Source organism: Columba livia (genome assembly GCF_036013475.1).
Source record: "Columba livia isolate bColLiv1 breed racing homer chromosome W unlocalized genomic scaffold, bColLiv1.pat.W.v2 SUPER_W_unloc_5, whole genome shotgun sequence".
Lineage (NCBI taxonomy): Eukaryota > Metazoa > Chordata > Aves > Columbiformes > Columbidae > Columba > Columba livia.
In genome coordinates this window covers 2,274,159-2,346,247 of record NW_027043000.1, presented here as the reverse complement: position 1 = coordinate 2,346,247, position 72,089 = coordinate 2,274,159, and the positions used below count along the sequence as shown (strand labels likewise).

Here is a 72,089-nt window from a genome sequence, read left to right as displayed (position 1 = left end):
CTGTCCCACAATAGCCACAGCTTGTTTCTATGTTGTAGCTATAAATAGAGAAATCTGCAAGTCCAATCGAATACAGTTAGCTTTTAAGGTGGTCATAAATTTATTCCTCAAAGTTTCTAACACCATTTTGGCTGTCATATTTATTGGATATTGTTTTCCCTTACTGGATCGAAGTCCTGTTTCAGATCTAACAGTGTAGTATTTGCTTTATCGAAACATTGGCTGTTAATGCTAGTGGAAATACAACATTCAAAATTTCCTTGGAGATTTCTCACTTGCAGCAAGCAGATCTGCACCATCCAAGCAGCTTCTTATAGGCCACGCAACTAAACAGAATTCTCAGAAAGCATTATTTGAGCTTACAATTTACTTAACAAATCTTGACCCAAGAGAGGTATAGGACTTTCTGGCAACTACAAGAATTCATGTATCAAAACTTTGTTCCAAATTTGGCATTCTATTGGTCTCAAAAAAAAGCCTTTCTTTCATTCTCTCCCATGGCCTCAAAACCTAGTACAGTGAATTTACTGAGAAGTCTCTTACAACTAGTTACCACAGAATAAGTCTATTAAAAAAAAAAAAAAAAATTTGGTTTAATTTCCCAGCTTCATTAGAACTATGGATCCACTGGCAATGCCTTTAAAATTCAACCCTCAGACTCCTTCATGCAGTATGACAGTTGCCTAGCAGTAACATCGCTGGGGAGGGGGGAATAAAACCTCCCTCTTGCCCCCATCTGAGATGGCAGGATCTCCAGCCCAGCATGAAAACAGATCAGTTCGAACTCCACATCAAACCAACCTGGCTCCACTCCACACCCAAATCAGTACCAGTCTGACCCAGAGAAGCACTGAGCACTCTGACCCCCAAAAGCTGACCAGTGTGAAAAGACCGACCTCAGCAAGGAGGTAAAATGATGAGCTCTCTCCCCAGATGTGTCAAAACCTAGGAAAAAAAGACAGAAGCAAAAAGAAACAACACCAACAACCCCTGATTCAAAGCCGAGAAGCAACACGGTGCCACAACAAGGACGGATGACAATACTCCAGGAAAAAAAGAAGAGACAGAGCAGGGGGTTTAAAGCCCCATTTTCCATTTTTTTTTTCTTCTTTGTCTTCTTGCTGCAGTTCGGATGTAGCCAAGGCCACACAGCTGCCGTAATCGCTGGTACGAAGTGGGAGGCTCTGGCAAACTCCTCAATTGCAATGAGCCAAGTTTATCTTGCAGCTTCACACAGGCCTGAAATCCATGTTCAGGCACAGGACTGGGATATGTTGCTTTTTTGTTCTCCCATTTCACTCCAACCATAACACACTTCATACACAATTCCAACCAGCTCAAGAGTTTCCACATTCCTCAGCTCCATTTACCTTTTACAATTCACAGATGTCAAAAAACAGTATATTAAGCATCAATCCATTATTCCATTTTCCTAAATCAAAGTTCATATTCTAGCAGCTTTAAAATACAACCTCATACAATACCAAGTTCACATTCATCATAGCATTTAGGTGTTTGGTTGGTTGGTGGTTGTTTTTTCGTTTGTTTGTTTGGTTTTGTTTTTTGTTTTTTTTGGTTTTTTTCAAAGCTGAGTTTAACAATGTAAGTTCTTTTCTGGTCTCAAAATTACTAGATAACAATATAAGCAATTACTCTAATGTGTAAGGATGCATCCTAAGGGGGAGCAAGGTGGAATTTTAGCAGTGGAACCGGTTCCCATTTTGTAATTATCTCCCCAAACAAGATTCTTTTGGTACCAAATAGAAATATGTGGGGATTTTTTACACTGGCAGCATACCTCTGGCACATAACTTTAATGGTTCTGGACAATATGGGAAGAGTTTGCATGTTTCCTCATCTTTTTATTTAAATTACAAACTGCTTCTATCCTGGAGGATTTCAAAACACTTCAGATTTAAAACACAGCTCACTCTTTAAGAGAGCTGCTAACGCTTAGAGGAAAAAGTTGAACATTGGCAGTTAAATAGTATACAGGATATAGTATACACACCCCTGTGGGACAGGGGACAGAACAGGAAGAACAAATGCAAGAAAACTTGTGAGTCAGGATAAAGACAGCTGAGAAGGTGAAGGAAAGAGGGGAACAACAACAACAAACTCTACAAGAACACTGCAAAGGCAATGACTCCCTACCTCCTATAAGCAGAGCTTGCTGAGCAATGGTCAACATGGAAGGAAAAAAAAAACTTCTTCTTCTGCCTAAGTTTTTACTGCTGAGCATGACATTATATGGCATGGAATATCCTTTTGGTCAATTTGGATCAGCTGTCCTGCTGTGTCCCCTCCCAACTTCTTGAACAGCCCCAGCCTACTCATACTCACTGCGGGGGGTGGGGGGGGGGTTGGGGGGGGGTAGAGGGGTAGAGAGCAGAGTGGGGTAAAAGAGAAAGCCTCATGTTTGCAAGCACTGTTCAGCAATAGTCACATAATTAATATCTTGCCAACGCTGTTTTAACCTCAAACCCAAAACACAGCACCACACGGCTGCTATGAAGAAAGTTAGCTCCATCCCAGCCACACCCAGTACACAAGGAAACTAAACAGCAAAGTCCCATTCTGGCAGAGGACTGATTAGACTGGAACTGATTAAATTACTTCTTCACAAAATTAAACATGCTCTTGAACAACTGAGTTCAGTAAACAAACTTCAGAGAATGAGCAGCCCAGGAAGGGCAGCCTTAGAGCCTGCTCCGATTCCCTTCCAGCAGGCCTGCACCCCATGTTTGGAAATATAGAGCCAAATAATGTTACTCTGCCCAGTACCACGTTTTCGAGCTTAGCAAAGTATTTGACTTGACGGGGAAGATTTGTGATGGCTTCCTGATGGCCAGCCATGGTAGGTTTGGTTTCTTTTATGTTTTGTATAAACAGAGTTATGAGTGGTTGGGTGTGTTTAATTATTATAAGGTTTGGAAACAGTTGTCCGTTTAACAGACACTCATGCAGGGACTGCCTTCCGTGAAAGAAGAAATTTGTGGCTTTGGTTAGAGTAAAATACCATTTTCTGTCCTACCTCTAGAAGAGCAGGGAAGGTAGGACTCCTCGCAGAGGCGATGGTACATGGCACCTGCTGCAGCACCTGGCCTGTGCTGACTAATTTACCACGATGTTTTCCAGTGATGCTCATGCTCCCTTTACCACAGGCTACCAGCTCTTCCACAGCTACTCCCCTCTCCACACTTCTCAGTCGTTTTTCACAGCCTCTGAATCTCTAATTATATTCACTGAGTTGACACAATCTGAGCTGTGCAAGGGTTTCTGGAAAAGAGCAGTTATTTTATGCTTTCATACTCCCTTGTACAAAGGGAGCAGCGTGCAATCCCAAAGAAATGTACTGAAGAGACATGAGTTTGTCATTTCAAGAGTCAATGTGATGTTTTGGCTGTATCTGAAGATCAACATTTACAGAGAATGGATGTGTAAATCACTTTTTTATATGGTTCTTCAGACATTATTTACTATTCCAGATGCCTACATACTCAAAGATATTGACTGTAAGAGTTCAGAGTAGAATAGTAAAAATGATCACTTAGTGCAGATGTTTTGATTTATAAAAAAGTGATTAAATGATTAAAGGGATAAAATGCAGCTTGGGGCTGGACCAACTGATGAGCTAGAGTGGGCACAGCCCTCTGCAGATATGAATAAAGACCATAAATAAAACAAGTACATATGGCAGCATACCACGGGGTAAGCAGTGGCACACAGAACTCAGTCCCACAAATTATTCTTCTGTAAGCCAAATTAATCCAAGAGAAGTTGAGGTTAGATCTTCTGTCAATCACTTCTGTGCAGACCTACTCAACAGAATTGCAGAAAATGTGGAGCTTGGACAGAACAGAGGACAAGCTTCTAGCATTACACAGGCACCAAAGGAGTTTTCTTCTTGAAATGCCTGCGTTTCTGCATCATATTAATTAACAATATCATCTTTTATAGCCAAAAAGTGGCACAATGTTCATCGTTTACTTAATCATAAGATTAAAAAGATGCTGGCTGTCTTCACACCCTAAGAAATTTCCTGCTGATGTCAGTATGGCCTTTCCCAGTGGCAGAGCAAGAGTGAGAACCGATTTAAAAGCAAAGCCTCAGAAGTCTGGCTGTGCACTGATGGTGGGTCCAGGACATCTTCATCTCTCTGCTGGTACCGTCCAAAACCCACATTTCCTCATGCCGCAGATTGCACAGTTACAGCTTTACAACCTAGCCATCCCCACTCACATGAGGACTGCAAACCATTCCTCACAGTACTCAGTTTACTTGTGACTCCAGAAATAGTTTTAATGATTTATTGAGTATCTTTATGGGAGTAGAACATAAGACAAGGTCCCTTCCAATCCCTACAACAGAGACTTTATCATGCTTTTTTTTTTTTTTTTTTTTTCACAAGTGACTTTATGATACATTTTTTCCCATGGGAATAGCACTTTGTTGAAAGAACTGAATTGTTCATTATCCAATACTTCTTTTTATACTTCTTTAAGTGTGGCACCTCAAGTTTTGTTTATTACAGATCATGTAAACTTTGCCCTGAACAGGTACAGAATTACTTGTTTACTAATAAACTTCCTACTGCTATTCTGACCTATCCCAATATTTGACCATGTTGAAAGTACCACAGAATTTATTTTTCCGGTATTCAGGGGAGTAAAAGTAGTAGTAGTAGTATTCCTCTTTTGCCCATGGGAAAGATTGCAGGGACTTGATTCAAACTACTACATGCGCACCAATTTTGTCAAGTCAATCTGAGCTACACAAAATCTGATTTATTCAGGGTATTTAGAATGATTTTTTTTTTTTTTTGTCGTCATAGAAAGTTTATATATGCTTTTATATATTCAAAGTCTATCTTCCATTAAAGTGAACAGCAAAAGAAAGTCCTGAGAGCTTCTGCAAATTTCCTCCCAGGTGGATATCAAGAAAATAAAGAACATGCAGTTAGGCGATCCTCAGTGATGTTCTGGTTTTTAGATTATTTGTCTTGCATTCATCCCAGTGGGAGAAGAGTGACAAATGCAGGAGTGTGATCTAGTTCATCAAGATTTGTATTACCACACTCATCTTTTCTCATCCTGCTAGCTGAAATCAACACTTTGCTACTCTTGTAAATGTGATTTAACCACTGACCACAGGGGCCCATGCAGTGGTGGCAGAAAAATCGTACCTTGAAAAACAGTAAGTCCTTAGTGCAGAACCAGAAAAAGGGTAAGACCTGCTAAAAACAGGGTGAGGCCTTAATGCAAAACTTGTCAACTGTGTCTCTTGATTTTGTTAAAAACCAAGTTTCTCTTTTAGTGAATTTGCCTGTCAGCTAAAGCTTTCATATTAGCTGCTTTCCCAAAAAGCCAGATACATGTTTTGGTAGACACAGCAATGGAATGTGAGGTCATGGATGAGGATGGATGGATGTACATCTCACAAGGGGGGCAACGAGAAACAGGTGACCAGAAACTGACCAACAGAGTACAACATCCCATTCACGTGAATACTTCATATAAAAGTGGGAGATCACAAGGATCTCGTCCCTTTTTCCTTATGGCTGACATTAGGAGAGGACCTTGCTAGTCGTCCCTGGGAACTGAGGCCTAGTGACAGACTGAACCCAGTTCTGGTTGGCCGCAGAGTCCAGTCCAGGACTTCGGGTGCCAGCCCAACATCTGCCAGAGCAGTTGCCGGGACTTTCAAGATTAGTTTTGTATATTTGGTATTCTTTTCCTCTGTTTTATCAGTAGCATTAGTAAAACATTTTTAATTTTTTCAACTCTCTTCTCTCTGTCCTTCTTTCCCTCCCGATCGCCTGTCCTCAGTGGGAAGGGGGAGAGGGAGGGGCTGAAGGGGGAAGTTGGGGGGAGAGGGGGTAAACAATACATCTGCCAGTTTTATTGTCATCCCGCAATCAAAACCTCGACACTGTGGAAATTTCACAACCACATAATAGTAAGAATGCTTAAAAATGGATGAAAAAAAGTATTTTTCTTTAGTTGTGTAATTTTAAAAAAAAACCAGTATCACAGTATCACAGTATGTTTGGGATTGGAAGGGACCTCAAAAGATCATCTAGTCCAATCCCCCTGCTGGAGCAGGAACGCCTAGGTGAGGTCGCACAGGAACATGTCCAGGCGCATTTTGAATGTCTCCAGAGAAGGAGACTCCACAACCTCCCTGGGCAGCCTGTTGCACTGCTCTGTCACCCTCACTGAGAAGAAGTTTTTTCTCAAATTTAAGCGGAACCTCTTGTGTTCCAGCTTGATCCCATTACCACTTGTCCTATCATTGTTTGCCACCGAGAAGAGCCTGGCTCCATCCTCATGGCACTCACCCTTTATATATTTATAAACATTAATAAGGTCCCCCCTTAGTCTCCTCTTCTCCAAGCTAAAGAGACCCAGCTCCCTCAGCCTTTCTTCATAAGGGAGGTGCTCCACTCCCTTAATCATCTTTGTTGCCGTACGCTGGACCCTCTCCAGCAGTTCCCTGTCCTTCTGGAACTGAGGGGCCCAGAACTGGACACAATATTCCAGATGTGGTCTCACCAGGGCGGAGTAGAGGGGAAGGAGGACCTCTCTCGATCTACTAACCACCCCGCTTGTAATACACCCCAGGATGCCATTGGCCTTCCTGGCCACAAGGGCACAGTGCTGGCTCATGGTCATCCTGTTGTCCACCAGGACCCCCAGGTCCCTTTCCCCTACACTGCTCTCTAATATGTAATTTCCCAACCTATACTGGAACCTGGGGTTGTTCCTGCCCAGATGCAGGACTCTACAGTTTCCCTTGTTACATTTCATTAGCTTATTCCCCACCCAACTCTCCAGCCTGTCCAGGTCCCGCTGGATGGCAGCACAGCCTTCTGGCGTGTCAGCCACCCCTCCCAGCTTAGTGTCATCAGCAAACTTGCTGATAGTACACTCTATTCCCTCGTCTAAATCGGTAATGAATATATTGAATTATATTGGCCCCAGTACTGACCCCTGAGGCACTCCACTAGATACTGGCCTCCAACTAGACATAAAATAACATTTATTACAACTGAACACATAAAAAGTTAGTAGATAAGTAAAAGTCAGCTTTAGACAAGATGCCATTATGAAGATGCCATTCTGAAATGATGCATCTAAGCCTTTATATCGGTGAAATAGCAAAGGTTTTTGGAATGGGAGGTTCCAGGCAACTTGATGTACTGATAGCAATTTTTAAAAATTAAATCTTTATTTATAGAAAATGGTTGGTTTAGGAATATTGGGAGAGGAATGGGATGATATCAAAAATACCAGTGCCAGCAGACTGGTAATGCTTTTGGTGGTGCCAGTTCCAGCCCTTCTCCTCAGTGGCCTCAGGCCTGCAACCCTTCAGGACCCAATGGAGAACAACCAGAAAGGGCATGAGTCGTGGTGGCCACTTAGAGTCCAGTTTTCCAGCCCTTGTTCCTCTGGCCATTTCTGCGGAACACAACAGGAAGGTTACATTCTGTATTGCTTTGCCCAGAGCTCCCCACTGGGAGCCACAGTTTGATATTAAACCACTAGAGACTGTCCAGAAGAGGGCTGCAAAGTTGTGAAGGGTTTGGAGGGGAAGCTGTATGAGGAGTGGCTAAAGTCACTTGGTTTGTTCAGCCTGGAGGAGACTGAGAGGAGATCTCATGGGGCTACAGCTCCCTCACAAGGGGAGGAGGAGGGGCAGGCGCTGATCTCTTCTCTCTGGTGACCAGTGACAGAACCCGAGGGAATGGCAGGAAGATGTGCCAGGGGAGGTTTAAGTTGGACATTAGGAAAATGTTCTTCCCCCAGAGGGTGGTGGAGCACTGGAACAGGCTCCCCAGGGAGGTGTCACGGCCCCAAGCCTGACAGTGTTCAAGAAGAGACTGGGCAAGGCCCTCAGACACATGGTGTGAACTGTGGGGTTGTCATATGCAGGGACAGGAATTGCACTCTATGATCCTTGTGGATCACAGGACATTCTGTGATTGCCCGGTCCATACCGCTCCCCAGCTGGGGGGCAGCACAGCCTGCAGACCCAGGGAGCCCTGGCTAAGCCTTGCTTAAAACAAACAAACAAAAAACAAAACAAAGTCAAAACAAACAAACAAACAGTTTTACATGAAGTGGCTCATGGTCTTTTTTTAAAATATTGGCCTTTTGCCGACGGCAGGGCACCACCTTGCAGGGAAAGCAGAATTTTCTGGTCTCGGCACCCGCTTTCACAGCGGCCACCCGTGGGGCCCCTGGGCCGCCACGTTCACCCCAGCAGCGTTCCCGCTAGCAGAGCTCTCCTCAGAGCACCCAACCCCACACGGCCCACGACCACTAAGCAGCGGCTACAGCCCGCAGGCGGGCCACGGCTCCAGGACCCACCCGACAGGAGGAGTCCGCGGTCGGGAAACAGCCACAAGGCCGGGGCCGCCACCGCCCCCCAACCCAAGCACAGAGTTCGGCGGGCTGCGCCTGCGCCTGACCCCGCGGCCAATGGGAGCTCATGGTGGGACACTGTTGCTAAGTAGAACAGAGACTTCGCGCCGCGTCCAACCCCCGATTCGCTGCGAGCCCCGTAGCCAATGGGAGGACCTTGAGGCGAACTGGCGGTGAGGAGGGGGTGGGTGCTCGGCAGCTCTAGCAGCCAATCAGAATAAGAAGCGCTCCTGGCCGCGTACTCGGATGGGCTGCGGCGCCTGTGCGAGACCCAGTCAGAGGTGGGGTAGGGGCGGAGGGGGCGAGTCAGTGCGCAATTTGAATTGGCGTGGGGCGGGGTGGGAGTGTCTGACGGCGGTGGAAGTCGGGTTGGGGTCGGGGTGAGCAAACGCTCACGGCTGGGTGCGTGTGTGGAGCGGCCGCTGCCATTCCCGCAGCGCCGCGGAGGAGCCCAGCCCGTGCACCATGGCCCTGGAAGAAGCACCATTTGGGATGGGCCAGGGAAAAAGTAAGTCCCTAGGTTCTCGGGATCTCAGGGGAGGGAGGCCCAAGAGGTCGAAGGGGAGCGACCTACCAGAAATACCCCCAGACAGTCCCTTGGGGGTTATGCTGGAATTTTGGGATGAGGAGAAGTTTACTCAATGTAAGAGTAAAGAGAAAATGATTCAGTATTGTATGGTAGAATGGACTAAGGAGGAAATTAGACCTGATCACATATACTGGCCTATTTTTGGAACTTTTGATGATTGGATGTGTCAGGTTCTAAATTTATATGTAAATGGCAAAGAACCTTTTTGTCAGGAGGAAATGGATTATGCTGCCTGCTGGAGAGGTAGTTCAAAAATGATAGGATTGTATGCTCTCAAGAAAGAAGAGGATGAGAAAAGTCCCTGGGACCCGTTAGAGGCTTTACCTCCGCCGTATCACGGGCAACCCCCATCTCCTGCTGAAAATATCTCTACCGCTACTACAGCTCCAGCCCCTCCTACCTCCCCCCCTTCAAGCAGGACAAGGAGTAAAACTATGAGTCAGGAGGAGCTAGAGGGTGAGAGTGAAGGGAAATTATACCCTCTTAGAGAAGTGCCTATGGGGGGTAATGTAGGGGGCATAGGGTTTGTAACGGCGCCCTTAAACACTGGAGATGTCAGGAATTTCAAAAAGGATATGGGGAAATTATTAGATGATCCAATAGGTGTGTCAGAAGGGCTGGACCAATTTTTAGGCCCCAATATATATACCTGGGAGAAACCTCAGTCTGAGTATTTTATTTACTACAGAAGAAAGGGAAATGATTCAAGTGGCAGGTATGCGAGATTGGGAAAGGAGACACCAACAAGGACCCCAGGGGGACCTAAAATGGCCAACCCAGAGACCTAATTGGAATTCCCAGGACCCACAGGGGAGACAAAATATGATAGATTTAAGGGAAATGGTTATACAAGGTATCCGAGAGGCAGTCCCTCGAGGACAAAATATTAATAAAGCCTTTAATGAGTACCAAAGGCAGGATGAATCCCCCACAGATTGGCTGGAATGACTTAGAAAGAGTATACAGATGTACTCGGGATTAGATCCCGAATCCCCTGTGGGTGCCACATTATTGAAAACTCAGTTTGTAGCTGAATCTTGGGGGGACATAAGAAAGAAATTAGAAAAGATAGATGATTGGCAAGACAGGGGATTACAGGAGCTTCTGAGGGAAGCACAGAAGGTGTATGTGAGAAGGGATGAGGAAAAGCAGAGGGCAAAATCAAAAGTCTTAGTAGCTGCAGTGAGGGAGTGCCAGAAAAAGGAAGATAACATGCCACTTAGGGAAGAACAGAATTCACAGAGAGGGAGAGCAGCCCCAATAAACTGGATGCCTAGGAACAGACCACAGGGAAGGTCAGCCCCAGTAAACAGCGTATCAGTTAACACAGGTCAACGGGAAAGCATTCCTACTTGTTATTATTGTGGGAAAAAGGGGCATATACAGCGGGTGTGTCTAAAAAGGGAGAAAGATGAGAAAATGTTTATTATGTTAGGGGCCAAAGCGACTAACGAGCCCTTGATAAAACTTAAAATAGGCCCCTATCATGAAGAAATAACATTTTTAGTAGATACGGGAGCAGAAAGATCCACAGTACAGCAACTTCCTAAAGGATGCTCATTAAGTAGAAAAACTGCTTTTGTAGTTGGGGCAAAGGGAGAACCCTTCAAGGTCCCTGTTTTATGTGATGTAGAAATAGAATCAGAAAATCGAATTTGCCTTAATGATTCGTTGTTAGTTTCTGAAGCTGAGAATAATTTGCTGGGGAGGGACTTGATTGTAGCTTTAGGGCTGACCATAGGGGTTGAGCAGGGGGAGTTGAAAGTAAAGATTTATACCTTAACCTCGAATGATGAAACAGAGATCAATCCTGCTGTGTGGTCAGCCCCTGAAACCGTGGGAAAATTAGAAATAGAACCTATAAGGATAGAAGTAATAGACCCGGACACTCCAATTCGAGTGTGCCAATATCCTATTCCCCTGGAAGGAAGTAAGGGATTAAAACCTGTAATAGAAAGGTTGCTAAAACATGGCACCTTAGAGCCGTGTATGTCTCCCCATAATACCCCAGTCCTGCCAATCCAAAAGGCAGACGGGACATACAGACTCGTTCAAGATTTAAGAGCAGTAAACCAGCGAACTAAAACCCGATTTCCTGTAGTGGCAAACCCGTATACGTTATTAAATCAGATATCTCCCGAAAATATTTGGTATAGTGTAGTGGGCCTAAAGGATGCGTTCTGGGCTCGTCCTCTAGATGAAAATAGTAGAAATTATTTTGCATTTGAGTGGGAGGACCCTGACACGGGGAGACAGCAACAGTTAAGGTGGACTGTGCTGCCCCAGGGATTCACTGAATCTCCCAACCTGTTCGGACAAGCACTGGAAAAATTATTGTTAGAATTTGAATCACCTTTGGGGGTAAAACTCATACAATATGTAGACGATTTATTAGTTGCTGGAAAGGAAGAAGAAGCAGTGCGAACAGGGACTATTAGATTACTCAATTTTTTGGGGGAAAAAGGACTGAGGGTTTCAAAAAGCAAGTTGCAGTTCGTGGAGCCAGAAGTAAAGTATTTAGGACACTGGCTAGTGAAAGGGCAGAAGAAGTTAGACCCAGACCGAGTGTCAGGGATTATAGCCTTGCCTGCACCAAAAAGTAAGCGAGAAGTCAGGCAATTGCTGGGATTATTAGGATATTGTAGACAGTGGATAGAAGGCTATAGCGAGAAAGTAAAATTTTTATATGAGAAACTAGCAATGAACTCACTCAAATGGAGTGACAAAGATGAAGAACGTTTGAGAATATTAAAAAACTCTCTGATGACAGCCCCTGTTTTAAGTTTACCTGATGTAGGGAGACCATTTCAGCTTTTTGTAGAAACAACTAACCAAACTGCATATGGAGTACTGACCCAAGATTGGGCAGGGAGCAAGAAACCTATAGGGTATTACTCGAAATTATTAGATCCTGTAAGCCGAGGATGGCCTACATGCTTACAAGCTTTAGTGGCAGTAGCTTTGTTGGTGGAGGAAGCTAAGAAAGTATCATTTGGGGGGGAATTAACTGTTTATACCCCACATGATGTAAGAGGGATCTTACAACAGAAAGCAGAGAAATGGTTAACAGATAGCAGGATGCTGAAATATGAAACCACTCTCCTGAGCTCCCCTCGCTTAGAGCTGAAAACAACGGGAGCTAGGAATCCAGCACAATTCCTATTTGGAAATGTAGCTGAATCTTCTAAACATGATTGTGTGCAAGTGATAGAATTACAAACTAAAATCAGACCCGATTTAGAAGAAGAGGAATTAACAAAAGTAGAAAAGTATTTTATTGATGGGTCTTCGAGAGTGGTAGACGGGAAACGAAAATCAGGATATGCGATAGTAAATGGAAAAACTATGAGCGTTCTCGAGTCAGGATCTTTAAGCCCTGCGTGGTCGGCGCAGGCTTGTGAACTTTTTGCTCTATATCGAGCATGAAAACTTTTAAGAGGGAAAGAAGGTACCATATATACAGATTCCAAATATGCTTATGGAGTGGTGCACACATTTGGAAAGCTTTGAGAAGAGAGAGGGCTCGTTAACACTCAAGGAAAGGGGCTAGTACACCAAGAGTTAATAATCAGAGTGTTGCAAGCCCTGAGGGAGCCTTCAGTGATAGCAGTGGTTCATGTAAGGGGGCATCAGAGAGGAACAGAGTTAAGAATTAGAGGGAATAATTTTGCTGACCAAGAAGCCAGGAAAGCAGCAGTGCTACCTTTAAAACCAGTTGTTTTACAGCCTCTGAAAGAAGGATCAGAAAGTACGGGAGAGAAGTCATTCACTCCAAAAGAAATGCAAGAATTAGAAAAGATAGGAGCACAATTTAAAAATAATAAGTGGATATTACCAGATAATAGAGAAATGGTTCCAAAAAGTTATGCTAGGGTAATTTTACACCAGTTGCATCAGAGAACTCATTGGGGAACCCGAGCATTGGGTGATCAATTTCTTAAGTATTTTGGGTGTTTTGGGATATATGAACTAGCGAAACAAATCACCCACGGGTGCATGACTTGTCAAAAGATAAATAAAGGAAACATGAGGCGGGCCCAAGCAGGGGGAAGAAAAACTGCCTATAGACCTTTTGAAAGGATCCAAGTAGATTATACAGAACTTCCAAAAGTGGGACGGCACAAATATCTGCTAGTTATAGTGGATCAATTAACACACTGGATTGAAGCCTTCCCAGCAGCGAGAGCTAATGCTCTGTTTGTGGCCAAGATATTGTTAGAACAAATCATCCCCAGGTTTGGGATGATTTTGGCCATTGATTCAGATCAGGGAACGCATTTTACATCTAAAATACTAAAGGCTGTAGTATCTGCTTTAGGCATAGCCTGGGAATATCATACTCCATGGCATCCCCAGAGTTCCGGAAGGGTAGAAAGAATGAATCAGACTCTGAAACAACAACTATCTAAACTGATGATTGAAACTCAATTATCTTGGATAAAGTGCTTGCCTTTAGCTTTACTGAACATAAGGACAATGCCTAATTCAGACACTGGCTTTTCCCCTTATGAAATGTTGTATGGCATGCCGTTTACTCAGTGGATGCCAACATCCCCTCCTGAAATTGAAGCTTTATCTTTCCAACACTATGTGACAAAAATCAAACAAAAATCAAAATGAACTAAGAGAGAAAGGGATTTTAAATCAGACTCCGCCTTTAGGGTTTCCAATTCATAAACTACAACCTGGGGATAAAGTACTAATTAAAACCTGGAAAGAAGATACTCTAACTCCACGATGGGAGGGGCCTTTTCTTGTTTTGTTAACTACAGAAACAGCGGTTCGGACTGCAGAGAAAGGATGGACACACGCCTCTCGAGTTAAAGGACCCCTGACAGAAGAAAGAACCTGGAAAGTAACTCAAGGACCAGGGGAATTGAAATTGAAATTGAAATTAACATGGGATCGGTGATGTAACTACTATCAGTATTGTTCATATGAATGTCCAGTATAAATGAAAATCAGAATGTCTTAATAGTTAAGCATGTTGAACTAAGTTGTATATGTAATTCTCTTATCTGTATTTGATGTTTAGGTTGTAATGAACTGTGATATAAGCATATCCACAAAGGGAAATTACCAACAGGATTGTGTAATAAGCATTTAAGAATAGAAGATAAGGAAACCAAAGCTAGGTTGAGAATTCTAACAGTCACTGGAAGAATACAAAAAGAATAGTGAAGAATGATGGGAGGTGTTTACTAAAGGGGTGTATGGGAATTTAGAGAGTCCACCAGTGATAGGAAGAATAGAGTGTAAAAAGAGAAATCAAATTTCGTGTTGTCCTGTTGCTCCTGGGAACTGAAAGCCAAGAGTTTGGAATACGATAAAAAGTCATCACCTTACGGCAAAAATAGGAAAGGCGGGGACACTACCCTTGCTGCTGAGAAGATGATGAACTCGGCTGCCAGCTGCAACCTGGTAGGCCAGAGAGGCAGAGGGTGTAGAAACCTGGACCTGATCCTCTTGCTAAGAGTGGTGACTTATTGTTCCCAACTTAGCCTGGCCAATCCCTGTACCAAGTGCTATGAGCGCGTGAGAATAGGACGACTGACACAATATGTTCTCAATTATCACACTCATGTTAATTCTGGATGTTATGATAGAACAAAATTGAAAAAATGTGAAATCCAAGGGCAGAAGTTATGGGTAGCAACTAATCTAGGGAAAGGTGGACTCGGTGTAGGCTCTGTCTCCTGCCCTAGGGGAGAACAGAGTATCTGTTTTTCACAAACTGGTATGTGGGGCTATTCAGATGGAGGGGGAGTGCAAGATCAGTATAAGGAGGAGTTAGTTAAGAGTGCTACTCAGGAATTGAAAAGAAGGCGAGAGAAACAGAAAGTGGTACAGAAAAGCAGTGATTGGTATGAAGAAATCAGGCAAAAAGACAAGCGATTACAATTACCAACAGTAGGGAAAAACCTGTTTATAGACCTTATGGAAAAGATAGCCTGGGAATTAAATGTCACATCATGCTGGATATGTGGGAGGTCTCAAATGGCAGAACAGTGGCCTTGGAGAGGAGAGAGTGTAAGCCCAGAAGGATTACTGGTATGGAACAGAATGCATGTAACTCGAGAAAAAAGACCAGAAGGATGGGTATTAAGTCACTTAATAATAGGGCAGATGTGCATATCAAGGGATGATGGTAAACGAGATTTTACTGAATACGTCGGACAAACCCCTTGTAAGTTAGTGTTGCGGGCAAATTCATAAAATACTTCTATTCCTCCCACTTGGTGGCCAGGTCCACCTAATGGATATTGGTCTCGAAATTGTAGCCTGGGAAATGAAACGATAGGCTGGAAGAATCAAAGCAAAGCAAACCCCTTTGAGGAAATTGGGGATTTAAGGAGATATTGGCAGAATCCTGGCTCTACCGATATAAACGAACCATGGAAAGCCCCTGATGGATTATTTTGGATATGTGGGAATAGAGCTTATAATGAGTTAATGCCTAGGTGGAGAGGGTCCTGTACAATAGGGATAATTCAACCAGCATTTTTCCTTTTACCAAAGGAAAAAGGGAGTCATCTGGGGAAACCTCTGTACGAAACTTTAAACAGAGAGAAGAGGGGTTTAATAAATGTCCCCATAGGAGGAACGCAAACTTGGAAAGCTGATGAATGGCCTGCGAAAAGGATAATTGAATACTATGATCCAGCCACCTGGGCCCAAGATGGAAGCTGGGGATACCGTACCCCAATATATATGCTAAACCGAATTATCCGGTTGCAAGCAGTGGTTGAAATAACAAGCAACTGGACAGCTGAGGCACTGAATCTTATAGCAAGACAATTGTCTCAGACCAGGGCTGCAGTGTACCAAAATCGGGTAGCCTTAGATTATCTTTTAGCTGAAGAGGGGGGCGTCTGTGGGAAATGGAATACTTCTGAGTGTTGTTTGGAAATAAATGATAATGGGGAAGCTATAATGAAAATAGCAGAGGAGATAAAACGAGTTGCACATGTACCAGTACAGAAATGGAATTCTATACTTACTAGCCATTGGTGGGATAACTTATTTGGGGGAGCCTGGTGGAAGAAAATAGGGTTCATGATATTATGCGCATTTCTGGGTTTACTGATGTACCATGTATGATCCCGTGCTTTATTCGGTTAATACATTCAGTAGTCCAAGGCATGCAAATCTCAGCTATGCCTATAGATCCTGAAATGGCAACAAAAGGAATGGGGCATAAATTGATGATTTTAAAAGATAACACCAAACTGGACCTAGCTGCCGCTAGGCAGGTGCTGGCTAACTTTGAGGCCAAAGCACGAATCAATAGGATAAAAAGAAAAAGGGGGAATTGTGAAAAATGTGGTTGTGATTCGTGCTAAGATGTTTCATGTTTACAGGTATAACCAAATGAGGCACGGACTCTGAACTTGGAAAAGGGAAAGGTGGTTAAGTTCTATGTAAAAAGTTATGAAACTTGTTTAGGAAGTTATATTGATAGAGCGAACTAACATTTTAAGGGTTAAGCAACTATATAATAAGGGCCTACTAACAAACTAACATTTTAAACCACATAATCAATATCTAGTTTAGAGCTGTATGTAACTAATTGTGCTAAAAAAAAAAAAAAAAAAAAGCAGGACTTCAATAAATGCCGAGATAAGAAGTTTTACAGCACCAGCTGCAACCTTGAGGAGACAAGATAGCCAAGATTTACAGCAAAAAGGAGGCACCAGTCTGGTTCCAGTCGGTTTGGTAGCTTGGATTCCAGCCAGTTCCTCCTAATGAGCCAAAGGTAAAAAGTCCACTGTGATGAAGCTGAAGGAGCCTTCATCCAAAGACCCCTAAAGACCCTTCCTCAAATTCACCAAGTGACATTGCACAGGTGCAACAGGGGAGGATCAAGGAGGGAAATATGTAAATGTTATCTGAGACTCATTTTAATAAAAGGCGGGAAAGGTCACGAATATGTATAGGCGTTTCTGGGGTCATTATGAATATGTAATACCATACGGTATTTAAGCATATTTCTTATTCTTAAAAGTGTGCGTGTTGGATGGAGTGAATCCCCCGCGCACCCAGCGCTGTTTTGCTTATGCTCTAATGAACACGTGTGTAAGGAATACAAGGAATTGGATTAAACGTTGTTTATCCATAGAAAAAGCATAATTATTTCAAGGCTATATTTATATATATATATAAGGCCATATTTACATACAAAGCACCTATTACCATATCAATAAACATTCTTTGGAACCACTCTGACAGCAGAGGTAAGAACAGGAGTTAGCCTGTTAGTACCTCAGCAATGGTTTCCAACAACTTAAAAAAGAGCCACAAGACTCTGTTTCTAGAATGTTTTCCTCATCTCGCATTAGACTGGATGACATTTTCATATGTCATGACCTGTAGGTCTCTGGTAAGTGGCTGCTTCCAGTTACGACAGAGGGAGTTTAGAAGCTCTGTAATTAAGTAACTTAACCATTTTTGAGAACTCGCTGAAGCCTCATTTTGTCAGCAACTGGCTTATGCCTTGAGACTGAACAACTCATACATACGCTTAAAATATGTGTGTTTTTTCTAGGAATTAAAGTTTTGAGATTGCTAACTTCAGCCAATAGAGCAGCATGTGGATAATTTCATGTTTTGGTCAAAACAAAATTGTGTAAAAATAATTCTTAAAATGCATGTTAAAAACATCACTGTAAGCATTTATTCTAATCTTTAATGGTCCTTTTTATTTAGTATAATCATCCTTTTGAAGATGATTTACTTATCTCCATGGAAACTCTCACTTACAGTACGCCTGACAGTAAGAACTTCGTAAAGCTTCAATATTTACGTGCTGTGTATTTATACTTAGTCAAGCATGCAACTGGTGGAAGTTATATAACATTTGATGGCAGAAGATGCTGAATTTTGTACACTTTGGTGTGGCCTTTCATATGTAAACTTTGAGGCATGCATGTAATACCTGGAGATTTTCTTTATATGCACCATTTTGGTCTATTGCATGCTCTGTTTTAGACAACAGAAAAGAGTTATTAGCAAAGTTCAGGATAACAATGGTTAATATTTAGATGACTTGTAAGAAGAAGAATCAAAGTGAAGAAGACTGAGAGGAAACAAAGGATTGACACCTTCCTGTATAACCTCATCTAGGTGTTCCTGCTCCGGCAGGGGGATTGGACTAGATGATCTTTTGAGGTTCTTTCCAATCCCTAACATTCTGTGATTCTGTGAATGGAGGTATTAGCAGGAAGTTGATACACATGAATGGACTGTGTAATTTCCTTTCCGCTTAGTATTCTGAAAGCTGCTCTGATAAGTTTCTCTTATGTCAAATGCCAGGGGGAACTGGGTGGATAGTCTCTTTAACTTTTCATTGAATGTTTCAGTGGTTAGCATAAATCTGTACCACATTGTGCTATGTCATATTTTTCCAGTGTTTCATTATAAATGTTGATCCATTATAGAGTTGACAATGCTTATGCAGAGTTGATTGGGGAAAAAAAAAAAAAAAAACCTGTTGTTCTAAAATACTTTCCTCGGGGTTTTAGTAGGACTAATGACTCAGCGTCCTGGTGGCTTTACAGGGAAATGAAATGTTCTTCCAGTTGTTATTATCACTGAAGTGATGATTATGTTTTGTAAGTTACTTTATCAATTCTTGTAAAGTAGAACTTACCACACGTACACGTGATGTACTACCACAGTACCAAGCCTTATCTAATCATTGCACCAAATATGATTTACCTTTTAAAGGCTTTTACAGACTGGGAAAATTGCATTTCATAGCATTTTGTATACGTTGTCCATCAAGAGAAGGAGAGGGTGGCATACAGCACTGTAATTCACAACCGTTGATTTGTATAGACTGGCTTATACTTCTGGTTTACTAACCTCTACTCAGTATGGAATTAATATGGATCTCAGTCCTGTCAAGCCTTAACTATGGCTTTAACTAACGTTGTTTTTGTTTTGTTTTGCCTGACTTCTCAATTAACTTAGAAGTACAATTTTCTCTTGGCTTGTTTACCCATGAGGTTTTGCTTCTACAATTGTTTTGGAGGCTGTTCAGATTTGATAATGTGTTGTTACTATGTAATACGTTCTTCCTAAATGTTTATGTTTGTTAGAATGATACTGGGTGTATATATAGGGCTATAAGAAAAGCTGTGTTTATACTGATCTCTCTTGTTATTTCTAGGACCAAAATCATGGGAAGATGTGTCAACCGAGGACCTTAGAAAATGGCAGGAGGAAGTACTTGAGGTAGCTATTAATGTAGTCCTACTATGCAGTTTGTAGTAATGTTTCTTTTTCCTTCATATATATCATCTATAGGAATAAATTCAAATCTCGCTGTGCCATCTCATAATTTTTTTTTTTTTACATGTGTACTTTTGGATCTCATCAGAATATTGTCATTGAAGTTAACAAGCATTGAATCAATTTATCTTGGTTCAGGGGTAATCAGCTCTTCAATTCCAGAGGGCTTACTGGTTTCATTATTAAATTTTTTTTTTTTTTTTTTTCCCCTGCAAAATAATGCTGAAGTAATTAAAGTATCTTTGCAGTCTCAGCACTTGCTGTCTCTGCCAGACTAAAGACATTACTGTTGTGTGATCTGTATTTTTTTTATTCTGAGTACTTACATTAAGCAAGCAGTTACTTCTTTTTCCTGAACTCCCTCATAAGAACTCAACAGTGAATTTATTCTAAATCTCAGTGTTTCTACCATAACTGCAAAAAGTCACCTTGTTGCTACATTCCTAATATCTGCCTAAAAAGCTAAGTTATGTGGTGTGCCTTGGGAGTTAACACAGAAGCTGTTTGGAACCCCACAGAGTGAGGGGACAAGGGGTAAAATTCAGTCTTGGGAAACAAGAGAGTAGCTAATGGAGAGAGCAAAGGGGCTGTATTTCCCTTTCCTTTTCCCCTCCTGGGTAATACCTTGTGCATCATCTACTAATCCTTGCTGCACAACTTTACAGACTAAATACATTAAGGACTGTAAGAGGAATTATCTGTCTTAGCCTGGGCCAAGGTAGCTAAAGCTTACATCGTTGTAGCGATTTTAACAGCAATAGTATGACAAGAAGTAAGTGATCAGATAACTTTTAACACATATAGTATTTGTGGCTTTTCTGATCAGGCTGTGGGAAACCTGATGGAAATGGAATTATTATTTAGGAAGTGCCTAGTTGTGAGATGTACCAAAGTAAACAAAGGCATCCATTAATTACTATTCTAATATTCTTCTGATGTTTCTTCTTTTCCTGTTTCTAATTGCAGTGTAACAGAGGAAGTGAAAGGAATGCAGGTAAAGTGTTTAAGAAAATAAGTGCCGTAGATTATCTTATCCAAAGAGTCTTGACTTAATAGAAGACATCCTGGTTTTATGCCAAACTCTCTAGGATACTCACTGTTTTTTGTGGGGGGAACCACACAAAACCAATAATGTTCATAATTAAAAGCTTCAGTTAAATATATCTTCCCTAGCATAACTTCCCAGAGAACCTACTCCAATTTTAAGAACTTAGAGCAAATGTTAATTTCATGCAAACCAGGCTTCATTCTTAATTGATCCAGATAGAATGCAGTCCTTCCTAGAAGTTTGTGTCCACACTTCAGATAGTAGATTAAAGAGCCTGTACTTAAAAGAAGAAATTTGTTAACTCCGTGTTTTCTATAAAGGTTGCATTTAGTGGTACTTTCATTATTTTATTGTTTACTCTGAACAGTGTTCATGGAGACCAAGTGAGTTACTTGTACTGCATCAAAAAACTTGCCTGTTATATGTGGGCAAAGGTTTGTGTTCTGTGGCTGCTACAGTCATTAATGAGGGAAATAAAGAACAGGAGAGCTACAGAGTCAAGAGTGAAAATTGTTACTCCTGGAGCAGGCCACCTGCTGTTGCCTTGGCAAGCTTGGACAATTTAAAGCTCTCTGAACATTTCAAATATTATCTTCCTTCAACTGATGACACAGATGCCACCTGCATCACTGGATCCTTCAGACACTGTGGCACCTGCCGCTCTGTATGACCTTGAGCATGTTGGAAAGGTCAAAACTTCTCAGAATCAATTCCATTAGGTCCTCATCTCTTTCCACACTGTGGATAAATTCTTCTAGAGTGAGCTCCCCTAAAAGGAAATCAAATACCTCTTTGGAGCTGAGGGTTAGCCCCCAGCCCCACGCTCCTTCTCACCTCTAGCCCAGCTCAACGCAAGTGCTCATCTGATTCCAAAGGCGGCCTGCAAAGCAAGAAGGAAACGCTTCACTAATTCAGCAGAAAAGGCCATGCTCCTTAACACCGAGCAGCACCCCACCTTCTCAGCGGCTGGTTGGTGTGTGCCTTCACCCCTCTGGGCTTGTGTCCAGCACCTGCAAAAACAAAACAAAGGCACATCCTCAAACACTGCCAAAAAGCACAGCTTGCCCCCAGCCAGTCTCACCTCCCGCTCCTTTACCTTGGCTGCTGCCCCATTTGGCCCCAGCCCTTTGGGCTGCCACCTCAACCACGTGGAGGCTCAGGCACCATCTGTGAAACACAACCAAAGGATGCTCATACCTGCACCAGCAACACAACCCCTAAAAACAAGCTGCTGCTTCAGCCCTGCACTCAATGCTCACCTCCTCCGAATAGCTGCAGGGCTGATACCCACATTTCCTCATTGTTTTGTTTAATAGGTGTGAAGCAATCAAGCAAATTTATACAGAGGCACCTGGCACACCTTCCCTCTGACACAGCTCACCAACCCACCTTCTTACAGTGCTCCACCCACCTCCTCTGTCGCTCTTTTGTGCACATGTTGTCCCCTGGCCTCTGAAAAAACGTGCATCAAACAAGTCACCCAGATGCTGACAATCAAGAGATCAACCATTCCAGAGGTCTGCTTTCCAGTTAGAAACACCGCCTGGAGTCCAGCTACAGCCTGCCATTCAAAAAACAGTCCAAACATTAAGACCCACCCATACAAGCCTTAACACATTACAGATTAAACAGCCTTCCATCCCACCAAACAGCCCCTCCCAGAAGGCTCCGATCCTTTTCATAAAATGCTGCGGAAGCGACTGCCCAGACTCCCTGCCCACAGCTGCTCCATCCCAAATAACTGCACAACCTTTGCCTACACAATCTATGCATATCAACCTATTAACAACCACGGACGCTTAGCGCTATTCCACCAGCCACGACTCAACACCTCCAGGCAGAGCTGTTCCAAGCCAAACGCGCACGTGCACGCAGTCCCTTAAACTGGATGGCTAGAAAGCAGAGCTGCCAACGCAGCCCAGAACGACACCATAAAACACAGTCAACTGGAAAAGTCCAAGGCACAAGACCCATCCAAGCTTTCGGCTCATTAAGCAAGAACACCAGCTCCCAATTGCCACTAGGCCAATCAGCACTGGCATTCCAGAGCCCAGGAACGCACCTGAGAAGACTGCCCTGCCCCTCGAGCACAACAAGTGCCAGCATCGTCTAACAGGCGCAAGGAAGGCTTCGTAAACTACTCAACAGTGCAGACACACAGGCTGGAGCAGCCCTGCCCAGCACAACCTGGCATCATGCTGAAATGTTCCCTGCCCCGTTTTCCTGCCTAAAGGGGACTGTTCCGGGATGGCCCTCTCCCCATGTCAACTTTCAATATATTCATCAATGACTTGGATGAGGGAAGAGAGTGTACTATCAGCAAGTCTGCTGATGACACAAAGCTCAGAGGAGTGGCTGATACGCCAGAAGGCTGTGCTGCCATCCAGTGACAACTGGACAGGGAAAAATTTAATGAAATATAACAAGGCAAAGTGTAGAGTCTTTCATCTGGGTAGGAACAACCCCAGGTTCCAGTATAGGTTGGGGAATGACCTATTAGAGGGCAGTGTAGGGGAAAGGGACCTGAGGGTCTTGGTGGACAGCAGGATGACCATGAGCCAGCGCAGTGCCCTCGTGGCCAGGAAGGCCAAGAGCATCCTGGAGTATATTAGAAGGGGAGTGGTTAGTAGGTCCAGAGAGGTTCTCCTTCCCCTCTACTCTCCCCTGGCGAGACCACATCTGGAATATTGTGTCCAGTTCTGGGCCCCTCAGTTCAAGAAGGACAAGGAACTGCTGGAGAGAGTCCAGCATAGGGCAACAGATATGATTAAGGGAGTGCAGCAACGCCCTTATGAGGAAAGGCTGAGGGAGCTGGGTCTCTTTAGCTGGGAGAAGAGGAGACTGAGGGGTGACCTCATTCATGTGTACAGATAGATAAAGGGTGAGTGTCACGAGGATGGAGCCAGGCTCTTCTCGGTGACAACCAATGATAGGACAAGGGGTAATGGGTACAAACTGGAACGCAAAAGGTTCCACTTAAATTTGAGAAGAAACTTCTTCTCAGCAAGGGTGACAGAACACTGGAACAGGCTGCCCAGGGAGCTTGTGGAGTCTCCTACTCTGGAGGCATTCAAGACCTGCCTGGGCACCTTCCTGTGTAACCTCATCTAGGTGTTCCTGCTCCGGTGGGGGGCTTGGACTAGATGATCTTTCACGGTCCCTTCCAATCCCTAACATCCTGTGATTCTGTGAACTTTAAACCCCTTCCTGCAATTCCCAGTCCCCCCAGCCCCTGTCCCTCCACTTAGCTTTCAGAGGGCTAAGGGACTATACCCATCCTCAACAAAGGAAAACACCACATGGGCTAAGGGGGACCTTCCTGTTATTGCCAGGTGCGTCTTCAATATCCGCAATAAAGGGATATAAAACAAATAAATAAAAAATAAAAACAACAACAAAACATACCACACATACTAAGCAAAACAAAAGCCAAACCAAGCCCACTGACAAGCATCCTTTCTGTCATATATGCTACTGAACCCGGCTTGGTTCTGAAGCTCTTACCTCAAATAGACACCTCTGCTTCTCCAGCTCAGAACCTGCAAACTACTGCAGGAACAAAGGAACAGCAGAACACCAACAGCAAAGCAGCCCAGGAGCAAAATGAGCTCCCTCATGAGAGACTGTGGCTCATATCGCCAAGACCTCCTCCCCCCCACCCCCTTACCCCAATCACCTGGACCTTTACTGGAAATGACAACACCTGCCCTTTTCCTACAACTACATCTATCACATCTGCAATGTGACTGAGTAAGGATTTAAATTTCAGTTTTCTAGGGCAGAGAGAGAAAACGATATCATACTAAGCTGTATAAAAAGCTAGCTCACTAAATGCAGTAACTATATTATTATTGAAATTATGTACTTACATTTCCTTAAAAAAAATTAATCAAAATGCTATTGCATTACACTGATTTTCTAGCAAGACCACACATCCTACGTAACTTCTACCAGAACTATGTTCTGGGAAGGACTGAAGGACAGAGCAGACTTAGATTCCATAAGAATCTCTTCTAAAAAGTAAACTAGGGCTTGCCTTGCCTCTCCAGGACTCCCAAGGCCTCCCCTCATCTTCCAGGACTCCCCAGACCCTCCCTCCCTAGGTAGGGCCTCATCTCCCTAGGGCTCCCTTGAGATCCACAGTCCTCCCCAGGGCTCGCCTTGATTCCTCAAGGCACCCAAGTTCTCCCCAGGGCTTGTCTCATTTCCCCAGGGCTACCAAGGCCTCACTTGATCTGCCTTGGTCTCCCCAGGACTCTGCAATGCTCTCCATAGGTCCCCCAGGGCTTGTCTGTATTCCCCAGGAATCCCCCCTTCTCCCAGGGACTCACTTCCATTCCCCAAGACTCTCCAGTCCTCCCCAGGTCTCCTCCATTCTCCCAAGGGCCACGGTCCCCCAAAACTGATCTCAGCTCCCCAGGTCATGCCGAGGTTCCCCCAGTCATCCTCAGGGCTCCTCGTCAGCACCTTTCAGCTCCTTATTCCTCCTCAGGGATCGTGCTGGCTCCCAAGGATTCCCCATCTTCCTCTCTGACACCGCACGCTAACTCACCTTCTTACTGCATTCAGTTCACCTCCTCTGTCGCTTTTTGGTGTGCATCATCATCATCTTCTTCTTCTGAAAAAGATCATTCAACAAGTACGGTACGTGAAAGTGGCGAATAAACTGGTAAAATATGGTACGTGAACCACTAAAAACGTGACAAAAACACAGGTAAAATACAGCAGCCGTAAAGCTAAAACTGTGGTGAACACACAGATAACATACGGTACTTCCACCGCTAAAAATATGAAAATATACAAGTAAAACAGGATAGCTGCACCACTAAAAATACGGCAAATATACAGGTAATATACGGTAGCTGCACCAATAAAAACTGGGGAATATACAGGTAAAATACGGTAACTGCAAGACTAAAAATGTGAAAATATGCGGGTAATATACAGAAGCTGCACCGCTAAAAATTCAGAGAATATACAGGAAAAATATGGTACATTAACCACTAAAATTGTGACGAATATACAGGCATATAATGGTAGCTGTAGCGCTAAAAGTGTGCCGAACGTCCCAGAAAAACACGGAAGCTACACCGCCAGAAATGTGGCAAACATATGGGTGAAATATGGCAGCTGCACCGCTGAAAAGGTGGCGAATATACAGGAAAAATACAGCACCTTCACCACTAAAAATGTAAAAATATACAGGTAATATACAGGAGCTGCACCGCTAAATATATGGTGAATGTATAGGAAGAATATGGTACCTGCACCGCTAAAACTGTGATGAATATACAGGTAATATACGGCAGTTGCACCACTATCAAACGTGGTGACTATACAGGTAAAATACTGTACACGCACTACTAAAAATGTGGTGAACATACGGGTAAAATACCGTAGCTGCACCAATAAAGAAGTGGGGAATATACAGGTAAACTATGGTAACTGCACCACTAAAACTGTGATGAATATACAGCTAAAATATGCTACTTCCACCGATAAAAATGGGGAAACGAAACTAGCAAAATACAGGAAACGCACTACTAAAAATGCGGCAAATATACAGGTAAAATACGGTAGCTGAACCAATAAAAAACTGGTGAATATACTGGTAAAATATACAGGTAAAAAACTGGTGAATATACAGGTGAAAAAGCTGCATGGCTTACAATGTGAAGAACATACAGGTAAAACACGGTAGCTGCATGGCTAAAATTTTGTCGAATATACAGGAAATATACGGTAAACACACTGCTAAAAATGTGAAAAGATACAGGTAAAACACGTTACCTGCACCGCAAAATATGTGGAGGGTATACAGGCAATATACGGGACCTACACTGCTAAAAATTTCACGAAGATACAGGTAAAATACAGTACAGGAACCACTGAAATTGTGGCGAATATACAGGTAAAATACGGTAGTTGCACCGCTAAAAGTGTGATGAACATACAGGAAAAATATGGTAGCTTCAGCACTAAAAATGTGGCGATAAGGATGTCATCCATGTATTGAATGATTGTCGTGGTCGGGTCACTGCGCCAAACTGGTGTCAGCGCCCGATCCACCGTGATCTGGCAGATGGTAGGCGAGTTGATCATTCCTTGAGGCAGCACTTTCCACTGGAAGCGTAGGTTAGGACGTTGACTGTTTGGAAACACGATAGAGAAAGCAAACCGCTCCTTGTCTTCTTCATGTGAAGGTATTGAGAAAAAACAGTCTTTAATATCAAGAACGGCACAAGGTTGCCCCTCTGGTATCATAGAGTTCATGGGCAGCAACGTTTGAACAGGACCCATTGGTTGAATTGTCTTGTTTACTTCACGCAGATCATGGAGGAGACGAAACCCTTCACCGGTTCGCTTGGGTATTACAAAAACAGGAGTGTTCCAAGGGCTGGTAGAAGGCTCTATGTGACCCCGTTGCAGTTCGCGGTCGACTAACTCGAGAAGAGCATCCATTCGAGGCTTTGATAGGGGCCACTGCTCGACCCACACTGGATCGGACGATTTCCATGTCAGTTTGATCGGTGGAAGTGGGTATGCGGCAGTGGCCCTCACGGTAAATTTGTCACCCTGGTTTTCAATAGGGCTAAAGCGTCCCTTCCCAACAGGGGTGGGACTCCTGGCAAGACATACGGGAAGAGAATAATGTTTTTTTTCCGGTCCCTTTTCTGTGTGAATTGTGATTGCAACCAATTGAACACTCTTCCGAGCTCAGGTTAGTCCCCCAACTCCACCCACCATTGGAGCATCTTCCAGTTCCCAACACGGAGGCCAGTTTGCCTCAGGGATAACTGTAACGTCTGCTCCGGTATCGATCAAGAAGGGGACACTAATGGTGGTGCTATTTGGGGTATTATAAAGGGAGCAGATCCCCCACACCACTGGCGGGCTATCACACGTTACGGCCAGAGCCACCCTGGGGTCTCGCCCCCAGGGGGTGGTGCTTGCTGTCCCTGAGATGAAGGCAGGTTTGGCTGGACAGCCGGTTGTGCTGTAACGTTGGTCACCTCTTGAGGGGGCAGTGGATTCAGGGGAACCAGTTTTTGGGGCACTGGGTTTGGAAGCACTGGGTTCGGGAGCACCACACTCCATGTGGGGTTGGCGTAATTGGGCCGCCTCATATCCCAAGTGGGAGAGGTCTGTGCACGGCCCAATTGCCCTCTCCCCCACCCGTTTCCCTGGGTCTTAGATCTGCATTCCCTGGCGAAGTGCCCCCTCTTTTCACAGGCCCAGCACGGTCCTTTGGGTCGGTTTTGGTGTGAGGGGAGCGCTGTTGACGGATTTGACGGATCCCCCAACTGAGGGCAATTTGCTGTGACATGGCCTGCCTGGCCACATTTAAAACATACCATCATGTTAGTTATTGCGGTGCGAACAGATGCCTGGATCGGGGCTAGGTGCTCTTCTTTCGCAACATGTTTAATCATGTCCGCGATGCTGGACCCTGCTGGCAGTGATCGCAAAATATCTTTGGTTGTTGAATTGCACTGCTGGTGTAGGCATTCTGCTGCGACTGGGCCCTTTGCCTCCGAAGGCAGTGTCGAGGAGTCGATCGCTGCCTGGAGGCGATCTACAAATTGCGTGAAGCTCTCGCTTTCACTTTGTTTTATTGTTGACCATGGCGATGGTTTGGCAATAATTCTACAGGCTGTGTGAATAGCCTCTCTGGCTGCACGTGTAGTTGCCGTGACTTCTTGGGCCCGCAAGCCCTGGGCCTGTAACTGGGGGGTGATCATTGTTGGATCCGAGCCCATTAGCCGCTGCAGGTTAGAACCATGTAGCGGGTGATCCGCCCCAGTTACTTGGGCCAGTTGTTTCGTACAGTTGTCCTCCCATTCTTGTTTAAAAACGATCATCCCTGCTCAGTCAAAGAACAGCCTACAGGCTTGTTTAATATCAAACGGGAGCATGTTGTCTCCCCCAAAAACACCGTCTATGAGGGTGGAGACCATGGCAGAATTAAGCCCTTTATCTGCGATGGCTTTAACAATCGCTTGTATATCCTTAGGGTTTATCGGTGTGTGAACCCTTTGTCCCCCGTCCGACACGCGGACCGGGAATGCCATCACGGCCGATGGGGCCCAGTTGGCACAGGCTATCTTAATCTTCCTCCAATAAGTAAGAGGAATTTTTTCCCCTCGCGGTTCCGCTTTATTTCAGAAGGGGATATTTTTGCTTTTAATTCTGTTTGTCTCCATTTCCTCCTCCGAATATGAATCCGTATCTGAATCAGAGTCGGAACTCGACTGATCAGTCACTTCCGTATCTGATCTGGAACTGGAACTTGACTGACCGGTTACTTCCGAGTTCCGGCCCAGCCCACCACCCTTGTGGGCGGGCCGCTCTCTGCTCCGGTCCCGCCCACTACCCTTGTGGGCGGGCTGTTCCCTCCCTCTTGGCTCGCCCCGCCTTCTGCTCGGGGAGGTGTCCATCCCCCAGTGGCACCTCTCCAGATGAACACCTTGGTCGGCTCTCCGCCCCTTGTCCATGCCTCCACTGCCCCCAAAGCTATTTTCTCTATTGTTCTCTTCCACCCGCTCGCGCGCGCCAGCCAGGTCCAAAACTACCTCCACATTCCCGCCAAGAGCATCTTCGTCCCGCCCCCCGCCCACGCGTTGGGGGCCATCTTGGGGGGCATATGGCGGGGGTCTCGTCCAGACTTCCTCAGACCCTGGTTTCTCAGCGGCGCACCTGGCTTCCTCAACTAACCCGCCCCAAAAGGATTTAGCTCACTCCTGCGCCTCCGTGAGCGGGTCGCGGTTCGGGGATTGGGGGGGGGTTTCACCCTCTCGCAGATCTTTGGGCTCGGCAGTATCGTCATTATCTGGGGGGTGCGGGGTCTGCGTAGCCGCCCCGACCCCCAGTTGCGGGGTGGCCCACAAGCAAGCCTGTGCTGCCTTCCAGGTCTCCTGTGCCTGCATGGCCTTCCGCAGGGCCTGTACAACTTTCCCCCACGACTTAAGGTTTTTCCCACAGCCCGAGGACATCGTTTCCTCGGCAAACGCTTAGTGCACTTGTCCCACGCCTCAGGCTGGTCAATGACCCCGATTTGCAAAAGCCTCGCAACTGCGAGAGTAAAGTCTTTAGGCTTACAATCAATACCCCATTGCTTATGTAATTGAGATACGACCTTCACGAGGGCTTCCATCTTCCTCGCGGCTCCGGAAGCGTCCTCCTCGCCAGGCTGGTCCTACCGCTCCGGCCACTGTTCACCTGAGTCCAAGCGATTTTCCCGGGTTTCGGCACCACTTGTTGCCTCTAGGAGGCAGTAGCGACCGGGTTCAGGAACAGCACGGCGACCAACCCCAGGTCGCTCGGTCCATCAGCTCGCAGACACCAATGTGGTGGATGGCAAATGGCGTTTATTGGCAGGTAACACAGGTTTATATACCTTGAGTTTACAACGTCACTTCCGTTTGCTTACATCACACACTCATACCTGTCTAGGGAGGGGCTACTACCTTTCCGTACAGCGCAAGATCTTCCGGCCGCCAGACCCTAATTACCTACACCCGGATTACCCTCCATGGTGTTTCACAGGCTTTCTTCACTCTAGAATGATGAATCCAGGCATTCTGTTCTCTAATATTGGTAGCAATGAAGGATATCAGGAGGTCTTGAAACGGACCTTCCTATTATGATTCCAAAGTTCTCTGCAAAAGACTTCACATACACATAAATAAAATGTGGCCCTCTATCAGAGGATATAACAGCTGGAACTCCAAACCTTGGTGTTATTTCATGGATCAATGTTCTAGTCACCTCCTATACTTTTGCTGTCCTGGTAGGGAATGCTTCTGGCCAACCTGAAAAAGTATCAGTTAATACCAACAAATATCGGTACCCCCCTTTTCCTGGGAGTTCTGAAATCTCAATTTGCCATTGTGGTCCAGGCGCATTCCGCTTCCCCATTTGACCCATTTCTAGCTTGGGCATATTTTTGGGATTAGTCTGGAGGCAAAGATCACACTGCTGTCACCTGTTTTACAGTGATATACAAATTTCTAGCTCCTTTTTCCCTAATCAAATGTTTGCATAGTGAGTGGTTCTACTCCCCAAAATCCTTTCTTATGTTCTTCCCTTACTAAAGGCCAAACTAGGTGAAAGGGGACAATAAGTTTTCCCTGGGGGATGTGAACCCACCCTTCCTTATTATATGATTCCTCTAAATCTATGATGAGTTTCGATTCTCTTTAGTATACTCTGGCTTACCTTTTAAAGAGACCTGCCCACCAAGGACTAGAGCACTTTCTGGTTTTACCTTTTGCTTAGCCGTTTGTTTTTCCTCTCTGTCCGCCAGCCTTTTCTGGTTCCAAGCTCACTTTCTGGTGTGCCTTAATATGCATGGTTGCCATTTTCTTAGGAAGTTGAACTGCTTCCGGTAGTTTCAATATCTCCTCCGCACGTTTGATATGTTTGCCTTGAGAGTTCAAAAGTCCCTTTTCTTTCCAAATTGCTCTGTGCACATGCACAAGCCTCACGGTTAGCTGCTTCCGTTTTCAGAGTTTTCAATAGGAATGTCTTTTAGATCTGGTCGATTGGATTATGTTGCTTCGATGGTCTCCAGGCGGTCATGATGAACTGGTTCTCCAAAGTTACCACTGAGGAAAGAAGCTGGGTTGACAATGTAAGTGACGATAATTTCTACACCATCTTGTTAGACACTGTGTGGGATGCTAGCACAGTCATTTTCTGACCCATGGTAAATCTCCAGGCCTCCTGTATATTCAGTACCACTGCGGCAACTGCCTGCAGGCATCCAGGCCACCCCTTTGCAGTTGCGCCTAACTGTTCGGAGAAATAGGCCACTGCTCGTTGATATGGGCCAAGATCCTGTGCCAATATACCCAAGGCTATTCCCTGTTTCTCGTGAAAGAATAGGAAAAATGGTTTATTCACATATTGGAGTCCTAGAGCAGGGGCTGACATCAAAGCCTTTTTAAGTTCTTTAAAGGCTCGTGTGGCTTCCTTATTCCATTGCAGGTGTTTCTGGTCCATACGGTCCAGGTCATGCACATCTCCTTGGTTCTAGTAGCGATTAAAATGTCATCCACATATTGTAGCATCTGTCCCTCATCAGACGAGGCTTCCCAGGATTCAAAATCTTTAGCAAGCTGATTTCCAAATATTGTCGGGCTATTCGTGAATCTTTGTGGCAACACCGTCCATGTGAGCTGGGTTTTACATTTATTTTTAGGGTTCTCTCATTCAAATGCACGTATTGTCTGGCTAGCTTCATGGAGAGGGAGGCAAAAGAAAGCATCTTTTAAATCTAAAATGATAAACCAACTCAAATTAGGTGTTAATACTCTCAGAAGGGTGTATGGGTCTGCTACCACTGGGTAGAGGTCCTCAGCTATTTTGTTTATAGCTCATAAGTCCTGAACCACCCAATATGACCCATCTGGCTTGCGGACAGGCAACATAGGGGTGTTATAACTGGACTCACATTCCTTTAATAACCCTATTTGCAGGAATTTCTCTATTACTGGCCGAATTCCTACTTCTGCCCCTCCCCGCTTCATCCCTCGCGGGCGGCGAGCCCGGAGGAGAGGCAGTCAGCTTTTCACCTATTTTTTTTTTTCTTTCGCCGCAGCTTATCAAGGGGAAGCTGCTGGGCATAGGCTTGGGCTCCTCTTGTCCTTTTTCTCTCTTCATTTAATTCCTGCGACTATAAACTTTATATGCAATTCTGCAATTCCAATTAGCTGAGCAATAGTTAGGTCCCTCAGCTCCTACCTTTTGTAATTTCTTACAGATGTCAATAGACAGCATATTAAGCATCAATCCCTTACATTAATTTTAGATCCAAATCAATCTATCCACAGAACAACACTAACTGCAATACAGCTAACTCAGAATTTCACATTCAAATCACTTCCCCCACTAATTTACTCTCATGTGTACAGATGCATCTGAAGGGGGAGCAAGGTGGTACTTTAGTAACAGAACTGGTTCTCATCTTGTAATTATCTCCCCAAAGAAATTCTTTTGGTACCAAATATAAATATACAAACTAAAATACTGAGCTCAGACACGCAAACCAAATACCAAGTTCAAATATGCGAACAGATCACAATTACACTTCTTCAAGCCAATATCTCAGTTTTAGCATTGCACCTTTGAACCGCTCACTGCTCAGCCAGGTGGAGGCACCGCTGGCTCTCCCTGACAAAACAGGTCAGTGCGCGCTGGAGCCCCATTGGCACCCTCCCCCCACCGCTGCCGCAGTGAGCTGGACTGGGCAAGGCTTTTATTAGTGTCTCATCTGGTGTGCTACAACTGTTATCCCAAAAACAGGATTCTTTATCCGGTGCACAAAAATACACAAACCAAACCAAAACAAATACACAAACCAAACCAAATGCCGAACCTACAGAGGTTTTCCTCTGTCTGACGGACGGCGCCTAGGCTGTACCTCGGGAGCTCCCTGCCCAACCGAGCATGGCTTTCGCCGCGTCTGACCGGCAGGCTACCAAACCAAACCAAACCAAATATTAGGTACCCAAAACCCAAATAATAAAAGCACCTTCTTACCAATCAGAGGTCCGTCGAGAGCAGCGGAGGGTCGGTCGCGTCCGATGCGCTCCCTAAGAATACCTCGGTGCTAGCCGGAGCGGGATCGAGACGCGATTCGCCTCAGCAGTGCCCACGAGGTCCCACCTGGGTCGCCAAAAATGTTAGCAAGCGAAAACACATAACCACAAACGTAGTTATATGCGGTGCTTTTCTTTCAGCACTGGGAAACCAGGGGTTCGCACCCAAAGCTGGTTTCAACCACTGATTTGAACTCCACTACATTTATACAATTTGGTCACATACATATTCATTAGGTTTACAACATATGTATTGCATATTCATTAGATTCCACAACTATTTCGCAATATCAATTACGACATCTTTGGAACTACTCTAAGCATGCGCAGTGTCCTCTGGTGGTCGTTTAGGTGGTCTTCAGGATGAAGTAAGTAGTCTTCTTCACTCGTGTGCTTTTCACCTCTTGTCACAGCACATGCGCACTATCCATATGCTCATTATAGAATCCTGTGAGACTCTTGGATGCACATCCTACACTTTCAAGATAAGATAAGGACTAACTTTCAGCTCTCTATTCTCAAACTAAGATAAGAACCTGAATACAACCTGCAAAGCTTCAAGATGAGGTAAGAATCTTGGACATAGTTTACAAAACCGAATACAGCTTACAAAAAAACAGTTCAACTATAACAAATATACAGCTAAAATACGGTACTTCCACCGATAAAAACATGGAGAATATGCTAGAAAAATATAGGACACGCACTACAAAAAAAGTGGCAAATATACAGGTAAAATACGGTAGCTGTACCAATAAAAAACTGGCGAATATAGTGGTAACATACGGCAGGTGCACCGCTGGAAATGTGGCGAATACACAGGTAAAATAGGGTACGTAAACCGCTAAAATTGTGGCGAATATACAGGTAAAATACGGTAGTTACACCACAAAAGATGTGGTGAATTTACAGGTAAAATACGGTACATGCACTGTGCGTACACGTACGCAGGCACGTCGCAAGAAGAGCCACAGGCCACGAATGCATTGCAAAGAGCAAGTTTTATTTAAGTTACCTCTCTACTGGGGGATCTCCGAAGCCACACCTAAGCTCCCAGGCAGAGGTGACACAAGCGGGGACGCAGGCGCTGGTGAATTCAGCCCTTCTGGAAGATCACTGGGCCTGCTGACCTCGCCTGTATTTCAAGGCTTCAGGCAGGCGCAGCCTCCCGCTCTTTCTCAAAACAAAGCAGGAATCTCAGACATAGTGATAAGGTGCCTAGAGTTTCTCACAGGCCTACGTTATCTAACACAGAGGTTCTACTCATCAAGCACACAAGGTCAGTAAAACAATTAGTGTGACCTATGTGCTTTTTCTACAGACAGGTGCAAGTCACTTGAGCGTATTTACATTTAACTAACCTCCTCACCAAATCTTCCACTATATCCCCATACACGCTGCTAAAAATGTGGTGAATATTCCGGTAAAATAAGACAGCTGCACCAAAAAAAAACTGGCGAATATACGGGTTTAATATGGTAACTGCACCGCTGAAAAAGGTAGCGAATATACAGGTAAAATACGGTAGCTGTAGCGCTAAAAATGTGGCGAACATCCAGGTAAAGTTACACCGCTAGAAATGTGGCGAATATACGGGTAAAACACAGGACACGCACTGCTAAAAAAGGGGCAAATATACAGGTAAAATACGGCAGCTGCATCAATAAAGATGTGGCGAATATACAGGTGAAAAAAGGCACGTGCACTGCTAAAAATGTGGTGAATGTTCAGGTAAAATAAGGTACGTGAACAACTAAAAATGTGGCGAAAATACAGGTAAAATACCGTAGCTGCACCGCTAGTTACGTGGCAAAACGGGACTGTACCTGGACCGTCCCATCCCTTACACCAACTTTAAAACCTCTCCCTGCAACTCCCAGCGCCTGCCCTGCCCTGGTCCCTTCGCTTAGCTTTCAGAGAGGCATGGGTCTGAATCCATCCGCAACAAAAAGAAACACCGCATTGTCTAGTGGGGATCTTCTTGCAGTCACCAGACTCCTTTAAAACATCTTCGTAAACTACTCAACAGTGCAGACACACAGGCCGGAGCTGCCCTGCCCAGCACAACCTGGCATCATGCTGAAATGTTCCCTGCCCCGTTTTCCTGCCTAAAGGGGACTGTTCCGGGATGGCCCTCTCCCCTATGTCAACTTTCAATATATTCATCGATGACTTGGATGAGGGAATAGAGTGTACTATATAGCAAGCTGGGACGAGTGGCTGATACGCCAGAAGGCTGTGCTGCCATCCAGCGAGACCTGGACAGGCTGGAGAGTTGGGCAGGGAAAAATTTAATGAAATATAACAAGGCACGTATCCTGGAGCGGGACGGCTGCGTGGCGAGTGAGCCAGCGAGGCTCTGTGTCCCTGAAGCCTCGTCTCGTAGGAGTCCCGACACCCCAATGCATTCTCCTAGGCTGAAGGACAGCTGAGCGCCCGGAGTTATGGAAGAGGAAGGGAGGAGAGGAGGAGACAGGAGCACCTGAGCTGTTAGAAGCCTCCCGGCAGCGCCAAGAGCGAGAGCTGCTGTGAGTCCCTGGCCCTTGGGGCCTCGGCCCCAGCTCGTGTGTCCTGTTGCCTCCCTGGCCCTCCGTCTCCTTTTTCCCCACGCTTTCTCTGGCCTGTTCTTTTCCTCTCCGTGTACATACCTGCTGCTCTGTCTCCCTACCTTCCTGTCTTTGGCTTTCCTTCCTCCCTTCCTTCGCCTTCTCTCTCTATGCCTTTGTCGGGCTGAGAGTTGCCAGCTTTTTTCCTTCTGTATGGCACTGTTCCCATCCTCATTCCTGTTCTGAGCCTTCGTGCTCCTCCCTGCCCCCCGCCCCTTTTTTCTTTTTTTCTTTTTCCTGTCCTCCGTCTCTCTGTGGGGCTCCTAATTCCTCTCTTTCTTCCTCCAACCCCCTGTGCTTCTCGCAGTCTCTCTCTCTCTGTCATTGTTTTTTGTGGGAAACTGCAGCGGGTCTGTGGAATCCTTGACAGAAAATATGAGAGTAGAGATCAGCCTTGAGATATTAAGATTTACCCTTGAGAAGGATGGGAGTAAAGGAGTATCCGGAGAGAGGAGAGATGTACCCGTGAGAGAGAAGGGGATAGAAGAATAACATGGATGATAGTAAAATTAACCAATGAGGTGTTAGTGCTGTAACTTGTAACCAATAGTGAAAAGACACATGAACTGGTAGAATTGTATAAAAATGCATTTGTAGCAATAAATGGCACCTATTACTTTCATCTTGAACGAACTTGGTCCATGTCGTTTGTCCGTCTCAACCGTGACATATGGTGACCCCGACGTGATCCTGCTTGAAGAGGATCTCGCATGACAAGGTGACAGCGTGAAGCTGTGAATAGCCGAAGAAGAGCTGTGGAGACGGAGCCCGGTACAGCTGATAAGAGCAGCCGAGGAGAGCTGCCGAAGATCTGGATCGACTGAAAAGACACCTCGCTAAGGAGGAGGTGAGCTACTGGGAACAGGGGGGGTGAAACTTATCTAAAGAAGAGGGTACTGTATTATCCACATGGAAGCTGCTCCTGAAGAAGCAGGGTGTTAGCCTTCCGGAACTGACTTTAAGAAAAATGTTACTATGGGGCAAAGCACAAGGTTTAGAGGTTAATCCTGTGACAGCATTTAGTGTGTCACAATGGATGGACCTGGGGGATAAACTGTTTGACAGTGCTACCCAAGGGTCCAAGGAAGCAACTGAACTGTTAACGACGTGGCACTTGTTATTAGATACTCTGAAAGAGTTAAAACAGCAACAGACAGAGGCGGCGGAGGGGGATGGTCTTCCTGGCTCTCCTGGGCCAGATTCAGAGAAAAAAGCAAGATTAAGTACTGCTCCGACCCCCCCTGTTACTAAGGATTCGTCAAAAATGCCCAAGTCCGTATTATCTGACATGGATAAGGATCCGCGGCACTTTCTTGGGAAGTTAAAAGGAATGGAGGAGGAGCGTACGTATGTGTGGCCCCGAGATCAGAAAAAAACTATGAAAGACTCGTATACATATGTGTGGCCCCGAGATCAGATAAAAGCTATGAAAGACTCACATGAAAAAACAGCGTTATGGTCTCGGGAGGGGCCCTCAGAGCACCAGTCGGAGCACCGGTCAGAGCGGTGCGTTCGGCCGACCGCTCCGCTGTCATCAATCACAGCTCAAACCTCTCCTCTACCATCATCAACCGCGGTTCCGCTGTCTGCGTCACCGCCATTACTCACAGTTCAATCCTCTGCCCTGCTGCTATCAGTCGTGGAAGAAAAAAAATGGACTTTTTTTTTTCCTATCCCCCCTTGCCTGGAGATTTAGGTGGGGAGGACCCCCCGGTGGTGAGCCAGACCGTGCCAAATAACATAATTCCTATGGATTTGGGTCCCCCCAACCTGCCCCTGCCTCCCTCCCACACTGCTGAAAAGCGAATTCCTGAGGGTGGGGGTAGAGTTTCAGAGCATAAACCGAACTTACCAAAAAGCTGGGATTTACCCCCAGTTTCGATTACAGTTAAACCACGGGACCCTGTGCATTTCTGGAAGAGACACTAATTGACACACCACAACTACAGGCACGATAACTTTCTGAAATCCTGAGGCAGTCAACAGACCTCGCATATCAAGCTACAATAAAGGTGCCTGAAACCAACAAAGCAGCCAAATCATTTGCAACTATTAATCAGGGTCCCAGTGAGAATTACATGCAATTTATTGACCATCTTCAAGAGGCCATCAATAAGCAGGTTGAAAACTTAGAAGCTAACGAAGCATTGCTGTTGAAATTAGCAGTAGAGAATGCTAATGTTTGCTATCAACATGTTATCTGCAAGTTTTACAGTACATATTATGTGTTTCTGTGTATTGCCTCTCTGAAAATCAAGCAGCTTCTTAGGAATGTGAGTTAACTGTTTTACTAGTTGTTTTTCAGTGCGCCGTAAAACTCTCTCCCCATTTTTCCCAGTCGTGCTGCAAGCAGCCTGTGTTTTCTACCCCTCCCTCCCCCTTCTCAAAGTTTTTACTTGCAAGATGGGGTCAGGAATAATTGTTTTCAGTTGTGTTCCTGAAAAATCAGTATTGGGAGGTGTTTTAAAACTTAGGAAAGCACTCAGAATTATGAGGAAGGAAGATCTTGTTAAATATTCAAATCAGTGTTCGCTGCTGTTTAAGTTAAATGATTGGGAAAAGTGTCCGGAGAATAGAATTTTGTTGCAATTAATGTTGTTTTAAGGTGAGAAGAGCAGGACAAAATAAATCTCTACAAGACATCATTAGATCATTACAGACAGTTTTACAGCTGGAACGGTTTGAACGTCAACAAGCTGAGAGAGAGTTAACTGATAACACACAGGTCACAGTAAACTTGCTGAAGTCTGCAAGATGCTTTCCTCATTAACCTGTTTTCTTTGTGGGTATGGGTTTAAGCATGTTGCAATTTTGGTAGGTCTTTGTTATATGGTACGATAAGTTCACGGTCTGTTAAATTATGAGAATCCGTTGACTCAAAATGTGCGTTTTGTGATAATACAGAAGATCATAAGTAATTTAGTTCTTTACTGCGTGAATGTGATGGTAAAATTTTGTGTGTAGTAGCTGTTATTTTTTTTCTTTTCTCTAGCATGCTACCTTTATTCCAGAATTCAGACTTGCGCAACTCTGTGACAGGCTGTGTCTCATCTCAGTGTGCTGGATTTGGCTTTCCCTTATGCACACCATGTACAGAATCCTGGTTTTGGAATAACAGCTGTAGCGCACCAGATGAGACACTAAAAAAAAAATCCTTGTCCAGTCCATCTCGCTGCGGGGGCCGATGGGGCTCCAGCGTGCACTGACTTTTTTTGTCAGGGAGACCCAGAGGTACCTCCACCTGGCTGAGCAGTAAGCGGCCCAAAGGTGCAATGCAAAAAATTGAGATATTGTCTTAAATTGGTGTAACTGTGATCCATCTGCTTATTTGAACTTGGTATATGGTTTTCATATCTGAGCTCAGTATTTTAGTTTGCATATTCATATTTGGTACCAAAAGAATCTTGTTTGGGGAGATAATTACAAAATGGAAACTGGTTCCACTGCTAAAATTCCACCTTGCCTCCCCTTAGGATGCATCCTTACACATTAGAATGATTGATTATATTGTTAGAAAAGCATTTAACTTGTTAAAATGCTATGATAGATGTGAATTAGGAAAAGGTTGCTGGAATGTGAACTGATTTGGATCTAGGAAAATAGAATAATGGATTTATGTTTATTATACTGGTTTATACTGTTTTTTGACATCTCTAAATTGTAAAAGGTAACTGGAGCTAAGGAATGTAACTATTTCTGAGCTACTTGAAATTGCATATAAAGTGTAGTTGGAATGAAATGGGTAAACAAAAGAGCAAAATATCCCAGGCCTATGTGCAGCTCATTGTAACTGAGATGTTTCCCTGAGCCTCCTACTTCGTACCAGCCAGTATGCCAGCTGCGTGACCTTGGTTATATATACACTGCACAGAAAGAAAAAACAGCTGGAAAAAACTGGCTGCCCGCTTTTAAAGCAGTGAAAGGGGGGTTCTCACTCCCCCCCCCCCCACTGCAGCAATGTAATACTGAATGGAGCAGTCCGAGGGTGAAGTTTAAAGGCATCACCAGTGGATCCATAGTTCTAATGAAACTGGAAAATTAAACCAAAAATTTGTTAATAGACTTATTCTGTGGTAATTAGTTGTAAGTGACTTCTTAGTAAATTCACCATGCTAGTTTTTGAGGTCATGAGAGAGAACGAAAGAAAGGCCATTTTTTGAGACCAATGGAATGCCAAATTTGGAACAAAGTTTAAATACATGAATTCTTTTAGTTGTTAGAAACTCCTATACCTCTCTTAGGTTAAGATTTGTTAAGTAAATTGTAAGCTCAAATAACATTTTCTGAGAATTCTGTTTAGTTGACTGGCCTACAAGAAGCTGCTTGGATGGTGCAGATCTGCTTGCTGCAAGTGAGAAATCTCCAAGGAAATTTCGAATGCTGTGTTTCCACTAGTATTAACAGCCAATGTTTCGATAAAGCAAATACTACACTGATTGATCTGAACCAGGACTTCGATCTGGTAAGAGAAAACAATACCCAATAAATATGACAGCCAAAATGGACTTAGAAATGTTGAGGAATAAATTTATGACAACCTTACAGGCTGACTGCATTCGATTGGACTTCGAGATTTGTCTATTTATAGCTACAACATAGAAACAACCTGTGGCTATTGTGGAACAGTATGATGAGATTGCTAGCAGACTGATATACTGCTTGTTACTCTGATCAAGAAAAGCAGGGAATGAATTTAAGTTTCAATAGGCAATTATCCTTTTGTCATATATGTACCATTTGTGAAATTTAATTCTGATTTTTTTATTTTATTTGTAATCTATGTCTTTGTCAATTGCACTAGCTGGTTTTCTTAACAGCACAGCTTTTGGCATGCATAAATGTAAAATGTAAATTGCTGCAGAACCTGCAAGTCTAACATCAGGCCATGGGCCATACTTGTATTTGGTCTGATCCTACATACTTGCAAAGTTTTTGTCGATGGTTCTGGGAAGTCTCATAAAGCTGTAGTGGATTGGTGTGAAGATAACAATTGGCATCATTCTGTAAAAATTATTGAAGGTTCAACCCAATTAGCAGAGCTTGGCACAGCTTTACATTACTTAGAGCTTTTTAAGGTGGAACCTCTAAATTTGATTTGTGATTCTGAGTACATAGTCAAGGTCCAATGCACATATCTGCTTCTGAACTGTGTTTTTTGTTTTGGTTCTGTTCTTTTTTAAAACAAAAAGGGGGGAGAAGTAGGGAAAACACCACAAAACCAATTGTCAAAAGCATTGTATGTGATGAAATACTTTGCAAGTGTGACCCAAAACCATGCTAAATCAGAAAGAACCTGCATTAGTTACGGCCAAATCACTAGTTAATGGTCAATGGAAAAGGCCACATCAATTGATAACCTGGGGGAGAGGCTCTGCTTGTGTCTTTACAGATCAAGGTCAGCAATGGTTGCCTGCACGAAACGTGAAACCTGTGTTATCTTCTTGACAATGATTGTTGCAGCTGCTGTGTTTTGGATGCCCGCACAGACAAAGACTAACATGTGGAGTACTTTAGCCAGCATGACTGACCAGGACCCCATATGCCTAGCTATGGCATCTCCGGAAAACCCGTTCCACACGTGCTTGGTTGGCATCCCCCTTGATGACTACAGCAGCATCACACAATTGTTTCAAAATAATGGTCGGTGCAAAGGCATTGCATCAAACTGTAATAATACTAACATGGCACCTTGGATTAATTGCCTCCTGGAAACAGACATTGAACCACAGGAACTGGAATTGCTGGCATCTATGCCCATGGACACTTGTATCAACCTGGTTTGTGAAAAGTGTCAGAACAACATAAGAGAACATGAATGGATAAACTGCAAAATATTAATGCTACCCTTGGTGACTATAGAAATGAAACTCAATGGTGTAATTCCTCGCAGAAGAATCCAACGGGTGTCATTGATAATGTGGGAGAGCGACCCCAAAACCTCCTGTATGGTGTATTCTTGATCTGTGGAGATAGAGCCTGACCAGGAATTCCTTCTAATGCTGTTGAAGGACTGTGTATTTTGGGACTATTAACTCTCTTAACGCCCAATGTATCTATGATAATAGATCACAGAAGAGCAAGACGAGAAAAACACTTTTCGCGTGTATATGAGTCAAAATGTGATGATAATGTAGATTTTTGGGGATCAAGGTTAAGGGTTTTAGGTTCTCTTGTATCTGGTGTTGGCACAGCTAAAAGCTTTAAATATTTTAGAAAATTAGGATTCTGGCTAGTTAAGCAAACTAACAGAACTTAAAGGGCTTTAAGTGGACTTTTTCTAGATGTAGATTCTGTAAGACATGCCACATGGCCGAGTAGGGTCGCGATAGATTTTTTGTTATTAGCTCAAGGACATGGGTGTGAAGATTTTGATGGGATTGGTTAAATAAATTGTTTAGTAGCTGGGGGCTTTCAGGATGGTTGTTATCAGTAGTGAAAACAGGACTGATCATTTTGATGATTGTTGTGGTTGTGTTACTCATGTTCTCTGCTGCAAAGGGCCCTGCAGCGGACAATGAGGGCAGCATTTTTAGCAAAAATAAAAAAAGGGGGAATTGTGGGAAACTGCAGCGGGTCTGTGGAAACCTTGACAGAAAATATGAGAGTAGAGATCAGCCTTGAGATATTAAGATTTAGCCTTGAGAAGGATGGGAGTAAAGGAGTATCCGGAGAGAGGAGAGATGTACCCGTGAGAGAGAAGGGGATAGAAGAATAACATGGATGATAGCAAAATTAACCAATGAGGTGTTAGTGCTGTAACTTGTAACCAATAGTGAAAAGACACGTGAACTGGTAGAATTGTATAAAAATGCATTTGTAGCAATAAATGGCACCTATTACTTTCATCTTGAAAGAACTTGGTCCATGTCATTTGTCCGTCTCAACCGCGACATATGGTGACCCCGACATGATCCTGCCTGAAGAGGATCTCGCATGACAAGGTGACAGCGTGAAGCTGTGAACAGCCGAAGAAGAGCTGTGGAGACGGAGCCCGGTACAGCTGATAAGAGCAGCTGTTGTTCTCTCTCTTGCTCCCCGTTGATAAGAGGAACAAAAATCTTTTAGAAAGCTCTCGGCATAATGTAGCAAGACTAGGCCTAATGTGACAGAAACCTAACTGAGAAAAAATAGCTCTATAGAGACTGGAGGTGAGGCAAAGTGGGATGTCCTTGCCTTGCAAGCTGGGAAAACAGAACGTTCCACTAAATGGAGAAAGAGCTACCTGTTGACCATGCCAGGTTTTTTCCTCTATTTCCGCCCTGCTTCTGCCACAGTGATTTTTTGTTTTTTTTTTTTTTTTTTCTTTCACTGCCCTATTCCTTGGTGCTCTTTTGGTCTCTTTTCCTCTGTCCCTGCTGCATTTTTCTCTGTCATGTTTTTTCAGATGCCTCTCCCTTTTTTCTGTCTTGCTTTTGAAGAGAAGCTGCCAAGTTAACGTATACTGTGATGAAGTTATAGAAGATGTACCCATCATTAACCAATTGACATGAGGTAAAGGCTTTCTGACCACCTGCACAGTGAGGGGATATTTTTAACGTTTTAGATTCTTCTGCATGACAAGAGGGAGACAGAAGATTAAGTAACACATTGTTTAGAAGCTGAGGGCTTGGTTTATATTTAACTAATAATTAACAGATGTAATGTCAGTAAGAAACTAAACAATTATAACTAACATCATCAAATATTTCCTAGTATATGTATGTCAAACTTTTCAAAAATTGTAATGCAGTTTCTCTGTCCCGTTCCCTCTTTGTTTTTGTTTTTCTGTCGGTCTGCCCCGCTCCCTGTCTCGCAGCTCGGTGCCCACTTGTCCTTCATCTGTCTCTCCCGCTGCCCGTTCTAGGATATTTTTCCCCCACCGTCTCTGTCCTGCTCCCCGTCTCCGATTTTGGCCTCCTCTTCCCCTTGCCCTGCCTCCCTGTCCCTTTTGCCTCTCTCTCCCTCTCTCTGTGTCACCTTGTCTTGCTCCCTGTCCCTCTCTGACAAGCTGACCTGCTCTTTGCCCTCCTGTTTTGTGGATTCACAGGCTCATTCTGCTTGGAGAAGACATGTGCAATTTTATAATCTCTTGACCGTTTAGAGAAACGGCCTGGAAGACATCATTCCTTTTTGCCTGTTTTTTCTCTTGCCTGTTTTTTTCTCTCTCAGATAGTTCCTGAGCCTCGACGTGGAATGCCATGGGAGTTTTGAGGAAGTGGCTGTTGTGGAAATAGTTATTGCCAACGGATGCGATACTTATTGCCGGCACTGACTGGCTCTTCTTGTTGTTTTTGTTTGTTGCTGTTGCAGATGTTTTAAAGGAGTCTGGTGACTGCAGGAAGATGCCCACTAGACAATGCGATGTTTCTTTTTGTTGCGGATGGATTCAGACCTATGCCTCTCTGAAAGATAAGCAAAGGGACCAGGGCAGGGGAGGCGCTGGGAGATGCAGGGAGAGGTTTTAAAGTTGGTGTAAAGGATGGGACGGTCGGGGTACAGTCCCGTTTCACCACATAATTAGCGGTGCAGCTACGGTATTTTACCTGTATTTTCACCACATTTTTAGTGCTGAAGCTACCATATTTTTCCTGTATGTTCATCACACTTTTAGCGGTGCAACTACCGTATTTTACCTGTATATTCGCCACAATTTCAGTGGTTCCTGTACTGTATTTTACCTGTATCTTCGTGAAATTTTTAGCAGTGTAGGTCCCGTATATTGCCTGTATACCCGCCACATATTTTGCGGTGCAGGTAACGTATTTTACCTGTATGTTTTCACATTTTTAGCAGTGTGTTTACCGTATATTTCCTGTATATTCGACAAATGCGTGTCCTGTGTTTTACCCGTATATTCGCCACATTTCTAGCGGTGTAACTTTACCTTACCTGGATGTTCGCCACATTTTTAGCGCTACAGCTACCGTATTTTACCTGTATATTCGCTACCTTTTTCAGCGGTGCAGTTACCATATTAAACCCGTATATTCGCCAGTTTTTTTTTGGTGCAGCTGTCTTATTTTACCGGAATATTCACCACATTTTTAGCAGCGTGTATGGGGATATAGTGGAAGATTTGGTGAGGAGGTTAGTTAAATGTAAATACGCTCAAGTGACTTGCACCTGTCTGTAGAAAAAGCACATAGGTCACACTAATTGTTTTACTGACCTTGTGTGCTTGATGAGTAGAACCTCTGTGTTAGATAACGTAGGCCTGTGAGAAACTCTAGGCACCTTATCACTATGTCTGAGATTCCTGCTTTGTTTTGAGAAAGAGCGGGAGGCTGCGCCTGCCTGAAGCCTTGAAATACAGGCGAGGTCAGCAGGCCCAGTGATCTTCCAGCAGGGCTGAATTCACCAGCGCCTGCGTCCCCGCTTGTGTCACCTCTGCCTGGGAGCTTAGGTGTGGCTTCGGAGATCCCCCAGTAGAGAGGTAACTTAAATAAAACTTGCTCTTTGCAATGCATTCGTGGCCTGTGGCTCTTCTTGCGACGTGCCTGCGTACGTGTACGCACAGTGCATGTACCGTATTTTACCTGTAAATTCACCACATCTTTTGTGGTGTAACTACCGTATTTTACCTGTATATTCGCCACAATTTTAGCGGTTTACGTACCCTATTTTACCTGTGTATTCGCCACATTTCCAGCGGTGCACCTGCCGTATGTTACCACTATATTCGCCAGTTTTTTATTGGTACAGCTACCGTATTTTACCTGTATATTTGCCACTTTTTTTGTAGTGCGTGTCCTATATTTTTCTAGCATATTCTCCATGTTTTTATCGGTGGAAGTACCGTATTTTAGCTGTATATTTGTTATAGTTGAACTGTTTTTTTGTAAGCTGTATTCGGTTTTGTAAACTATGTCCAAGATTCTTACCTCATCTTGAAGCTTTGCAGGTTGTATTCAGGTTCTTATCTTAGTTTGAGAATAGAGAGCTGAAAGTTAGTCCTTATCTTATCTTGAAAGTGTAGGATGTGCATCCAAGAGTCTCACAGGATTCTATAATGAGCATATGGATAGTGCGCATGTGCTGTGACAAGAGGTGAAAAGCACACGAGTGAAGAAGACTACTTACTTCATCCTGAAGACCACCTAAACGACCACCAGAGGACACTGCGCATGCTTAGAGTAGTTCCAAAGATGTCGTAATTGATATTGCGAAATAGTTGTGGAATCTAATGAATATGCAATACATATGTTGTAAACCTAATGAATATGTATGTGACCAAATTGTATAAATGTAGTGGAGTTCAAATCAGTGGTTGAAACCAGCTTTGGGTGCGAACCCCTGGTTTCCCAGTGCTGAAAGAAAAGCACCACATATAACTACGTTTGTGGTTATGTGTTTTCGCTTGCTAACATTTTTGGCGACCCAGGTGGGACCTCGTGGGCACTGCTGAGGCGAATCGCGTCTCGATCCCGCTCCGGCTAGCACCGAGGTATTCTTAGGGAGCGCATCGGACGCGACCGACCCTCCGCTGCTCTCGACGGACCTCTGATTGGTAAGAAGGTGCTTTTATTATTTGGGTTTTGGGTACCTAATATTTGGTTTGGTTTGGTTTGGTAGCCTGCCGGTCAGACGCGGCGAAAGCCATGCTCGGTTGGGCAGGGAGCTCCCGAGGTACAGCCTAGGCGCCGTCCGTCAGACAGAGGAAAACCTCTGTAGGTTCGGCATTTGGTTTGGTTTGTGTATTTGTTTTGGTTTGGTTTGTGTATTTTTGTGCACCGGATAAAGAATCCTGTTTTTGGGATAACAGTTGTAGCACACCAGATGAGACACTAATAAAAGCCTTGCCCAGTCCAGCTCACTGCGGCAGCGGTGGGGGGAGGGTGCCAATGGGGCTCCAGCGCGCACTGACCTGTTTTGTCAGGGAGAGCCAGCGGTGCCTCCACCTGGCTGAGCAGTGAGCGGTTCAAAGGTGCAATGCTAAAACTGAGATATTGGCTTGAAGAAGTGTAATTGTGATCTGTTCGCATATTTGAACTTGGTATTTGGTTTGCGTGTCTGAGCTCAGTATTTTAGTTTGTATATTTATATTTGGTACCAAAAGAATTTCTTTGGGGAGATAATTACAAGATGAGAACCAGTTCTGTTACTAAAGTACCACCTTGCTCCCCCTTCAGATGCATCTGTACACATGAGAGTAAATTAGTGGGGGAAGTGATTTGAATGTGAAATTCTGAGTTAGCTGTATTGCAGTTAGTGTTGTTCTGTGGATAGATTGATTTGGATCTAAAATTAATGTAAGGGATTGATGCTTAATATGCTGTCTATTGACATCTGTAAGAAATTACAAAAGGTAGGAGCTGAGGGACCTAACTATTGCTCAGCTAATTGGAATTGCAGAATTGCATATAAAGTTTATAGTCGCAGGAATTAAATGAAGAGAGAAAAAGGACAAGAGGAGCCCAAGCCTATGCCCAGCAGCTTCCCCTTGATAAGCTGCGGCGAAAGAAAAAAAAAAAATAGGTGAAAAGCTGACTGCCTCTCCTCCGGGCTCGCCGCCCGCGAGGGATGAAGCGGGGAGGGGCAGAAGTAGGAATTCGGCCAGTAATAGAGAAATTCCTGCAAATAGGGTTATTAAAGGAATGTGAGTCCAGTTATAACACCCCTATGTTGCCTGTCCGCAAGCCAGATGGGTCATATTGGGTGGTTCAGGACTTATGAGCTATAAACAAAATAGCTGAGGACCTCTACCCAGTGGTAGCAGACCCATACACCCTTCTGAGAGTATTAACACCTAATTTGAGTTGGTTTATCATTTTAGATTTAAAAGATGCTTTCTTTTGCCTCCCTCTCCATGAAGCTAGCCAGACAATACGTGCATTTGAATGAGAGAACCCTAAAAATAAATGTAAAACCCAGCTCACATGGACGGTGTTGCCACAAAGATTCACGAATAGCCCGACAATATTTGGAAATCAGCTTGCTAAAGATTTTGAATCCTGGGAAGCCTCGTCTGATGAGGGACAGATGCTACAATATGTGGATGACATTTTAATCGCTACTAGAACCAAGGAGATGTGCATGACCTGGACCGTATGGACCAGAAACACCTGCAATGGAATAAGGAAGCCACACGAGCCTTTAAAGAACTTAAAAAGGCTTTGATGTCAGCCCCTGCTCTAGGACTCCAATATGTGAATAAACCATTTTTCCTATTCTTTCACGAGAAACAGGGAATAGCCTTGGGTATATTGGCACAGGATCTTGGCCCATATCAACGAGCAGTGGCCTATTTCTCCGAACAGTTAGGCGCAACTGCAAAGGGGTGGCCTGGATGCCTGCAGGCAGTTGCCGCAGTGGTACTGAATATACAGGAGGCCTGGAGATTTACCATGGGTCAGAAAATGACTGTGCTAGCATCCCACACAGTGTCTAACAAGATGGTGTAGAAATTATCGTCACTTACATTGTCAACCCAGCTTCTTTCCTCAGTGGTAACTTTGGAGAACCAGTTCATCATGACCGCCTGGAGACCATCGAAGCAACATAATCCAATCGACCAGATCTAAAAGACATTCCTATTGAAAACTCTGAAAACGGAAGCAGCTAACCGTGAGGCTTGTGCATGTGCACAGAGCAATTTGGAAAGAAAAGGGACTTTTGAACTCTCAAGGCAAACATATCAAACGTGCGGAGGAGATATTGAAACTACCGGAAGCAGTTCAACTTCCTAAGAAAATGGCAACCATGCATATTAAGGCACACCAGAAAGTGAGCTTGGAACCAGAAAAGGCTGGCGGACAGAGAGGAAAAACAAACGGCTAAGCAAAAGGTAAAACCAGAAAGTGCTCTAGTCCTTGGTGGGCAGGTCTCTTTAAAAGGTAAGCCAGAGTATACTAAAGAGAATCGAAACTCATCATAGATTTAGAGGAATCATATAATAAGGAAGGGTGGGTTCACATCCCCCAGGGAAAACTTATTGTCCCCTTTCACCTAGTTTGGCCTTTAGTAAGGGAAGAACATAAGAAAGGATTTTGGGGAGTAGAACCACTCACTATGCAAACATTTGATTAGGGAAAAAGGAGCTAGAAATTTGTATATCACTGTAAAACAGGTGACAGCAGTGTGATCTTTGCCTCCAGACTAATCCCAAAAATATGCCCAAGCTAGAAATGGGTCAAATGGGGAAGCGGAATGCGCCTGGACCACAATGGCAAATTGAGATTTCAGAACTCCCAGGAAAAGGGGGGTACCGATATTTGTTGGTATTAACTGATACTTTTTCAGGTTGGCCAGAAGCATTCCCTACCAGGACAGCAAAAGTTTAGGAGGTGACTAGAACATTGATCCATGAAATAACACCAAGGTTTGGAGTTCCAGCTGTTATATCCTCTGATAGAGGGCCACATTTTATTTATGTGTATGTGAAGTCTTTTGCAGAGAACTTTGGAATCATAATAGGAAGGTCCGTTTCAAGACCTCCTGATATCCTTCATTGCTACCAATATTAGAGAACAGAATGCCTGGATTCATCATTCTAGAGTGAAGAAAGCCTGTGAAACACCATGGAGGGTAATCCGGGTGTAGGTAATTAGGGTCTGGCGGCCGGAAGATCTCGCGCTGTACGGAAAGGTAGTAGCCCCTCCCTAGACAGGTAGGAGTGTGTGATGTAAGCAAACGGAAGTGACGTTGTAAACTCAAGGTATATAAACCTGTGTTACCTGCCAATAAACGCCATTTGCCATCCACCACATTGGTGTCTGCGAGCTGATGGACCGAGCGACCTGGGGTTGGTCGCCGTGCTGTTCCTGAACCCGGTCGCTACTGCCTCCTAGAGGCAACAAGTGGTGCCGAAACCCGGGAAAATCGCTTGGACTCAGGTGAACAGTGGCCGGAGCGGTAGGACCAGCCTGGCGAGGAGGACGCTTCCGGAGCCGCGAGGAAGATGGAAGCCCTCGTGAAGGTCGTATCTCAATTACATAAGCAATGGGGTATTGATTGTAAGCCTAAAGACTTTACTCTCGCAGTTGCGAGGCTTTTGCAAATCGGGGTCATTGACCAGCCTGAGGCGTGGGACAAGTGCACTAAGCGTTTGCCGAGGAAACGATGTCCTCGGGCTGTGGGAAAAACCTTAAGTCGTGGGGGAAAGTTGTACAGGCCCTGCGGAAGGCCATGCAGGCACAGGAGACCTGGAAGGCAGCACAGGCTTGCTTGTGGGCCACCCCGCAACTGGGGGTCGGGGCGGCTACGCAGACCCCGCACCCCCCAGATAATGACGATACTGCCGAGCCCAAAGATCTGCGAGAGGGTGAAACCCCCCCCCAATCCCCGAACCCCGACCCGCTCACAGAGGCGCAGGAGTGAGCTAAATCCTTTTGGGGCGGGTTAGTTGAGGAAGCCAGGTGCGCCGCTGAGAAACCAGGGTCTGAGGAAGTCTGGACGAGACCCCCGCCATATGCCCCCCAAGATGGCCCCCAACGCGTGGGGGGGGGCGGGACGAAGATGCTCTTGGCGGGAATGTGGAGGTAGTTTTGGACCTGGCTGGCGCGCACGAGCGGGTGGAAGAGAACAATAGAGAAAATAGCTTTGGGGGCAGTGGAGGCATGGACAAGGGGCGGAGAGCCGACCAAGGTGTTCATCTGGAGAGGTGCCACTGGGGGATGGACACCTCCCCGAGCAGAAGGCAGGGCGAGCCAAGAGGGAGGGAACGGCCCGCCCACAAGGGTAGTGGGCGGGACCGGAGCAGAGAGCGGCCCGCCCACAAGGGTGGTGGGCTGGGCCGGAACTCGGAAGTAACCGGTCAGTCAAGTTCCGGTTCCAGATCAGATACGGAAGTGACTGATCAGTCGAGTTCCGACTCCGATTCAGATACGGATTCATATTCGGAGGAGGAAATGGGGACAAACAGAATTAAAAGCAAAAATATCCCCTTCTGAAATAAAGCGGAACCGCGAGGGGAAAAAATTCCTCTTACGGATTGGAGGAAGATTAAGATAGCGTGTGCCAACTGGGCCCCATCGGCCGTGATGGCATTCCCGGTCCGCGTGTCGGATGGGGGACAAAGGGTTCACACACCGATAAACCCTAAGGATATACAAGCGATTGTTAAAGCCATCGCAGATAAAGGGCTTAATTCTGCCATGGTCTCCACCCTCATAGACGGTGTTTTTTGCCGAGAGAAAAATTCCATCAGAGTTCCAAACCCGAGCGGACGGAGGAAGGAATGCGGTCGACCCAATATGAGTGATAAGCATACCTCGCTTTATTGATGCACTAAGCTGGTTTATATAAGACTTACAATAATTATGCATACTCGTCATCTATTAATTGGATAGTATACAGTAATTATGCCTACTCGTCTTCTATTAATTGGATAGTATACAATAATTATGCCTACTCGTCTTCTATTGATTGGATAGTATACATAATGAGCTCAACCTTCTTGTGGTTTCTCTGGAATGCAACCTCCTCACCCTGCTAGAGATAATTCCCCAGCTTGTTTATCTAAACGCTCAGCTGAACCAGAGAGCAACCGCTCAGTACTTTTCCACTATGCTACACCAAACTCATGCTAACTGAGGCCTACTCATGCTAACTTAGAACAGAATTCTCCTGATACAATGGATCAATAGAGCCATGCCCCTTCTCTATTAGCCATGTCCCAACAATTCCCCCTTTTTCTCTTTGGGCTAATAACACTTCCTTGCGAAAAGTAGCATCAATTATCTTTAAACATAATTGCCTAATACATGAAAGGCAACACATACCAATAAGCAATATAAGCAAAATAAAGGCAATTCCTACCAATACTGGTTTAAAGAATGACAACAGCCATGAAGGAAAACCTAGCGAGGCCCACCACCTAGCGATTGGAAAGCTAATCGACAAGATGCATTATTAAAGGGTAAATGAGCTAAACAAGCATCAGGTAATTTAAAACAAACAATGTTTTCATAACCCTTTCTTGACTGTCCGTGATACTTTGAAATTTCTGCAAATATTGCTTCAGCGTTTGATTCATTCTCTCTACAATTGCTTGTCCCGTTGGAGAATGTGGAATCCCTGTAACATGTTGTACCCCCCATAACTGACAGAATTTACGCATCTTCTCACTACAATAAGCTGGCCCATTATCCGTTTTAATCTGTGCTGGTACCCCCATTACAGCAAAACACGCCGTCAAATGACGAATTACATGACTAGCTTTTTCCCCTGCCTGTGGCGTTGCCCATACAAAATGACTATACGTATCAACTGTAATATGTACATATTTGAGCCTACCCATTGAAGGCACATGCGTGACATCCATTTGCCATATCTCATTAGGACCCAACCCCCTAGGATTAACCCCTACGCCTAGACCAGAACCATGATGACTACACTGAGGGCAAGTCCGTACAATTCCCTTAGCTTCCTCTACAGTGATCTTAAACTGTGAATGTAATCCTTTCGCGTTCTGATGGAACACACTATGTGATTCTCTAGCCTTGGCAAAATCACTAACAGGGGCAGAACATGCTACCAACCTATCTGCTCTAGCATTCCCTTCCCCAAGGCCACAATCCCACATATGACTACGGATATGAATCACTGCATATGGTTTTGTTCTTCCTTGTACCAATGTACGCAACTGTCTAAACAGTTCTCCCAAGCGCAGTTGCTTAACACCCTTAATCTGAGAATCTTCTATCCTGTGTAACACACCCGCGACATACAGCGAATCGGTCACAATATTAATTGTTTCCTCTCTCCACTTTCCCATGGCCCATACAACAGCAGCAAGCTCCAATGTCTGCAAGGAATCTCCCGGAACAGCTTCCAGCAAGTGGTGGTGCCACTCACCACAAGCGATCCAGGTAACTGCAGCTCTTCTGGACCTTTTTCCTGCATCCGTAAACACTGTCTGGGCATCTTCTAGGGGTGATTTACTGCGGAGAGGTTTCTGCATCCATTCATTGTGACCAATAAACTGCACTATTGCCGCCTTTACAGGAGACAAGGATATAGTTGTAGCTGATGAGAATAAACACTCACACAACTCCTCGCTATTCTGAAGGTACCACTCTATTGCTTCTTTTTTCATCGGAACATATATTGTCTGCAACTCTTGCCCTGTGATCTGAATTACACGCTTCCTACCCTTCCTTATTAAATCTGCTAAAGTTTCGACCTTTTGCTGTATTGACTTTCTTGGCTGTAGCTTTGGAAATACCCATTCAAGTATCCCAAGTTCCTCTCGCTCCCCTTTTTTTTTCTTTGTGCTGTGTAAGAGCCCCAATTAAATGACCATTTGTTTGAAAAACAGAAAAATCTACAGGTATTGCAGGGTCACGTCTCCTTGTAAAACCCAATGTGATTAAGTGAGCTAAATTCTGGATCATTTGTTTTTGCTCCATAGAGAGATCCACCGGAGTGGAGGGATCGGTTCCACGCAGCAATGGTCGTAACACCTCTAACTGCGTATTGGTAATACCCACGACAGGCCTCAACCATTGTAAATCCCCCATGAGTTTCTGAACATCATGAAGTGTCCTAATATCTGTGGTAATATGCGGTTTTTGCGGTCGAATTTGGGAGTCAGTAATTTTCCACCCTAAGTACAACCACGGTTCTTGTCGCTGAATTTTTTCCTTAGCAATTACTAAACCCTCCTTATACAACTGACAATGTAAAAATTGCAATTGTTGCTCAGTAAAGTCTTGTTCTTGTGCAATAAGAATATCATCCATGTAGTGATACACCATCGCTGTAGGCCAGGCATCACGAATAGGACGCAACGCATTGTCCACAAACAATTGACACAATGTCGGACTATTTTTCATTCCTTGCGGTAACACAGTCCACTCAAACCGCTGAGCAGGAGCTTCCCTATTTATTGCTGGCAAAGTGAAGGCAAATCGCTGTGTATCGAGGTGGTGCAAAGAAATAGTAAAAAAGCAATCCTTCAAATCCACAATTAACAACTTCCAGTGTTCAGGAAGCATTGCCGGATTCGGAAGACCAGGTTGTAATGCTCCCATCGGTTGCATTTGTGCATTTACAGCTCTCAAATCATGAAGCAGTCGGAACTTTCCTGATTTTTTCTTAATCACAAATATAGGCGTATTCCATGGGCTTGTTGACAGTTGCAAATGTCCTTGATCAAACTGTTCTTGTACCAACTGATGTGCTGCTGCAAGACTTTCCATTTTCAACGGCCACTGCTCGATCCATACAGGGTCATCTGAAGTCCATTTAAGAGGGATCGGGAAAGCCCATTTTGCAGTGACCATTAGCGAAAAGCCCTTTCAGTTGTCAAAACAGCTCCTAGCTGATCCAATATATCTCGGCCTATTAGTCCATTTACACCTGCAGGAAGAGTCATCACTGTAACAAATGAATTGGCTTTTCGCCCGTCTATGATGAACAGGATACGTTCAATACTTTGACGTACTGATGAATGACCTCCTACTCCTTCAACACCCCCGTCCATAGGTTTTGTTGGCCAATCCTGAGGCCAGGTGCCCTCATCTACGATGGTCAAATCAGCCCCAGTGTCCAGTAACATTGTAAGTAAAATAGATTGTCCTCTAGATTCCATTCGAACTGACGCAGTTGGTCGCCGGCTCATTGACATAGTTAGCATCACAGCAGGTCCTGTCGATCCAAATCCACCACCTCCTCTTTCTGAAGATAATGCTGGCGTCATGTCCTTTGTTAATTGCGGAAGTGGTATCAATTGTGCTATTTGACTACCCTTCGGAATGAAAATCGGAGGAAACAGTGTCTGAACCATAATTTGTACAATCCCTTTGTAATCGGCATCAATAAGTCCCGGGATAATCGTAAGGCCTTTCATACCACTCGACGAACGACCAATTAACAATGCCCCTTGTGATTGTCCATTAATTATTAAAGGTCCTTTAAAGGTGGATGGTATCTTTTGTGGCCGCTGATCGATCAAACTGATATCTACTGAGGTTGCCAAGTCCAATCCGAGGCTCCCGGCTGTTGCAGGTTGGAGCGTACCAGTGGAGCAGCTGTCACTGTCATGTGGTGCTCTCTCTGTAGATCCTCTGGCGTTTTGATTGCTGGAGCTGCCACTTTTGTCGGAGCGCGGCGGCTCGGCGCGCTCATTCTCCCGTTTCCCGAGAAACATGCTTCAGTATTATGACCGCTAGATTTACAGTTCTCACACCAAACTCGAGGCACCCGGCAGTCACGGCGAAAGTGACCTTCTTTTCCACATCTGAAGCATTTATTACTCTGTCTTCCTTCATTCGGGCGTGGTCGTCTTTCTACTTCCACAGCAGTAGCACGTAGCGGGGCTAATGCAGCAAATGCCTGTTGCTGGGCTTGCAGGAGGTCTCTCCCTAGCTTCTCCATAGCCTCTACCATCATGGCTTGTGGCCCTACCGGAACTCTGCTCATTCTGTCTAACATAGCTTCTATGGTAGCGTCTGCAGGTAACGTCACTAAGATACCTCTAGTTACTGAATTTGCATTCTGCAATGCACACTGTCTTAACAAAGCTGCCCTCATCCAGCCTGGTACATCTGGTTGTTCTATTGCTGAAGTAATCCTGTCTATAAATTGTGCAAATGATTCATCCCTTTCTTGCTTAATACTCATGTACGACGGAGATGGCTGTGATGTTTTAACATGCTCAATGGCTTCTCGAGCTGTTCTCATAGCCTCAGCACATTTTTCGGGGCCCATTTCTAATTGAGCTCGAACTTGAAGGAATGGTCCTAACCCCATTAACTGTTCTACCGTTACATCACTTAAAGGATCATTAGGATTTCTCGCTTGCTGTACAGAAGCCTCACAAAATCTCTGCCAATGTGCTTGCCACAATAACAACTGTGACTGTGTCATTATCATTCTCATTATTACCTTAATGTCTTCTGGACACAATAACGTACTCCCAAACAAATAATTTAAAAGCTGTTTAGTCGGCTCTCCATGCAACCCTGATTCCGAAACTGTAGCTCTCAATTGCGACAATAATTTCCAACTAATCGGATTATACTGCCCGTGCATATCTCCATGTCTATCTCGCTCAAATAGTGCGGGGAACGCAAAAGGTGAATCTGGCCCAAAATCTCCATTGTCTGCAGCATCCTCCATTACCTTTTTCCAATTAACTAGTGCTGGACACCTGACTGGTCTCTTAGATGTATCCTTTACAACTTTCTCCATCTCTGACTCACTTATAGCTTTCCGATCGTTATACTCCTCACAACTTTGTTTCTGCTGCTGCGACTGCTGTACTTGATCTACATTCCAACTAGAACTCAACTCTGCTTTCTTTTTTACACGCACCGATTGCCAGCACGGAGAAACAGGAGCCTTACATGTACTAAATAACAAATCGTCTTGTCCTGAGGGTGGCAGCGTTGGCCCCCCTGAAAACGCAGATATGCCTGTTTCCATCGGCGGAGCGGAAGGCTCCATTTTGCCGAGTTTCTGTGAAGCTACCGCGGCTAAATTCTTCTCCAGTTTATGACGCTTAATATTATTAATTACTTCCCTCCACGGTTTCATCAGTTTCTTAGCTGTTTTATCCTCGTCTATGATCATATCCCACAACACATCTCCCAATTTCCTCCATTCTCCTTCATCAAACAATAAATCAGGATCCTGAAAACAGCCTTTAGTTTTTCCCAATGTTACTAGACCAGCTAGCTGTTTAACGTAACTATGATCAACACCTCGCTTTTCTAAAAAGCTTTGTAATAAATCTAGGGCTACTTCTAAATCCATTTCTCTGTTATTCATCATTTTAACCCGTTTCTCCGTTATTCATCACTTTTAATCCGTTTCTCTGTTATTTATCACTTTTAACCCGTTTCTCTGTTATTTATCACTTTTAACACGTTTCTCTGTTATCTATCTCTCCGTTATTCATCATTTTTAATCTATTTCCCCGTTATTCATCATTATAGTACGGTACCTCTTGCTAAATTAAGAGACCTCTTGCAGCCCTTGTTTCCTGTAGCCCAGCACTGGCGAACTTCAGTCGGTTCAGGCTTCGGAGACGACACACCGCAGCACAGTGTTCGGTCGCTCTTGCCCGCCGGTCGCTGCTCTCCCGGCGCCTTTTGCTTCTATCCGCCGCTTCGGATCGCCGGTTCGGGCGCCAATTGCCGAGAGAAAAATTCCATCAGAGTTCCAAACCCGAGCGGACGGAGGAAGGAATGCGGTCGACCCAATATGAGTGATAAGCATACCTCGCTTTATTGATGCACTAAGCTGGTTTATATAAGACTTACAATAATTATGCATACTCGTCATCTATTAATTGGATAGTATACAGTAATTATGCCTACTCGTCTTCTATTAATTGGATAGTATACAATAATTATGCCTACTCGTCTTCTATTGATTGGATAGTATACATAATGAGCTCAACCTTCTTGTGGTTTCTCTGGAATGCAACCTCCTCACCCTGCTAGAGATAATTCCCCAGCTTGTTTATCTAAACGCTCAGCTGAACCAGAGAGCAACCGCTCAGTACTTTTCCACTATGCTACACCAAACTCATGCTATCTGAGGCCTACTCATGCTAACTTAGAACAGAATTCTCCTGATACAATGGATCAATAGAGCCATGCCCCTTCTCTATTAGCCATGTCCCAACAGTTTTTGGGGGAGACAACATGCTCCCGTTTGATATTAAACAAGCCTGTAGGCTGTTCTTTGACTGAGCAGGGATGATCGTTTTTAAACAAGAATGGGAGGACAACTGTACGAAACAACTGGCCCAAGTAACTGGGGCGGATCACCCGCTACATGGTTCTAACCTGCAGCGGCTAATGGGCTCGGATCCAACAATGATCACCCCCCAGTTACAGGCCCAGGGCTTGCGGGCCCAAGAAGTCACGGCAACTACACGTGCAGCCAGAGAGGCTATTCACACAGCCTGTAGAATTATTGCCAAACCATCGCCATGGTCAACAATAAAACAAAGTGAAAGCGAGAGCTTCACGCAATTTGTAGATCGCCTCCAGGCAGCGATCGACTCCTCGACACTGCCTTCGGAGGCAAAGGGCCCAGTCGCAGCAGAATGCCTACACCAGCAGTGCAATTCAACAACCAAAGATATTTTGCGATCACTGCCAGCAGGGTCCAGCATCGCGGACATGATTAAACATGTTGCGAAAGAAGAGCACCTAGCCCCGATCCAGGCATCTGTTCGCACCGCAATAACTAACATGATGGTATGTTTTAAATGTGGCCAGGCAGGCCATGTCACAGCAAATTGCCCTCAGTTGGGGGATCCGTCAAATCCGTCAACAGCGCTCCCCTCACACCAAAACCGACCCAAAGGACCGTGCTGGGCCTGTGAAAAGAGGGGGCACTTCGCCAGGGAATGCAGATCTAAGACCCAGGGAAACGGGTGGGGGAGAGGGCAATTGGGCCGTGCACAGACCTCTCCCACTTGGGATATGAGGCGGCCCAATTACGCCAACCCCACATGGAGTGTGGTGCTCCCGAACCCAGTGCTTCCAAACCCGGTGCCCAAAAACTGGTTCCCCTGAATCCACTGCCCCCTCAAGAGGTGACCAACGTTACAGCACAACCGGCTGTCCAGCCAAACCTGCCTTCATCTCAGGGACAGCAAGCACCACCCCCTGGGGGCGAGACCCCAGGGTGGCTCTGGCCGTAACGTGTGATAGCCCGCCAGTGGTGTGGGGGATCTGCTCCCTTTATAATACCCCAAATAGCACCACCATTAGTGTCCCCTTCTTGATCGATACCGGAGCAGACGTTACAGTTATCCCTGAGGCAAACTGGCCTCCGTGTTGGGAACTGGAAGATGCTCCAATGGTGGGTGGAGTTGGGGGACTAACCTGAGCTCGGAAGAGTGTTCAATTGGTTGCAATCACAATTCACACAGAAAAGGGACCGGAAAAAAACATTATTCTCTTCTCGTATGTCTTGCCAGGAGTCCCACCCCTGTTGGGAAGGGACGCTTTAGCCCTATTGAAAACCAGGGTGACAAATTTACCGTGAGGGCCACTGCCCCATACCCACTTCCACCGATCAAACTGACATGGAAATCGTCCGATCCAGTGTGGGTCGAGCAGTGGCCCCTATCAAAGCCTCGAATGGATGCTCTTCTCGAGTTAGTCGACCGCGAACTGCAACGGGGTCACATAGAGCCTTCTACCAGCCCTTGGAACACTCCTGTTTTTGTAATACCCAAGCGAACCGGTGAAGGGTTTCGTCTCCTCCATGATCTGCGTGAAGTAAACAAGACAATTCAACCAATGGGTCCTGTTCAAACGTTGCTGCCCATGAACTCTATGATACCAGAGGGGCAACCTTGTGCCGTTCTTGATATTAAAGACTGTTTTTTCTCAATACCTTCACATGAAGAAGACAAGGAGCGGTTTGCTTTCTCTATCGTGTTTCCAAACAGTCAACGTCCTAACCTACGCTTCCAGTGGAAAGTGCTGCCTCAAGGAATGATCAACTCGCCTACCATCTGCCAGATCACGGTGGATCGGGCGCTGACACCAGTTTGGCGCAGTGACCCGACCACGACAATCATTCAATACATGGATGACATCCTTATCGCCACATTTTTAGTGCTGAAGCTACCATATTTTTCCTGTATGTTCATCACACTTTTAGCGGTGCAACTACCGTATTTTACCTGTATATTCACCACAATTTCAGTGGTTCATGTACTGTATTTTACCGGTATCTTCGTGAAATTTTTAGCAGTGTAGGTCCCGTATATTGCCTGTATACCCGCCACATATTTTGCAGTGCAGGTAACGTATTTTACCTGTATGTTTTCACATTTTTAGCAGTGTGTTTACCGTATATTTCCTGTATATTCGACAAAATTTTAGCCATGCAGCTACCGTGTTTTACCTGTATGTTCTTCACATTTTAAGCCATGCAGCTTTTTCACCTGTATATTCACCAGTTTTTTACCTGTATATTTTACCAGTATATTCACCAGTTTTTTATTGGTTCAGCTACCGTATTTTACCTGTATATTTGCCGCATTTTTAGTAGTGCGTTTCCCGTATTTTGCTAGTATCGTCTCCCCATTTTTATCGGTGGAAGTAGCATATTTTAGCTGTATATTCATCACAGTTTTAGTGGTGCAGTTACCATAGTTTACCTGTATATTCCCCACTTCTTTATTGGTGCAGCTACGGTATTTTACCCGTATGTTCACCACATTTTTAGTAGTGCGTGTACAGTATTTTACCTGTATAGTCACCACGTTTGATAGCGGTGCAACTGCCATATATTACCTGTATATTCATCACAGTTTTAGCGGTGCAGGTACCATATTTTTCCTATACATTCACCATATTTTTAGCGGTGCAGCTCCTGTATATTACCTGTATATTTTTACATTTTTAGTGGTGAAGGTGCTGTATTTTTCCTGTATATTCGCCACCTTTTCAGCGGTGCAGCTGCCATATTTCACCCATATGTTTGCCACATTTCTGGCGGTGTAGCTTCCGTGTTTTTCTGGGACGTTCGGCACACTTTTAGCACTTCATCTACCATTATTTGCCTGTATATTCGTCACAATTTTAGTGGTTAATGTACCATATTTTTCCTGTATATTCTCTGAATTTTTAGCGGTGCAGCTTCTGTATATTACCCGCATATTTTCACATTTTTAGTCTTGCAGTTACCGTATTTTACCTGTATATTCCCCAGTTTTTATTGGTGCAGCTACCGTATATTACCTGTATATTCGCCGTATTTTTAGTGGTGCAGCTATCCTGTTTTACTTGTATATTTTCATATTTTTAGCGGTGGAAGTACCGTATGTTATCTGTGTGTTCGCCACAGTTTTAGCTTTACGGCTGCTGTATTTTACCTGTGTTTTTGTCACGTTTTTAGTGGTTCACGTACCATATTTTACCAGTTTATTTGCCACATTCACGTACCGTACTTGTTGAATGATCTTTTTCAGAAGAAGAAGATGATGATGATGCACACCAAAAAGCGACCGAGGAGGTGAACTGAATGCAGTAAGAAGGAGAGTTAGCGTGCGGTGTCAGAGAGGAAGATGGGGAATCCTTGGGAGCCAGCACGATCCCTGGGGAGGAATAAGAAGCTGAAAGGTGCTGACGAGGAGCCCTGAGGATGACTGGGGGAACCTCGGCATGACCTGGGGAGCTGAGATGAGTTTTGGGGGACCGTGGCCCTTGGGAGAATGGACGAGACCTGGGGAGGACTGGAGAGTCTTGGGGAATGGAAGTGAGTCCCTGGGAGAAGGGGACTGCACTATTGAGTAGTTTACGAAGCCTGCCTTGCGCCTGTTAGACGATGCTGGCGCTTGTTGTGCTCGAGGGGCAGGGCAGTCTTCTCAGGTGCATTCCTGGGCTCTGGAATGCCAGTGCTGATTGGCCTAGTGCCAATTGGGAGCCAGTGTTCTTGCGTAATGAGTGGAAAGCGTGGATGGGTTTTGCGCCTTGGACAGTCGACTGTGTTTTATGGTGTCGTTCTGGGCTGCGTTGGCAGCTCTGCTTTCTAGCCATCCAGTTTAAGGGACTGCGTGCACGTGCGCGTTTGGCTTGGAACTGCTCTGCCTGGAGGCGTTGAGTCGTGGCTGGTGGAATAGCGCTAAGCGTCCATGGTTGTTAATAGGTTGATACGCATAGATTGTGTAGGCAAAGGTTGTGCAGTTATCTGGGATGGAGTAGCCGTGGGAAGGGAGTCTGGGCAGTCGCTTCCGCACCATTTTATGAAAAGGATTGGAGCCTTCTGGGAGGGGCTGTTGGGTGGGATGGAAGGCGGTTTAATCTGTAAGGTGTTAAGGCTTGTATGGGTGGGTCTTAATGTTTGGACTGTTTTTTGAATGGCAGGCTGTAGCTGGACTCCAGGCGGTGTTTCTAACTGGAAAGCAGACCTCTGGAATGGTTGATCTCTTGATTGTCAGCATCAGGGATAATAAAAAGTCCTTCTTCAAATATGTTAATAACAAAAGGAGGGGCAAGGAAAACCTCCATTCTCTGTTGGACTTTGAGGGAAATATAGTTAACAAAGATGAGGAGAAAGCTGAGGTACTTAATACCTACTTTGTCTCAGTTTTTACTAGTAAGACAGGTGGCCCTCAGGACAACTCATCTCTGGAGGTGGTTGACAGAGATAGGAAGCCAAATAGGCCCCTTGTATTCCAGGAGGAAATAGTTTGTGATTTACTGAGCCATCTGGATCCTCACAAGTCTATGGGACCAGATGGGATCCATCCTAGGGTGATGAGGGAGCTAGCAGAAGAACTTGCCAAGCTGCTCTCCATCTTCCAACAGTCCTGGCTCACTGGGGAGGTCCCATATGATTGGAAATTGGCCAATGTTACCCCAGTCCACAAAAAGGGCTGCAAAGCTGACCCTGGCAGCTACAGGCCTGTCAGCCTGACCTCGGTGCCTGGCAGGGTTATGGAGCAGATCATCCTGAATGGAATCACACAGCACCTTCAGGATGGACAAGGGATCAGACCCAGCCAGTATGGGTTTAGGAGGGGCAGGTCCTGTCTGACCAACCTGATCTCCTTTTATGATCAGGTGACTCACCTGGTGGATGAGGGGAAAGCTGTGGATGTGGTCTATCTGGACTTCAGCAAGGCCTTTGACACTGTCTCCCATAATATACTCCTGCAAAAGCTGGCAGCCCATGGCTTGGACAAGTGTACTCTACGCTGGGATAAGAACTGGCTGGAGGGCCGGGCCCAGAGAGTGCTGGTGAATGGGGCTGCATCTAGCTGGCGGCCAGTCACTAGTGGTGTTCCCCAGGGGTCAGTGTTGGGTCCAGTCCTGTTGAACATCTTTATTGACGATTTAGATGAGGGGATTGAGACCATCGTCAGCAAATTTGCTGATGACACCAAGTTGGGAGGGAGTGTCGACCTGCTGGAAGGCAGGAGGGCTCTGCAGAGGGATCTGGATAGACTGGAAAAATGGGCTGATTCCAATGGGATGAAGTTCAATAAGGCCAAGTGCCGGGTGCTGCACTTTGGTCACAACAACCCCCTGCAGCGCTACAGGCTGGGCGCAGAGTGGCCGGAGAGCAGTCAGACAGAAAGGGACCTGGGGGTACTAATTGACAGGAAGCTCAACATGAGACATCAGTGTGCCCAGGTGGCCAAGAAGGCCAACGGTATCCTGTCCTGTATCAAAAATAGCGTGGTCAGCAGGACAAGGGAAGTGATCCTTCCCCTGTATTCTGCATTGGTGAGGCCACACCTGGAGTATTGTGTTCAGTTCTGGGCCCCTCAGTTCAGGAAAGACATTGAAGTGCTGGAGCAGGTCCAGAGAAGAGCAACACGACTGGTGAAGGGACTCGAACATAAGACCTATGGAGAGAGGCTGAGGGAGCTGGGATTGTTTAGTCTAGAGAAGAGGAGGCTTAGAGGTGACCTCATCACTCTCTCTAACTACCTGAAGGGAAGTTATAGCCAGGTGGGGATTGGTCTCTTCTCCCAGACAGTTAGCAATAGGACAAGGGGGCATGGGCTTAAACTCTGCCAGGGGAAATTTAGGCTGGATATTAGAAAGGAATTCTTTACAGAGAGAGTGGTCAGGCATTGGAATGGCCTGCCCAGGGAGGTGGTGAATTCGCTGTCCCTGGAGGTTTTTAAACTGAGATTGGACATGGCACTTAGTGCCATGATCTAGTAAATGGACTAGAGTTGGACCAAGGGTTGGACTTGATGATCTCTGAGGTCTTTTCCAACCCAGTCGATTCGGTGATTCTGTGAAATAGTTATCACTGACGGATGTGATAGTTATTGCTGGCACTGACTGGCTCTTCTTGTTTTTTGTTTGTTGCTGTTGCAGATGTTTTAAAGGAGTCTGGTGACTGCAGGAAGATGCCCACTAGATGATGCAGTGTTTCATTTTGTTGCTGATGGATTCAGACCCATGCCTCTCTGAAAGCTAAGTCAAGGGACCAGGGCAGGGGAGGCGCTGGGAGTTGCAGGGAGAGGTTTTAAAGTTGGTGTAAGGGATGGGACGGTCCAGGTACAGTCCCGTTTTGCCACGTAACTAGTGGTACAGCTATGGTATTTTACCTGTATTTTTGCCACATTTTTAGTTTTTCACGTACCTTATTTTACCTGAACATTCACCACATATTTAGCAGTGCACGTGCCTTTCTTCACCTGTATATTCGCCACATCTTTATTGATGCAGCTGCCGTATTTTACCTGTATATTTACTACTTCTTTAGCAGTGCCTGTCCTGTGTTTTACCTGTATATTAGCCACGTTTCTAGTGGTGTAACTTTACCTGGATGTTCGCCACATTTATAGCGCTACAGCTACCATATTTTACCTGTATATTTGCTTTATTTTCAGCGGTGCAGCTACTGTATTAAACCTGTATATTCGCCAGTTATTTATTGGTGCAGCTGTCTTATTTTACTGGAATATTCACCACATTTTTAGTGGTGTGTATGGGGATATAGCGGAAGATTTGGCGAGGAGGTTAGTTAAATGTAAATACGCTCAAGTGACTTGCACCTGTCTGTAGAAAAAGCGCATAGGTCACACTAATTGTTTTACTGACCTTGTGTGCTTGATGAGTAGAACCTCTGTGTTAGATAACGTAGGCCTGTGAGAAACTCTAGGCACCTTATCACTATGTCTGAGATTCCTGCTTTGTTTTGAGCAAGAGCGGGAGGCAATTTTGAACATACAACGCATCTATAGGAAGAAATAATTGCGTATACCTAGGGTTAGACAGGTGATCCTTATTTCACAGTCTTTGCTGCCATCTAGCTTATTTACAGAGAATGCAGTCTGTTTCGGCGGAGTTTCTGAAGAGCTTCATGTCTCAGGTGATTGAGCTGTCCATGTCACTGGAACTGCAACTAGTACACAGTCAAATAAGTAAAAGATTGGTTCCTTACAATGTTTAATAGTTATAGGGAGAGAAAGAGCGAGCGTGGGAAATCTTGCCTTCTGCCTTCTTCAGTGTTGGAACCTAGTTGCTACGCATTCTGTTTGTCCACGTGCACACACACCATTCCTCACCGAACAACAGGCAGAAACCTTTGCACAAGCACCCAGGCTCTGTCAGGCCTTGTCAGGCTTTGTCTATCCCTGTCAGGTTTCCTGGGCTCTGCCAGGCTCCTCTGGCTCTGTCAGGCTTTGTTGGTCTCTGTGGGACTCTGTCAGGCTTTGTTTGGCAATGTGAAACTCTGTCCAGCTTTACTGGGCTCTGTCCTACTCAGTCGGGCCCTGTCATGTTCTGTCAGGATTTTACTTGCTCGGTATAGCTTTGTGGAAATCTGTTGTTCTCTGTTGTGCTCTGTCAGGATTTGCATGGCTCTGTGGGCCCTGTTGAGCGTTGTCAGGCACTGTGAGGCTTAGTCAGGCTCTGTCAACACCTGTCAGGCTCTGTCAAGCTTTGCCAGGCTTTGTCAGGCTTTCTTCCCTTATGCAGGATTTGTCAGGCTCTGTCAGACTTCGGCAGGGTCTATCAGGCTTTGCCAGGCTATGTCAGGATTTGTAGGGCACTGTTGGATTTTGTGGAGCCCTGTTGGGTATGGTCGGGCTCCATCAGGCTCCATTATGCGCTGTTGGGGTCTTTCAAGCTTTCCTGGGCCTTGTTGGGCTCTGTAATGCTTTGGTGAGCTCTTTCAGGCTCTTTTGTGCTTTGATAGCCTCTGTCGGGCCCTGCCAGACTCCACTGTTAGCGGTCAAGTGCTGACAGGATTTGTCGGGCCCTGTCGAGTTCTATCAGGCTCTGCTAAGCCCTGTTGGGCTCTGTGGGGCTTTGTCAGTCTCTGTCTGGCTTTGTCATGCTCCATAAGTGCTCCAAAAACTGGATGCTCTTGCGATGCTTGTATTCAAATAATTATTGCAGATTCATTACAATTTGTGGGAATTTTTAGCATCCAATGCATCTATAGTAAGAAACAACTGCATATACCTAGGGTTAGACTGAGGTTAATTATTTCACGGTCTTTGCTGCAATGTAGTGCCTTGTACAGAGAATGCACTACAACACACCGAACAGAGAAAATACCAGCAGCTCCTCTGTTCACACCTTGTTTCTGATATATCCTTGAACGCAAATACGTTCGTGCTTCTGTGAGATTAACTATGTCCCTCTGAATATGTGATTGCGCACATGGGTGCAATTGGTTGTTCATACATTCAAGTCCTGGGGTGCGGGGCTTTCAGAACTGGATCTGTGGAGACGTCTGCGTAGATGCCGCTGCCTGAACACGCACACTCGATTGTTTACCAAAACATATGCGTACGTGTTTCACCATGTAGTTTTGCATGCACAGAACTACCTCTGTCAGGAAGCGAGAACGTAGTCACGTGTGCACGCACAGAAGAAGAACCGGACCATTTGCCTTTGTGTGAACATGAGACAGCCATCTATACACTCACAGACACGGGAACGTGCATCAATGCAGTCACATAGGCACTAGCTTTTGACGACAGGCTGTGCTGGTTTGGGCACCTTTCAGGCACGCTCCTGAAAGCTGCGCACACTGCTGTTCATTCGCTAAATGCCCTCTTTGGAAACCTTTCTCCGGTCGATCTACCGCTCAGCTTTCTTCTCGTGTAACTGAGAAATGTCAGCGCAGGGAATCCGTCTCTGTCTAGCAAATGTCAATCTTGCCTCGGCTTTCCTTTGTTGCCTCTACCTAGATAGTTTCCCTTTTCTCTGTTCATTTGAGCAGTCATGGCTGTGCTGTGTCACACACAGGCACAGCCAACGCACACCAAGTGTCAACAGACACACTCCACTGAGCTCAATACTAGTGCAGATGCACTTGTGCGAGGAAATCAACCCACATGCTCGTGGAGAGAAAGACATGGACTCACATGCGTGTGGAGCGACGCATAGATACAGCAGGCGCTAACAAACACAGACTTTCAGGCACACTGTCTCCACACAAACAGGAACCGGTCTGCAGGTGTCCTAGACGTTGATTATCGAACCCACCACATGGACCTGCACAAAACTCCCAGGATTTACTTGTTAAGTAAATAAGAGATGCAGATTTATCAAGTCCAATGCATTGAAGCCTTGTGCCAGCTGCCTGTTAAATTTGCATTTTCTTTAATTACACTTGAAAAATGTAGTATTTAGTTTTAACGCTCATTTTCTGAGAAAGAGTTAAGCTAGTCCCCAGAAGTCTTCTTTCAGTGGCATAGAAAACACTTTCTTCTTTGAAAACAGAGAGGAAGGATTCAAGACAGCTTTTTGACTTCTTAGGCTAGAGGAAAGGAAGAAACTGTGAAACTGCTTTCAGGTCAATAAGGCTGAAAATTCTTTTCCCTTGAGGTTTCTGCTCATGTAGAGCAAATTCCAGGCTTGGAAGAGCCTGCTGGCAACTGCTAAGGGTGTTGTTACCTTTTTAAGACACCAACAGTAGAACATTCCATCCTTCCATGCTTCATCCACAACCAGAAAAGCCCTTTAAATATAAAAATTCTGATAACTGTATTGCTTCTGGAAACTGGCTCACTTCCTCTCTTGGGATCTCAGCACTATTACTATCTTTCCTTGGTCAGCCACTGCCTTAGCTCCATGCTCCATGGCAACACTCTGCTATCTCATCACAAAAGTTAGATACAGATATCTAACCTGTTTGGCTGCTGCCACATATCTCCTTCCTCAAAAATTTAGTGTAAGCCTTCCAGTTTCATATATACCACTGATGGATAAACACACATGTAGAAGGAACTTCATAGTAAGTGTGAGTTACCATCTACTAGAACATGAGTACTGAACACAGGCACTTCCAGGTTTTCTAACTATTCCACTCTGTAGATGGCACAATGTATATTCAAGACAAAAACATACAAACAAAAAAGCAACAACAGCCCCCTACATCTCCTTGTCATTCTCTAAAACAACAAACAAAATACTACCTCATAAGCTCTTTTTTTTTTTTTTTACTTTGTCAAGTGTTGTCTCAGTCAGCTTCACTCAATCATGTAAGCCTTTAGCCAAACACTACTGTTTGCTTGTCTCCATTTGAGCAGACTTACTCCTTCATATACAGCTGTGCACGTCAATATTTAATAATACTCCATTTACCTTCTCCAAGCACTTAAATACCAACAGCTATTCCCAGCCAAGTCACATGTCCACTTGACATAGGTTCTTACATTGGAGACATCAGCAGCATATGTTTACCAAAGATCACATAAGTAGCCAAGCAGTCAGAGATACATTCCCAGAATATGCACCCAGCAGTTTATAGCTTGGGGACTTTGAAAAGAAGAGGAAATGTCTTTGTGCACAATATATGTGGATGGAATAATATTACCTTATGTCCCATCTTTCTAAAACTGGACTTGATTTGTCCTTGTCTTTATCATCCCGAATAACAGCACGTTAAGCATGCTCTGGCTCACTAATTTTTTTAATGTAACACTGATATAAAGAACAAGAAAGAAAAGTAAGAAGTCCTTTATATTCACAATGGATTTTACAGCCTGCAGAAAATAATTTCTTGCTATTGAAGAGAGCTTCCATTCTGTGGCAGGCTGCTCAAAATAGCATACCAAGCTCGTGTCCAATCCAATAGACTTTGCTTCTGTAGCCAGTCAGAGCTGACACTGTACAACAGTGATTTGCTCTTGGAGAGCAGATTTATTAACACACCACCAGGACCGCAAACCTAGAAATCCTTTGCTGCATTCTCAGTGTTCACCTTTCCATTATGCCCCGAATTATCTCCAAAGGAGTTTATTCCTTGTAAGCTTCTTGTTCAGGCTGATAAGCATTTCATTCTGAATCCTCTGCAGATCTCGGTTTTTCTCCTCATGCTCTTAGCTGAGAAACTAAGCAACTGTCTCCAGTATTACCATGCGTATCTCCCACTCTCCCCAGCTTCTCTTTCAGTACAAGATCCTTCTTTGCTTAACAAGAGGCCTCCTCTTGAGGTGCAGACTCCTATCAGGTGGCCCTGGGACTCTTCTGTTCACTTGATCGTACAAATGGAATGACTCAATCCAGTCCTTATAACTGCTTGAGTCCTTCTCCTTCCCTGGGCTTGTGACAAAACCTTTACTTTCAAACACATGAATTGCAGTCTCCACTTCATAAAACATATGTCTTCCCTGCTTTAAGCCACAGTTCAGACTACAGATGATAGAATGCATCACTTACCAAAAGGAGTTCTAGTTCTATTATATGTCCTGGTTTTCAGTGAAATGTGATGGACCCGTGCCTTTTGGTTTATCGATGAGAAATTTTGATTCTACTCGTATTGATGAGTGTGGTCTCTAAATTCAGTTGCTGGCAGATGCCAAAGCTATGTCCACTTTAAAATAGTGTCATTTTCATGCGATTTTTCATCATGTTAATTACAACCTCAAGAATGGTATTAAGTGGAAGAATTCCCACAATTTTCAGCGTTTTTCTATTAATTTCTCCTCATCAAATCTCTTCATTATGATAAAGCTCTAAATAGTTAAGAGTCTATATCACCTTTGGATTCAGATGGAAGGTTATATTATATTAATCAAGACTAACCTGCTCCTTCATGTTCAAATAAGATGCTAATCCAGTAAATTATTTCTTAAGCATTGATCTAAGGTAGTTAATGTAAAAATAATTTTCCAGAGTAATAACATCTCAAATAAGCATATACTGCAAATTTCAAATTCCTTTGAAATAAATTACACATTTGAATGAGGTAAAAACTGAAGGAGACTGTCAGTTTGCTAGTGAGGTTGCTTAAGATGATACCATAGATGGCATGTCCAGCTAGACGTGTATCTGTATTCCGCACCTCACGTTCCTTTTCAGTAGGAGAAACTGGTCGAAGTATGGTATCTTCCTGTTAGCCTTTGTGAGAGATTCTCTAAACAAAATACATTAGAACAAGAAGGAACCAAACATAGTACTTCTGCTACCTATCCTTATGCTGTTAGGAGGACAAACACCTATTTCTAGCCCCAAATTGTTAAATCTGTCCCCTGCCCCCAAAGGTAAGTACAAGATTATATCTTCTCCTTTGAGTTGCAGTAGTATTGAATTGCAGAAATTAATCCAGGAAAGTTTAGAATGTCTGGGGGCCTTCTGTTTGTTTGGTTATTCTTTTTTGTTTGCTTCCTCCTCTCCACCCCCCTCCAATTACAGTATAACGAGCCCTGCAAAGAGCAAACCTGACAAGTGACCAAAAGTTTATTTGTTCCCGTGTTTTTTCTCTGTTGGTAGAGAAAGTCATAAATAATAGATTTAAAAAAGAGAAAAGGCACAAGTAACTATGTCTTTAGAAAGTCTTTTACTTGCCTGTATTTTGTTGTTGAATATAGTTTACAGCACTGTAAAATATACTAAGAGGAGACGAGTAACTCCATCCCTAAGCTCAGAAAAGTAAAAACATCATCCAGATGGAGCAAATTACTGATGGTAGGTGTTTACTTGGGTGCAACTCCAAGTTTGACCCTGTTTCCAAATAGAAGTGAAAGAACAGCAGAACAGGAATATATAATTAATACTAGAGAGATTCAGGTATTAGATAGTCAAAACACTCTCACCTTTATAATGATTAAATATAGTACTTCTGCCACTTACACTTCCCAGCTTGGAACAATAAAACGAGAATCGTCCTTCTCATGAAACCTTTGGCTATATGATGAACTCTTTCACAGAGGAGCGCATTAGTCTAAGAATAGCTTCAATATAGTTTCTTATGAACAAACTACCATGGCTCTTACTTTTCCCCATCGGAGATAGACTATGACAGAAAACCCTGATGAAATTTGAGCTTATCCCATTAGAATCATAATGTACTATTTCCAGGAGCCTAAATTTTTGCTTAGGACTTTTTTTTTCAAAGATATAACAAATTTTTTTAAAAATATGCAATTTGATTGCAATAGAGTGAGAATGCCCCTGAACACAGTGCTACAGGTTCTTTGGAAGAAATATGTAATACGTAAAAAATAATAATCTGCTTTTGCTACATTTGACAGTAAATTACTTGAATGATAATTAAAATTAGAGTATAGAATACAAGAGACTATTTCAGAACAGACTATAATTAGTCTAATAGACTTCTCTTTCTGTTTCTTTCTCACTCTCCATCAACAACCAGCACCGTCATGGGTTGCATCTGCTATTATACATACAGGGACAGCAGTGTAGTTATCTGAGGAGGCGAATTTTTTTCTTCGCACAGGTATTCAGCTTTTCTTCTATTGCTGCTGTTGCCAAAGTAGTAAATATTTAATGTATTCAGTTATAAATGTAAACAGCAAACTGACAACAGCTGTAAGGGTAGTACAAGAACACGTGGGAAAGAGCTGCGAGTTGTATATCTGTAAAGCTAAGATATATAATCAAAATCTCACGTATTTTGTACTTGGAACGTAAGATTAACTTGAAACGGACTTTGGGAAAACATAGAGAACTCAGAGTGGCACCAGTATGTCTCTGATCATGCCTTTACTATGGTTTTATAGGGTAAATGAAAACTGCTGTTGTTTCTCAGATACAACTAGTGTTGTCTGACAAACAAATAGCTCCTATGGCAAAGACAAAAACCAAAACAACCTGAAGCCACACGTATGTTTGTATACATTCCCCTGAAATACAACCAGGTGTTTAAGTCAGAGTTGTGGAAAATAAATTTAAAATTTATTTAAATAAATTTAAAAATAAACTCAGTTGTGTTCAGCTAGGAATACATATAAATATTGTTTTCTTAATCTCCCCACACCTATGCAATTTCCTAAATCATGTTTAAGAAAGAACTATAGATAGTGAGGTTTAACACATTGGTACGTTGTATTAGAAATCCAAGTTTCACGCCTTTTGTTTTGCTAGAATATTTTTAAAGTCCTAGAGAAGTGGGACTGCTCAAATACTGTAGATGTTAAACCTGAGACTGAAAAGGGATACAACTTTTTTTTCAAACCTTTACTTTTTTCTAGATAATATTTCCAATTTAAATCAGAATCGGAAACACAAAAATAATTCTTGTCATCAAAAATTTGTTTTCCTCCTGCACTTCAATTAAGGGCTGAAAATATTAAAATAAAAAATTAAAACTAAGAGTTCTCCTTCTGCCTGGAAACACCAGGGAAAAAAAAAGGATTCCTGAATCAGAAAAATAAATGACAGCATTCAGGATCCAGAAAAAGGTATATACTTAGATCAGAACTTTATTTTAGGTATTGACTCTCTTTCAAACGAATCACAGGGTTGTAGTTTCTATCTCAGTTACACATGCTTCACTTCTCTTATGCAACAATACTGGTTTTGTTCCCTGAAAAAAAAAAAAAAAAAAAAAAAAAAAAAAAAAAAAAAAAAAAAGAGATTTTGTAGGAGAAGAAGGAAGGAGGACAAGGATGACCCTTATTATTTAGGCACTACCTTGAGACTTAAAAGCTCTTGCCTTTGACACAGACTTCTTGTAGTTTTGGACAGGTTACATAGGATGCAAATGCCGAGTGACTAATTGTAGACTAACCATGTTACAAGCACTGATGGTTCTTGACGTGGCCTGACAACATCTTCTCAAGGTATGATGTCCCTTTCTTTTAACTCCTTCTCTGAAAAATCAGAATGATATGTAGCTGCTTCATGGAGGTGTCATCCCTCCTCAAGAATGTCTGTACCTTGTAAAAAAGTGCCTCTCAAT

The 72,089-nt window shown here is 44.3% G+C and overlaps 1 long non-coding RNA gene across 1 annotated transcript; it reads left to right on the top strand.

Annotated features, from left to right (window-relative positions):
- The first annotated feature begins 51,781 nt into the window (after window positions 1–51,781).
- On the top strand, window positions 51,782–54,406 carry LOC135577523 (uncharacterized). Its single transcript, XR_010469305.1, has 2 exons — window positions 51,782–52,351; window positions 52,894–54,406. It is a non-coding gene; the product is annotated as an uncharacterized LOC135577523 (long non-coding RNA).
- The last annotated feature ends 17,683 nt before the right edge of the window (window positions 54,407–72,089 follow it).